General features: G+C 42.2%; 3 protein-coding genes across 3 annotated transcripts; all 3 read left to right on the forward strand.

Moving 5' to 3' along the window:
• The first annotated feature begins 4821 nt into the window (after positions 1 to 4821).
• Positions 4822 to 9884, forward strand: LOC311142665 (collagenase 3-like). The gene is made up of 10 exons (XM_084178321.1): positions 4822 to 4948; positions 5332 to 5576; positions 5848 to 5996; positions 7496 to 7624; positions 7764 to 7925; positions 8132 to 8267; positions 8425 to 8558; positions 8777 to 8936; positions 9063 to 9166; positions 9486 to 9884. The coding sequence occupies exons 1-10, from the start codon at positions 4847 to 4849 to the stop codon at positions 9584 to 9586; spliced, it is 1422 nt and encodes a 473-aa protein (XP_084034447.1). The 5' UTR covers positions 4822 to 4846; the 3' UTR covers positions 9587 to 9884.
• Positions 9885 to 14322: 4438 nt separating this feature from the next.
• acat1 (acetyl-CoA acetyltransferase 1) lies at positions 14323 to 21766 on the forward strand. Its single transcript, XM_084178023.1, has 12 exons — positions 14323 to 14445; positions 14822 to 14869; positions 15014 to 15131; positions 16376 to 16471; positions 16589 to 16689; positions 17099 to 17242; positions 17442 to 17592; positions 17738 to 17833; positions 18172 to 18285; positions 20424 to 20488; positions 21069 to 21226; positions 21326 to 21766. Exons 1-12 carry the CDS (start codon positions 14395 to 14397, stop codon positions 21444 to 21446), a joined length of 1263 nt encoding a protein of 420 aa, XP_084034149.1. The 5' UTR covers positions 14323 to 14394; the 3' UTR covers positions 21447 to 21766.
• A 9432-nt stretch (positions 21767 to 31198) lies between these two features.
• On the forward strand, positions 31199 to 42503 carry LOC311143090 (transmembrane protease serine 2-like; the record flags this gene model as incomplete). Its single annotated transcript, XM_084178896.1, has 9 exons — positions 31199 to 31295; positions 31498 to 31609; positions 31996 to 32210; positions 37737 to 37905; positions 38238 to 38410; positions 40782 to 40877; positions 41030 to 41172; positions 41882 to 42034; positions 42221 to 42503. 9 exons carry the CDS (start codon positions 31199 to 31201, stop codon positions 42227 to 42229), a joined length of 1167 nt encoding a protein of 388 aa, XP_084035022.1. The 3' UTR covers positions 42230 to 42503.
• Positions 42504 to 72089: the final 29586 nt, after the last annotated feature.

Consider the following 72089-nt stretch of genomic DNA (forward strand, 5'->3'; position numbering starts at 1 on the left):
GCTATAAAAAGTATGATCTCGGTTAAACCAGATTATAAAAAAGTCTAATAAAAAGTCTAAAAGCCCAGGAACTACTGTCTAGCATTGTTACACCTACTGCCTACAGATCATTGTGCAATGCCTCTGACATAAAACATTTATAAACTATACAATTATTATATATTACGTGTGAAACGCTCTATCAATATATGAAATATAATTCCAATCTTGCGGGAAGCCTTCATCTAAAGGAAGTGTCCTCCAAAAGTGTTTAGCTCTCATGAAGTTCTCACGAAGCTCTCCCACCGGCAGGCTGTGTCATACCGTAATTATGGGATTGCTTGCTTGTGTCTGTGTCATAGCGCTAGATTCCAGGAAAAAAAAATATATACTTTGGGGAACCATTTACCCATCGATATTAATTTTATCAATACTGTAAGATTTATGAATTGCATCATTATTGAATTGGGGCATAAAATACAATATCTGTCCTATAAAGCTGAAATCCTCCATAGGCATAACAGCGCCACTGGCCGCCCAGGTGCATTTGTTATTGTTTTTGTTTTGAGGAAATGAGCGTCCAGCGTCATGGTAAAAACAAATCTTAGTACATACTCTGCTGTTCTATCGCACGTGCAATGATGTGCGAGTGAAAAAAAACTTGTGTAATCAAACTTTGTCATCAAAGTCTGGCATTTTCTGGATTTATGCTGCTTTCAAGACAACTGGGAATTCGGAAAAAAAACAAGGTTGAATCATGATGACATCAGTGATTTTCAGGTCGTAGCTCTAGAAAGAGGCCCGAGTTCCGGATTTACAATAGGCCCTTTTCACGTGACGTCAGACAACTTCCGTTCTGCCGCGATGCAGGTTATGTTTACATCCGGTGTCGCTTAGGAACGCTTAGCTAGTAGCACATCATTATGGAGTTCACCCAGTCCCTTTCACATCTGCCACCAATACGACTTAACGACGTAGAACGACTTGCTGACAAGTGGTCCCTTACTTCAAGATCGAAGCTTGATAAAGGCTACAAGTTCTTCGTTGAAGGTTACCTGTTTGATTATGAAGGTACGTGTTTATCTTTATTTAGCTTAAATTAGCCCTATGCTAGCGAAGGTTATGAGCTGACGAGTTTCTGTTTTGCAGCCTCTTTTTAATATTACTGCTGTTTGTATCGACCGTAAGATAAGAGTCAGTAATGTATTAATGGCTAATGCTGCGCCCTTTCTCCCAATCACTGTATTGAAACAGTCTCAAGTGTAGTTAACGGTGAGGTGACAGTGAGAGGGCGATGTTACAGGTCCATGAAGAAAAATGAGGAGGCTCATCGGCTTCAGGTTTCTCAGATAAACAGTTCTCTAACATTATGATAAGATAGGTTAAGATAGATAAGTTTTCTTTTTGTTGTGTTTTGCTGCGGTTGCAGATTTAATAAGAATGATTCCACAAAGTTCCACTGTGGATCAGTTTGTTTCTCAGTCTGAGCTCTGATTTTGTATCATTAAACTTAATACACAACGAAATTCTTACAAACCGATGTGGGTTGTTGACGGCAATAAAGACTGGGAAAGATTCTGTGATAACTCAAAATGTTCAAATTTTCGATAAGTGTTGGCACTACTTGTCAAAGGTTTCAGAACAGCCAATTTTTCTTAATTAAAAAAAGAAATTGGGTTTTGAAAATTGTGTACAGTAGTTTATAATGAAACGCAGAAAAAATGTTTTGTAAGTACAGCACTAATTGTTATGTCTCTATGAACAGGTTACACTAGACTCTGCAGAGGTTCCTGTGGTACTCAATCACATGTCATGTTCCTGCTCTGCTGGGAAAGCACTATGTAATCACATAGTAGCACTTCTTTTTCAAAGTGCTCACTATGTTACCATGGGCTTTAAGACAGTGCCATTGCCTCTGTCATGCACCAGCGCACTGCAGACCTGGCACCGGCCTAGGACACAGGTCAGACATTATTTGTTACACTGATGCAGAACTTTGCAGTTTGTATTGACTTTTGACAATGTATTGTTCATCATTATTATATCACAGGGAATTGTACCAGAGGCCACCAATGATATGGCGGTGTGTAAACCAGCGGCTAAGAAAAAAACAAGTGTCAGAGCTGGTGTGAAGTGCACACTGTACCGAGCCTATGATGGTGAGTCTGAATGAGCCCCCGCCTGTACTAGAGCACAAAGACTTTAGTGCATTTCTAAAATAATACAAACATAAAAGTGATTATTATTTGTTACTTTTTATATAGACTTTCAGTGGATATTTTTTTATTTGTATTAGAAGCATGTACGAGACTGGATGAGTGTGGTTGTCTTTTTTAGTGAAAAAGATAAGGTGGCATTTAATGAAATCTAAACTTGACATATCTCACTTTCATGCCAGGGCCTATTCCGGATCCTCACGTCATGGCCAGTGCTGAGAAACTGAAAGACATCCGTCCACAACCAGGGATTTGCAAATTGCTGCACGGGCTTGAGGGCCTTAATTTGGTGGACTCTAAATTTGGCCCTGTGCCATTTGGGTCTGTGCTTTCTTACCAGTGCACCCTATAAAATAGGGTGTATCTATCCTCAGGGGGAAAGTGCTGACTGCAAACAAAGGTGCTCCCACGAAGAATCTTAAAACTTGGTCCCTCATCTCTCCTGATCGCCCTCACCCAACGGGCACGTATTTCTCCATCAACAGGGAAATCGTGAAAACTCAGATACGGGAATTTCTGTTTGTTGTTTGAACAAAATGGTACACTGCAATAGCATCTTCTCGAAGATTGTGCCATGCTTCGGTGTTGGATGGGATACTGTTGCGATACAGACACCGGGAGAAAAGAAACAGCTAAATTAACATTCAGCTTTGACCAGGAATCAATATTTATCTAGCTATCATGCACAACAGTATTTGAATAGGTGAGTTACTATACATTCATGAATAAACTAACTGCCTAACAAAGGGTTAGATAGCTAGCTAAGTAAACTTGTTACATTACAGCCAGGCAGCAATGTAACGCTACCTTTTAACGTTATCGGTATCTGGTACTAAGTTGTTGTTAGCTAACGTTAGCCCACTTTTAAGTAACTAAGGCAGTGAACAATTATGAATTAACAATAACGTTAGCAAGTTACAAACCATTGCATATACGTAAACATTATTACTCTTAACTTTACTAATTTAACTTAAACGTACCTTTTGGAATTTCTTCAAGTAGCTAGCTTGCTAGTTAGTGGTCAACAGTTGTATTTTCGTTGAGAAGTCTCAGGTTACGGGCGAACGGAAGTGAAGTTAACCTGCTACGCGGAAAGGCGGAAGTTAGATGACGTCATCGTGAAAAGGGCCTATTCCGAGTTGGATAACCGTTCAAACCGTATTTTCCCAGTCGGAGCTAGTTTTTTCCCGAGTTCCCAGTTGTCATGAACTCAAGTCAGATTTCGCAGTTCCGAGTTAACAGTTGTTTTGAAAGCGGCACAAATCATGTTTTTTTGTTTTTGTTAAAAATGTGGTGCTCAAAACAGGTGGAGCTCTGCCCAACCTGCCCTGAATGACGGGTCGCCACTGCCTGAGACCATTGAGACACAGTATGTGGGAAGGATAGTTCCTTTCATTGCCCGATGTTGGAAGATTGAAGATGCTGACTGAAACATAAGAGTACTTTTCCACAGCTGGATTGTGTACCAGCTAACAATGAATGAAAGCCAACAATGTAAAAATTACCTGGGGTGTTGACAGCCTAAGTGTCAATGTAACCTCATTATTTCATAGTTATGCTCCTGTAAAGTAGCTAAACTACTCTAGACTATTTTAATCCCTATTTAAATGATTCACCTCGTGTTTATTTGCTGTAGGTGGTTGGCAGCATAGTCCATAGTGACAGGACAGATGAGTAAAGGTTGGCATGCTACTGCTACTGATCAGTTCAAGATCAATGTGTCAATGTAAATTACAGTAATGTATATATTACACACATATTACACTAGAGGCCCAGACGCTAGAGAAGAGGACCAGTAGCCAGAAGGTTCGAATCCAAGGCCGGGTATTAAAAATGAACTGACAACCAGAATGCACCTGGTATTAGATCTTCTCCTTAACCCAATCATAGTGCCAGAGGCACTGCACTGCGGCTGACCCTGTGCTACTCCCAATGTATGGTGTTTTTCCACATCTGATGGGCTATAGTGCTACAGGCGCAGGTGTTTTGATTGATGGGCATCATGGGCCGTTGCACTAAAGTAGTTTGGGGCCGCATCGGTGTCCTCTCTCTTTCTTTTTTATATTTACTTTTGTTTTGATAAATCAATGTCATATCACTCGTTTACACATTACTTAAGATGATGGAGAGAATCCTTCCCTCTTATACATGCAATAACACATTTTTCTGAGAGAGTGATACATTCTACAATTCTAAGTACACTAAGTGTTTTTAGCACTTAGTAATTTAGAATGTAAAATACACAATAGATTGATGTCAGCAAGTAAGACAAATATAAGTCAATATACCAATTATTTAGCGGATATGACTATTGATTTATTTTTTATTTTAAGCTTGTTGAGCTTTATTTCAAGCTTTTTTTGTGTCTGAATACAGCTTTTGGGGTATTTTTTCTTCCAATTCATAGTACATTACAGTACATTATGAAAAGTAATTTCGATTAAGGCAGTGTTTTTGTCTTCGTCAAAATGTCTTTGTTGTGGAAAATGTATTTGGTGTCTGTCATCACCTTGATTTCCTTCCTCTTATTTGATGATGGGGGTTTTGCCAGCGATGACTCACTGACATTGCTTAACTTCACAGGCTTTAGGTGTATATAAGACGTCCCCTGGCCACACACCACACAAACAAGACGCTCTCGAGGAAGAAGCATGAAGACTTTCATTCTGTGCTTACTACTAGTCAACCTGGCAATAGTGGTTTACTCTTTGCCAATATCGCCACCTACTGAAGAAGATGAAGTTCTTGCAGAGGTATGCTTTTTGTCACATCTTTTGCTAGAAGGGTCTATATGGGTTTTACAACTGAAATTATTATGATAGAACAGATGTGTACATGTAACATCATATGGCTTGGTCAGGTTGTTATTGCAAAACAGAATATTGACTTACCCGGTTAAATAAAGACTAAATGAATATACATTCTAATGAGTTATGTTGAACTATTGAAGTGCAAGAACTATTGAAATCCCTGCTTAGTTAGTTGCTATACTCATAACACAGTAAAGTAGTTGTTTATTTTAACTCTTGCTGTGTGAGCCTTGTACACCTACCATAGGATATTATATTCATAACTGTAGTAAATGGCACCATAATGTCCTATCATATTAACATCATGCTTGCTCTGTTTTCTGTAGACGTACCTGAAGAGATTTTTTAACCTGACAGAGGAGACGGGTCCTACGGCCAGACGGGGGCCCAGCCAGCGGAGCAGGAAGGTCAGCGAGATGCAAACGTTCTTTGGCCTCCAGGTGACAGGCACCTTGGACGCTGAGACCGTGACGATGATGAAGAAGCCACGCTGTGGGGTACCTGATGTCCAACCCAGCCGTTTCACCACCTTCGACAATCGCAAGTGGCAGACCAACCAGGTTACCTACAGGTGAGAGGAGTGAGAAAGCATAAATACACCACGGTCAAATGTGTATAAGACAAAATAGAGCTTGTAATGTTAACATTTAGTTAATTGCAATATCAATCAGGTGGTCTTTAAACACAAAGGCAAGTATCCACTTAGTGTGGATAATAACGTTTTTGTATTTGCAAACATCAAGTTAGAGTGATAAGCCTTGAGATTGTCAGGGATTGCTGAACCAAAAAATTATTTTCAACATTGAGAAATGTTTTGACTGTTGGTGTATTGTGTTCTTCAGGATTGAGAACTACACCCCTGACATGTCTGTGGCTGAGGTGGACAACTCCATAGAGAGAGCACTACAGGTGTGGGCCAAGGTCTCCCCCCTGAGGTTCACCCGCATCTACAGCGGCACCGCTGACATCATGATCTCCTTCGGCACCAGAAGTAAGCAACTTTTATCCTACCAAACGCAATGTTAATGTGACCAACTGAAACAGAATTCATTCAATATTAAGAAAGTCTAACCTGGAAGTACTTGCGTGGGTTTCTGGATATGTTTTTAAAAGCTACACTGTAACTGAAAACTGTAATTTATACAGTAATTTTGGTATAGTAAAATACTGTGAAACGTTTACTGTAAATTATGATGCATTGTGGGAACATTTTGTGGGTGGGGAAGGAATTGCTGTATTTCGAATGGTAGTGTAATTCCATCCCACAGAATACAGTACCAGATCGTATTTTTGGAGTGCCAAAAACCTTTTTTCCACTAGTGAGTGCATGGCATTGTTGTCTGGCTCATTAACATATTATGTGGTGGGCCTTGAAAGAGGCTATATTTGTTGCACCTGTTAGTGAGAGTGCTGTTCCACTTTAACTGGTATGTGGTAGTAGTGCCCCATCAATTACAATGTATAGGGGACAGATTAGAGTGGCTGCAAGTCTTAAACCTTTAATGCTCAACCTCAAATTACCAACCTGTTTGCACCAATCCCACGTAATTACAGTAAAATACAAACCCCACCTCCCCTCAGTGAATATAATTCATTCATCCATTCATTACAGTCTAATACAGCCAATTTTACAGTATTGTACTGTGTGTAGTTACACAGTACATGCTTAGATACTATACTTAGAATACAGTCGGTATATTGCAATATGAAATACAGTAACTTACTAACCACTAGCTGCCTGTAAGTTACTGTCAAATTCACGTTAACCCCTTTACAGTGTACTATAATACACTAATAAGCTGATGTACGAAAATGTCATACTGTACATGTTCACAAAGAATGCATCCATTTAAAAAGGGAACATGCAGTATGTACTGTACAGTGCTTTGTTTTGAAAGACACACAGACACTTCAAAGGCTCTCAGGATGTTTTTGTATAGCAGGGTTAGAAAGGGAGGGCTGTAGGGAGATACCTGTGGAGGATCCACTGTTTACATTCCTCTTGTCAGAGCATAGTGCAGGTATAGGCCTATTCAGGGGCACCCTCCGCTCCATACCACTTACATAACCAACATCACCACCACTCTTAAACACAGACATCCACAATGGTCTCAGTGGCATGCTACTGCACTTTAATCTGTTTTGTACATGTTTTGATGTGTTGAAAGAATGGAGAGACACCCAGATACCACTTACATAACCAACATCACCACTCGTAGTCTTAAACACACACATCCACAGTGGCATCAGTATCATGTCACTGCTCGCCCCTCACTATAATCCGTATTTACAGTTTGATGAGTTGAAAGGGTGTTATTAGAGCCACTCTGCCATATTTCACCCTCTGAGGTGTTACGATGGGCTCCCTATAAGTGCATCGGTTTTAAGAAACTAACATTTGATATAAATAATTTGAATATAAATGTTTATACAGTATGCATTTGTCCTCGTCTCTGATGGCTCAAACTATGATTTCTCCCATCTGTGTAGATCATGGTGATTCTTACCCCTTCGATGGCCCGGATGGCACCCTGGCCCATGCCTTCTCACCTGGTCCTGACATTGGAGGAGATGCTCATTTTGATGATGACGAGTACTTCAGCTTTAGCTCAACCAGAGGTGAGACTCTCTATCACAACAATATGTGGAACATGACTTAATTTACCCTGTTTCAATTCTAGGACAATCCTGGGTGACATGTCATGATAATTGCCACAAAAGAGTAGAAGATCTGTAATTATGTATTATTATCATATAGGGTACAACCTGTTCTTGGTGGCTGCACATGAGCTTGGCCATTCCCTCGGTCTCAGCCACTCCAACGACCCTGGAGCACTGATGTTCCCAGTGTACAGCTACACAGACCCCAGCACCTTCTCTCTGCCTCGCGATGACGTCAACGGTATCCAGTACATCTATGGTCAGTATTCAATTATCTTTTCTCTTTCTGCCCAGTTTGCTTTAGCTTTATATTGCTGTATTCCACTTTGTTTGCTTTTGACTGATCAACAAAAAGGTTCAGGCCAAATACTTTATATTATTGATCTCCAAGTAAATCAATTATGAGACTTGAGAACTGTGCATTTTTTACAGGAACTTGAATTGATGAGTATCTGTGTCCTCCAGGTCCAAACCCAGATGTGAACCCCAACCCAGACAAGCCAGATCCTACACCCCCTTCCACCCCTGATGCCTGTGATCCCACCCTGGTTCTGGATGCTGTCACCACTCTGCATGGGGAGAAGATGTTCTTCAAGGGCAGGTATAGCAAATCATGTAGCCTAGATCAAATGTTCAGTGACTTATGGTAACCTACAGCTCAAAAACAGTCAATGAATTACACAGTTTCCCAGGAAAACAGGTTGCCTGTTCATGTGATCCAGAGCTCTAACGTCCTCATGTCCTCCCTCCATCCTCAGGTTCTTCTGGCGTAGCTACTCTCAGAGCAGCACACCACAGCAGAACCTCATCAAGACCTTCTGGCCTGGACTCCCCGACAACATCAATGCTGCTTACGAGAGCCAGCTATCTGACAGAGTGTTCCTCTTCAAAGGTATGGCAGAGTCAGCAAATGCCTCAAATTAGCCCTGGTATGGCTGTAGTCTCCATAACATGTCTAGAGACAAGAACAGTGGAGGCTACAGCCATTTATAGAGCTAGCCTCATACACTACAGGCTAGTACACTATACAATATGACTGTATTGAATACTGTGTGAATACGTGAACCTGTTAAGAGTCATATCTCAGTAATACTGTCTCTGTCCCTGCAGATCGTCAGGTATGGGCTCTCTCCGGCTATGACATCGTCCCCGGCTATCCCAGAAACCTGAACAGCTTGGGTCTGCCCAGTACCGTGAAAAAAGTAGATGCCGCCCTGTACGATGTAGATTCTCGCAAGAGCTTGTTCTTTGTTGGTGACTACTACTACAGGTTAGTGGAGTCTAGTTTATCATTACAAGTTATTGCATTTTTATTCACTTTTCTATGTACTGTATATTGCCATTAGATATTGATGTCAAGAGTATCACAATCTCACTAATATTTCTGTTACTGTAGTTACGATGAGGAAATGAAAAGGATGGACAAAGGTTTCCCCAAGCGTGTGGATGAAGGGTTCCCAGGCATGACAAGCAAAGTGACTGCAGCCTTCCAAGTCCGAAGTGAGTGTGATACAGCATCTAAACACAACTGTGCATTACAAGCCAATCATATGGAAATATACAAAATATGATTTCATACCTTCTACAGTTTTCATTTAACATAAGAAAATTTCCTGAATAGTCCTTTTAATGCATATTTTAGATGTTGAGTATTGATAGTTTGTCAGTGCAGCATCCCACTGGGCACAGACATCAATTCAACGTATTTTCCTCGTTGGTTCAACGTCATTTCATTGAAATGACGTGGAAACAATGTTGATTCAACCAGTGTGTGCCCAGTGGGATGTCTCTAACCTCTCTACCCTATATGGTTTTACAGGCTTCACCTACCTTTATAGTGGCTCCTACGTGTTTGAGTACAGCATGAGGACCAGGAGACAGTTACGCGTGCTAGGAAACAGCTACTTCCTGCCCTGTTAGAACATCGAGCCTCATGAGCCGTTTAAAGTAGCAGCCGTGAACAACAATGAATGCAGCCAAATAACAGTTGTATTTTTTTTCTAATACGTAATGTTGTTGTAATTTAGAAATTTTACAGATTTGTTTTCTAATACATATTGTCACATATCTATTTAAATATCTATTCATGTATCTAAATTATTTGATATGTTTCTTGATTAAATCGTAACCTAAATAATCAGAAGAAATCAATGTCTTGAATGAAGGCCAAACACATTTTTACACTTTGCATATTCAAATAAATTCCAAGTTATTGTGATTTCTGAGTTATTGTGATTTTTTGCCTTTTACTATGGTGGACTTATGGTGGAAACATTATGAAGCATAGATTTGTATTTGATCCATTGCTGATGAAGCCTTAGATGACATTACCAAACAATTCCCTTAAACAAATATACAACCCACAGAGGGTCCTACTAATCACCCCAAACAGGTACCCTAAACAACCACAAACAACCCCAAACAAACCCCAACAACCACAAACAGGTACCCCAAACAACCACAAACAGGTAATCCAAACAACCACAAACAGGTAATCCAAACAACCACAAACAGGCACCCCAAACAACCACAAACAGGTACCACAAACAACCCCAAACAGGTACCCAATAGAACCTAAAAGTACCACGTCCCCAAACAACCCCAAACAATGAGAAGCAACCAGCTGCAGATTATGCATGCTGAGGCCACCTGGTATGCGAACCTCAAAGTGCTATTTTTGGGGGGTATTTTTGCGTCTCAGTTTGTATGTGTGCATGCAGTGCTCTAACGCCCTGGACCAGAGCTATAATCTGTCACTAGCTCTGGTCCAAGGCATAGCTAGTAGCTAGATAGCTGTGGTCCACCCTAGCTCTGGTCCAGGGCATTGCTAGTATCGCAGGTCCGTACTTGCTCTGGTCCAAACTAGCTAACTACTAGCTAGAAGCTAGCTAACTACTAGCTATACCCTGGACCAGAGCTACTGCAAACCAGCGCTACTAGCTACACCCTGGACCATAGCTAGTTAGTGTGGACCAGAGCTAGACCAGAGTTAATGCAGTTCATAGCTAGCTAGCTATTAGCTACGCTCTGGACCAGAGCTAGTGTGGACCAGAACTAGCTAGCTACTAGCTATACCCTGGACCAGAGCTAGTTAGCTACTAGCTACGCCCTGGATCAGAGCTAGTGCGTACCAGAGCTACTAGCTATGCCCTAGACCAGAGCTAGTGTAGACCAGAACTAGCTAGCTACCAGCTATGCCCTGGACAGAGCTAGTGACAGATTATAGCTCTGGTCCAGGGCATTAAGAGCACTGCATGCGCAAATACCAACTGAGACGCAAGCACTTTGAGGTTTGCAGACCAGGTGGCCTCGGGGTGCATAATCTGCAGTTGGATGCTTCTTGTTGTTTGGGGTACTTTTGGGTTCTTTTTGGTACCTGTTTTGGGTTGTTTGGGGTGATTAGTAGGACCCCCAATGGGTATCTGTATTAAGGTACATGAAAGCATAACAAATGGAATGGATAATATTTTTATTTTATTTTTATTTCACCTTTATTTAACCAGGTAAGCCAGTTGAGAACAAGTTCTCATTTACAACTGCGTCCTGGCCAAGATAAAGCAAAGCAGTGCGATAAAAACAACAACACAGAGTTAGATATGGGGTAAACAAAACATAAAGTCAAAAATACAAACAGAAAATATATATACAGTGTGTGCGAATGTAGTAAGTTATGGAGGTAAGGCAATAAATAGGCCATAGTGCAAAATAGTTACAATTTCGTATTAACACTGGAATGATAGATGTGCAAAAGATGATGTGCAAATAGAGATACTGGGGTGCAAATTAGCAAAATAAATAACAATATGGGGATGAGGTAGTTGGGTGGGCTAATTTCAGAATGGTTGTGTACAGGTGCAGTGATCGGTAAGCTGCTCTGACAACTGACGCTTAAAGTTAGTGAGGGAGTTCGTTCCAGTCATTGGCAGCAGAGAACTGGAAGGAATATAATAACATAGATAGAGAATAACAATGAAGGAACTCAATCTTTTACATGCCACACTGATTTAGTATACCACAAGGTATAACTAAACTAATTATTTAGGGAAATTATATTTACATTTTTAGTCATTTAGCAGACGCTCTTATCCAGAGCAACTTACAGTTAGTGAGTTGCAAACGCCATGCTCTACCAACTGAACTACATCCCTGCCGGCCATTCCCTCCCCTACCCTGGACGACGCTGGGCCAATTGTGCGCCGCCCCATGGGTATCCCGGTCGCGGCCGGCTACGACAGAGCCTGGATACGAACCAGGATCTCTAGTGGCACAGCTAGCACTGCGATGCAGTGCCTTAGACCACTGCGCCACTGCCTAGACTGCTAGATCTTTTGTTATTGTCATGGTACAGTTTTGATGAGAAAACTCAGAACCGCTCTGCCATACCAAGCAATGTCCCTCTTGTAATGAAATACAAAGGCCAATGAGTATGAGCAATGGAATATTGTAAAGATTTGGCAATGCGTCAAGTCTATAAAACTTAGTACACTGTGTTCATAACAGATACTAGTTTTGGGAACAGAAAAATGTGTTGAGATCAGATGTTTAATCGATGAGAAAATCAGCAGAACGCCGGCCCAGTTTCACGTAGTTCCATCCTCTCCCACTACCCCCGACTAAACGTCCTTCATTACCATATTTGGTGATGAGAAAGTATTCTTCTTCGCTATGGTTTAACGGCGATTGGAATCCAATGTTAATGGTGCATTACCGCCACCAGCTGGACGGGGTATTGAATAAGAAACCATACGTGCACCAATCACTCCCTCGATGTCTTCAATAATATCCTGCCTTTATTTCTTGCGCCACCCCAGAAATAACCCCCTTGATAGGCGCCCTCTACGAAAGTCCATACAAAAAACACCAAAAACAAAATATGACCACTTCTTGTTACTCTCACTGACTCCACACTTTCCTCCAACATATTCCAGATTTTCCTCGAGACGTTAAACAGATTTCCCAAGTAGCATTGATCCAAAACCCTCACTCCAACAAAAAACGAGTCTAGTGGTTTCCTATTTTCCACCACAGCTTTACTTCTAATTTCCCTTTTTCTTCGCCACTGTAACCCACTCACTCACACTTTCTGTACTATTAGCTTCACCCGACTCACTAGCAGTTATAAACAAAACCTCAGCTTCCGCCATCTTGTCCCTCCTTATCGCTACACCTGTTGTTTTATGAAACCGAGAAACCGTTCTTCTTCGATGGGGTTTAACTGTGGTTGGCATCCAATGTTAATGGTGCATTACTGCCACCAGCTGGACGGGGTAAGGAATAAGAAACAAAACTAAAAAACATTTCGGGAAAGGGGGAAAACGACATCATACAAAATAAAACACGTCAACTAAGAAAACCCATCACACTTCTTCAATCACAGTCCACTCCAAAAGAGATCCCAACACAGGCTCAGGGGCCTGTGATGGGGGTACATTCACCGACAGGATTTCTTGCACGACCTCTGCTGTGAAATCACGAAGACCCAAAAAACGTTCAGCGGCATTCACAATGATTCCAATGTTCTTAGACTTCTTCTCCGCTTGTGCTGTACAGTTTATGTCCATTGCAATAAATAATACAAAGTCCACATTTTTAACATGTAGCATTTCACTATCCCTCGGTTGATGAGAAACCTACACTGGTCGTGGTGGCTCCACTACCATTGCTTCTTCCCCGCCACTCGTTCCTTCCAATTTTCTCACCACCTCCAAATAGGAGACACGCTGGACACTCCTTACCCTTGCCACCTCATTCTCCTACACCCTAACAGGGCAGTCCAAGAATTCAGGCGCATGTTCACCTCCACAGTTGCAACAGTTCCCTTCATCTGGCATACGATATTCTTCCCTTACGCACACACTTGACACATGACCAAATATTTTACATTTATGACACTGAAGGGGCTTGTGCACAAAAGCTCTTACAGGGTATCTCATGAATCCTAACTTTATATGAGAAGGGAGAGTCTCTTCATCAAAGAACAGTAGCATGGATGAGGTTAATTTATTTTCTCCGTCCACCATACAGTTCAGTTGACGTGCACCAACCACTCCATCGATGTCTTCAGTTATATCCTCTGCCTTTATTCTTGCGCCACCCCAGAAATACCCCCCTTGATAGACGCCATGCAGGAAACGTTCAACTCCGTTATCTTTTAGAGTCTTAAAACACGCTTCTTCTGCTCCGCAGACACACAACAAATCAAAATAAGACCACTTCTTGTGACTCTCACCGACTCCACACTTTCCTCCAACACATTCCAGATTTTCCTGGAGACGTTAAACGGATATCCCAAGTAACATTGATCCAAAACCCTGACTCCGACCAAACACGACTCTAGTGGCTTCCTATTTTCCAACATAGCTTTACTTCTCTTGTTTCCCTTTTTCTTCGACACTGTAACCCACTCATTCTCACTTTCTGTACTATTAGCTTCACTGGACTTACTAGTAGTTTCAAACAAAACCTCAGTTTCTGCCATCTACCGGAGAAACCGTTCTAAACGTATGCTTCAGCTTTATAGCCCCTGTGACGTTCCTGGGTTACTCCTGTCTGTGGTAGAGCTCTTTATAGAACTACAAGTCGTCGTTTTTTCTTACTACAATGACCACAATGCGCACTGACGTTTTGCTAACACACCTCTCGCTCTGATTGGTCTGATTCTGTACAAGTCGGGTGAAGGTGAAATAGGTCCAACTGTGCAAAACAGTCCTCCGTTGCAGTTCAACATTATGTCATCAAGTGGACTTTTAACCATTCGTTCTGAACTTTGCAAGCGTTTGGTAAGTGGGGGTGACCAAAATCAATGTGGGGAAGCATTCGTTCTCATTTTATCGGATGCATGCACATGCTAGCAGGCTATTGTTGTTTTGACAGCCGGTTACAAAGAAAAGGCCTGCCATGTAACCTTAGCTATCTATCTGATATAGTTAGCTAGCTACTGCAATCCCTGTAATGTGTACGCTTGCTATCTAATGTTAGTTGGCTCCCAGAAATATATTGCTGTAACTACACCTCAATAATAGCAGTAGTAGCTAATCAGATTGCTAGCTGGCTGAATGTAGCATAACGTTCCTCCACCCCTCACACACTGACCATTGTTATGAAACAAAACAGTACCTACCTGCTAATAGTCATATCCCTCCTCTGCCCTTCCAGGCTCACAAGTACCTGTCAAGGACCTATTCAACTCGCCCTTCTTTAAATGTGAGTATGTGACTGAAATGTTTTGGAACATAGTTGACCCTTTCCAGGATCTTTGCAGCTAACTTGACACATTGAAATGACTGAGTGAGTGAGAATGTAGTAAGCTACAAATGGTTTTTGCCAAACTTTGATGAGTCATTTCAGGAAGTGGTCATCGTCAGTGCCGTCCGCACCCCGATGGGGTCCTTCAGAGGGAGCCTGGCAGCCGTACCCGCCACCAAACTGGGCTCCATCGCCATCAAAGGAGCCATTGAGAAAGCAGGTATGAGTGTGATATGAAGCATGAAGACTTTACATCATTACATTCATTCACAGTAAAATGATTGACAATTACATGCATGTTTTGATACAGCAGTAGTGCTGAGCGATTAATGCTTTTTGAGAACGTTTCGGTTTGATTCTTAAAAAATAATCACGGTTTTCGGTTTCGATACATTTTTTAAAACATAAATGCATTATGTGGGTTGTATGCTGTGACAATAAAACGTTAATAAAAGTCCCATGATGGTAGTGACTGCCCATTACTGCTTGTCACTTATTAGCCATCATTTATTCACATTACTTTACTTTAATAAAATGTTTCAGTTGTGTATATTACATTTGTTTTATTTGAGGACATTATTATTTCATTCCAAGTCATTATCTCACCTCTATAGAGCTGCTGCCTATGCTGTCTGACAAAATCACTATTTTAGTAGTTCTTCAAAGTAAATAAGGCATACTTTTATGACTGTTGAATACCAACTATCAATCACTTAGATCATGTATTTTCAGGTAGAGATACCTTGCGAAGCAACTGCTCTCTATCCTTTAATCGCACATTCTTCTGTCTCTTTTACGTAGCAGGCGTGAAAGAAACACAGACCGGACAAGTAGGCGTGCAATGGATTATGGTCATTGTCGTTAATTACCAAGTTTTCTGCGCTAAACTATGTAGAATATTGGCCTGTTGGAAACTACAACTCCCTACTACATCGCACAGTTCGGGCTTGATCTGATTTATCTCCATCTTTTACTATTGTAAAATACATTGTGTCCGTAACATTACTGTAGTATGTATAAGCTGGAAGTAGAAGCCTAAGTGTTGTTGTCCATTAGTTTATTCCAATTAAGGGGAGGGTGATAAAGGAAAATATATGGGGGATTGGAAATGATGCAGACAATTACATTGATGGAAGCTACAATCTATCTGCAATATTAAAGCTGATCTTTTTTGTCTGCACTAAACTATGTAGAATATTGGCCTGTTGGAATCTACAACTCCTTACTACATCGCACAGTTTGGGCTTGATCTGATTTATCTCTAGAGAAACTGCTCAATGTGCACATTAAGCTCACAAAAAACCCCAACTAAATGGAATTCAAATAATTGAATTGACTTCGGTTAATCGCTAAGCAGTATACAGCAGTTAGGCTAGTAAAACAACATTGTAAATTGCATCTGAAATGTAAACCGCACAGTCCATTTTTTAAACCGTAAGATGTATATTGTGTGATGGTGGCCAGGTATCCCAGTTGAGGAGGTGAAGGAGGTCTACATGGGAAATGTACTGCAGGCTGGGGAAGGACAGGCCCCTACAAGACAGGCCCTGCTTGGCGCAGGTATGTTCAGAAACACACACACACACACACACACACACACACACACACACACACACACCACATTATCAGGTGTGCTAATAGACTCTTTTACCCCCCCCCCCCCCCCCCCCCCCCCAGGACTGTCCTTCTCCACTCCAGCAACAACAATCAACAAAGTGTGTGCCTCTGGGATGAAGTCTATCATGCTGGCTGCCCAGTGTCTGATGTGTGGACACCAGGTACAGTAACATAACAGCTCACTGTGTTACCATAACATCACGACATGACCAGACTTAGCTGCTATTACCCCTGGTCTGATCATGTGCAATATCACTGTGTGTTACTCTGTTTGCCAAAACATTATGTTAGGTAGGCCTATATGAGGTGCAACACTCCATGGAAGAACACAGGACTTTACTACATAACAAATATTGCGCTCACACAGATTACAGATGTCCGATGAAGGTCATTGTGACCAAAATATAACCATGTCGTTAATCTTTATCTAATAAACCCAGTATTTTTCTATGGAAAGTGTTGCATCATGTAACATAGGAATAATCTCCTTAAAAAGTGTTCAGGTTTTACCTGAGAAACAAAACTGGTTGCTGTAGTTTTTATTTCTCCCACTGACTGTGAATGTGTTAGGATGTGATGGTGGCAGGCGGTATGGAGAGCATGTCCAATGTCCCCTACGTGATGACTAGGGACACTCCGTCCTACGGAGGTGTGAGGATGGAGGACCTCATCGTGAAGGACGGCCTCACTGACGTCTACAACAAATTCCACATGGTATTTTCTCACTGTATTAAATATTTAAATAAAGCAAATGGTGTTCTCTATAGGAGTGTATGTGTTGGGTTGTTCTTGCTGACCACTGTCCAGACATTATTATTTCCATTCATTTGGAGACAGAGTAAGCAATGGTTAGTAGTTGAGTTCTTGAATTTTGAAGAGGATTACATGTGTTTTAATGGATTTTACTGTGTAGGGAAACTGTGCAGAAAACACAGCCAAGAACAGCCAGATCACCAGGGAGGAGCAGGATGCCTACGCCATCAGTTCATACAGCCGCAGCAAAGCAGCATTTGAATCAGGACTGCTTGCGAAAGAGATTGTCCCTGTTAGCATCCCTCAGAAAGGTAAAGGATGGTATCCTATAACATATCACCTCAATAACTAATGGATATCTAAATAAACTAAACCAAACCATGTTACCATGTTTCTCCATAGGCTTATTCTCAGTTGTCAGATGCATGTAACTGACATAGTGTTGTTCCTCTGCAGGCAAGCCTGATGTGGTAGTGTCAGAGGATGAGGAGTGGAGGCGCGTGGACTTCAGCAAAGTCCCCAAACTGAGAGCAGTGTTCCAAAAGGAGAATGGTAAGTACCCTAGTCCTAGTTGATAGGCCTCTGAACTGGTGTCTGCTGCATGTTTGCTTATATATTACTGAGTAGGGGGGCATCTGAGCTTACAGAAAGCCAAAAATAGACATCAATTTCAATGTCTTTTTCAATGCGTCTGTTTTTTCAACTCTTGGGTCGATATCCTTTTTTCATGGTAGCCCAAGGTAATGGTAATCCATGATAATGGGCATAAAGCAAACGTCTTCAGAAATTTGCATAAGGACAGAGACTGACTCAAACACTCTCTGATGTGCTTGAGACAAACCTCTCTGTGTGCAGATTAAGTTGATTCTGACTGGTGATTTGGATTCCAGGCACGGTGACTGCAGCTAATGCCAGCACGCTGAACGACGGGGCCGCCGCTCTGGTTCTCATGACGTCCGACGCGGCAAAGAGACTCGGCGTCACCCCATTGGCCAGGATCGTCTGTAAGGCTCCACCCCCCACGCAGCCCAGTACCAGACTGTAGTTACGTAATGCTTTGGCACACAGCGTGTTTGTAGAGATAACAATCCAGGGGGATTCCCAGGAACATCCTGAGCTCTGTCATTTCCTGGTTGCTAAAATTCTAATAGTTTAAATTTATGTGACAACACAAGCAACTATAGTGTAGAGAATCATTGTACCATCTAAACCGCTGTGAAATATATTTTCAATAACCAAAAACATTGTATTTTCAGCTGTTTTGAAGCTGGTGTAAAAAAAGGTCAAAATTTAACAGGTTTTTTTTATGACACTGATGCCACGCAAGCGCTTGTATGTGCGCACACGGGGGGGGGGGGGTCTTGGATGGTTGAGGGGCAGCTCTCGGGGGAACTGTGGGGGATCTTGGATGGTTGGTAGCCTGGCGGTTGGGAGCTTGGGCCGGTGGCCGAGAGGTTGCTGATTAGGGTCCCCGATTTCACTTGCTGGGAGATCTGTCAATGTGCCCTTGGGCGGGGCGCTTGACCCTGGTTGTTCCTGTGGGTCGTTCTGGATGGGAGTGTCTGCTAGATGACCGAATGTAATGTAAATGTTGAGCGACTTCACTGCAGGTAGATTGTATGTTTTAAAAAATAAATAAAAACAGAAAGCATAGAAATAGCGCACATAGAACATATCTACAACTTAGACTTGCTTTTAATGAGAACGACAGATCTATAACTCACATTTCTATGTGAATTTGGTCCGGTCGCCCAAAAAGTTACATATTGCAGCTTTAACAACACTTTCATTGACAATCTGCTATTCATTTTACAATTCAGGTTAAAGTGATAAGCTGTTTAAAGAGCAGTATATCCCCTATATGCATTTAGCAACGGTGAACCGCCGCTGCTAAATCGTGGCCGCCACTGCGGGATGGTAAAACGTTTTCATTGTAAACTTACACAATTAAGATATAGATATCAATAAAGATATCAATAAAGATAAGCCCCTGGTTCAACCGTGATCTGGCAGAGTTACTCCACCTCAAGAATTCCATTTGGCGACTCGCTCGGCACACGCATACTCAGGCTGACTGGCTCTCGTTCAGGCAAATGAGAAATATATGCACTCAGGCTATCCGGAAGACCAAAGTTAGTTACTTTAAGGAGCAGTTCTCTCTCTGTGGGTCTAACCCCAAGAAGTTCTGGAAAACAGTTAAAGATCTGGAGAATAAACCCTCATCTTCACAGCTGCCCATGTCCCTTAATGTTGATGATGTGGTTGTTACTGACAAGGAGCACATGGCTGAGCTCTTTAATCACCACTTCATTAAGTCAGGATTCCTATTTGACTCAGCCATGCCTCCTTGCCCGTCCAACATTTCCTCATCTCCCACCCCGCGCAATATACAGTTGAAGTCGGAAGTTTACATACACCTTAGCCAAATACATTTAAACTCAGTTTTTCACAATTCCTGACATTAAATCCTAGTAAAAAATTCCCTGTCTTAGGTCAGTTAGGATCACCACTTTATTTTAACAATGTGTAATGCCAGAATAATAGTAGAGAGAATGATTTATTTCAGCTTTTCTTTCTTTCATCACATTCCCAGTGGGTCATAAGTTTACATACACTCAATTAGTATTTGGTAGCATTGCCTTAAAATTGTTTAACTTGGGTCAAACGTTTCGGCTAGCCGAAACCTAAGTGTATGTAAACTTCTGACTTCAACTGTAGTTTTAAAGGTTATACATGTAACATTTCCACCTGCAACTAAAACCCAGTGTCAATCACATACCAGTAGCAGCAAAGGAATAGAAAGAGTAAAACACAATTTTTAGAATGCCTCGTGATGCTGCTAATCAGCTGTTACCGCAACTAGCCGGTCCAGCTGTTGTTGTCTCTACAACTTCTTGTATTACGATTGGGTCTCATTAGTGATGTTGACAACAATAGCAAAAACATTAGTAATACAAAACTTCTTCACGTACCTGAAACATATGTTTTCTGGATTATGATCAAGATGCAGTACTAAGGCATTTTAGGCATTTCTAAGCAATGGCATTCAAAAAACATGAAGAAATCAAAATGATGGCTAAAATATGACATGTTGCTCCTGTAAATAAAATGTCTTAAAAGCTTTTTTATTCTTATTTTCTAGCTTTTGCTGATGCAGCTACTGCTCCCATTGATTTCCCCATCGCTCCTGCCTTTGCTGTACCAAAGGTGAGTCTGAGTGTTAATGGGACATTTCCAAATGTTTCAACTCCCTATTCATCAACATATGTGAAAATACAGCATTTCTATGTGTTGTTGTACAAGAGATAGAGGAAAATACGTTTTTACTAAGTTGTAGGCAATGCCTGCTCATCATTGGTTGAAATCACATGATGCACCCCTGATGATGCCAATGGAAAAACGTATCTTCCTCTATCTTTTTGACTACAAAACATAGAAACCTGCCTTTTCTCATACAGTATGTTGATGTTGGGGTAGTGCTGGAGATTGATATGAAGTTTTTAATTTATTTTTGATGTCCCTTTAACAGAATGACTGCTGTTGTGGTTGTTTCAAGTAACTTGTGGTTATCATCATCACTGTACCTTTAGATAATATGGGTTATCAGAGATGGGGACAGCAACATGACTCATGAATATAGCTTCTCGTAGTGCAAAAAATCATCTGTCTTTGTTAAATTCAATTGAATGACAGCACATATTTGCTATAAATGATCATGGATTTTCAGTCAACTTACCTGGTAAAATAATTAAAGAAATAAAGAAATTGACATGTTTATGGTCCTCAGGTCCTGGCAGCTGCAGGGCTAAAGAAGGAGGACATTGCCATGTGGGAGATCAACGAAGCCTTCAGTGTTGTGGTTCTGGCCAATGTAAAGATGCTGGACATCGACCCCAGCAAAGTCAATGTCAATGGAGGAGCTGTCTCCCTGGGACACCCTATTGGGTAAGCAGCATGATGATAAACAAATAAAAGCCTGATAATAAGGGGGGAAAAGACAGATCTTTGTGATGCTTACTTTCTGTCATTCTGTCAATCTCTCAGGATGTCGGGGGCGAGAATCGTGGGACACATGGTACATGCTCTGAAGTCTGGCCAGTACGGCCTGGCTGGGATCTGCAATGGTGGTGGTGGAGCCTCCTCTATCATCATCCAGAAGTTATAGGAATCTTTATCTTCTCTCTTCCCCTTAAATATGTTATCAGACAAGCATATAAACTGCCTGAACTGAGCTGTTAAACCACTGTTGGATGTACATTTCATGTTTTAGACCATGCCGTATCACTCTAGATCATGTGTCTGACATGAACAAGCTCCAGTCCGGCAGCCTTACTGGTCAACTAACCTACTGTACACGTAAACTGATATGACTCTCATGTTTAAGTCACTCCTGTTTTTGATGAACGTTTGTTGCAAGAGGCAATTTATATTTAACTTTGACTGTAAAGATGAATAAATAGTTTATTATGAAAAAAGAGCCTTCTATCATTGGTTTCTTGTCTTCATTGTTATACATAAGACCTATCCTTACTGTAAATGTGTAGCCACTAAACAATGACCGTTTTTGTTGAAAGAGCTTTTCATGATAAGATGTATCGTATCAAAACATAGAGGTTAATATCATATGTGAAGGTAATATGTTTTATAATTAGATGGATACATTTTCCGAGGCCAACCCAAGAACACTTGGAGAGATGTCCAGGCAGAGATGACCGAAAGCTGCCTCAACTTGAAAAACATCCCCTGAACCGATTGAGATGGAGAACATTCTTCAATGGCCTATGATCCTTATAGGAAGCGTCAAGTAGGTGGATACATTTTCATTATTTTTTACTTTTGAATAGGACATTTAAAAAAATGTCCTACTGTTGTTGGGTTTGGCCACAAGGGGGTGTAGTGGTCTGTCTGTTTCTAATAGTCAGAGGGCTTAGTAAAATATTTTTAAGTAAGTAATGTAATTCTCTTTGTCTTAGCCTTCTGAACACAAAGGCAGTGATTGGTGAGGTTATAGGCCTATGGCTTTTTAGATGTGCAATTTAAAGAACATTTCTGTTGTCAGTATTATAATGTTTGTTGTGATAAAGATGATTTTATCTTAGACACATCTCAACACCAGTATGTATGGATGATGGCAACTACTATAACATATGGCCACTTCGCTCTCCAAGTAATCGTAGGAAAATCTGTCTGTTGGTATTAAGATTGCCTCGAAAGCCCAGGCTTCTCGTATTCCAACAGCTGAGTCAATGAGACAAGATTTGGTAGGATAGAAGTGAGAAGTAGCCCAGTGTTTCTTTTAGACGTTTCAGTTTCATGCATGGGCATCATATCATAAGGAACTTAGGAAGTGACTTGCTGTCAGTAAAAACTTTTTTCCTTCATTACCTCAGTCCCTCTCATCCATGGTTATATTACATAAAACAACCAGTTGATTTACCTGAAAGAAGAAAGCAAATGTTTATGGAGGACTAAAAGTGCCACAATTAAATAAATAAATACACCATTAAATAATTACTTAAATGTGTCATTAATTAATTCAAATTAGAATTAAATACATAAATGTGTTATTAAATGTGTCATTAATTAATTCAAATACCGATTCATTTTATGTAAAATACATATATAATAATTTCACTATTTACATTTACATTTCATGGTCCTGCGTTGGAGTGCTTCCTGAATTACTTAAAACTGTCAAACTGACCCATCAAAAGTTGGTAGGCGGAACCTAACGCCTGATTGGTTACCCTCTGCATCAAGCCAAGACAAATCAATTCCGGATAATGTCAGCAGGTCCTGCTTCTACATCCTCTGCTAAGTTTAAAATGTCTCTAACCAACTCCCTGGAAAGTTCACGGAGATCCTCCATTGTCTCTATCCAGGTTGGCCTACTCTACTTCAGACCAAAGCAATGGATCAGACTAGATTCGCGTTAGCCCCGCCCACTGACTTTGATGGGTCAGTTTGACAGTTTTAAGTAATTCATGAATCACTGCAATGCAGGATCATGAAATGTAAATAGTGAAATAATTATATATGTATTTTACATAAAATGAATCGGTATTTGAATTAATTAATGATACATTTAATTACACATTTATGTATTTAATTCTAATTTGAATTAATTAATGACACATTTAAGTAATTATTTAATGGTGTATTTATTTATTTAATTGTGGCACTTTTAGTCCTCCATAAATGTTCAGCCCACCAATGCCAAAGAACAGTCATGTGGTTCTGTCCCATTAGGCCTATAGTGAATCCCCTTCTTTCCAGGCAGAGAACAGTCATATGGCATGTTAAATATTGACTGAGTACTTAGCTAGTGTATCAAAGTCCTGAGGCCATAAAGCTTCAGTGTGGAGACATTTCAAGTGAGTGTTGTGTGTCAATATCCTCTCAAGAACCTGGTCATAACACCTTGCCTGTTTATTGATTAACAGCCAAGAAGAAAGACAAAATGGGCAGAGAACAAGGGGCTTTTGTTTACACAGTAAGAACAATTATGTCATCTTTTCACTTCAATTTATTGATTGCCTTTAAGTCATCTATGAAGGAGAGGTGTTTAGTTATACATTATATATACTAAAGTATGTGGACACCCCTTCAAATTAGTGGATTCGAGTTCCAAACTGCCTCTGGAAGCAATGTCAGCACAATAACTGTTTGTCGGGAGCTTCATGAAATGGGTTTCCAATGCCGAGCAGCCGCACACAAGCCTAAGCTTACCATACGCAATGCCAAGCGTCGGCTGGAGTGGTGTAAAGCTCATGAAGTGCTTTGAGAGACTAGTCAAGGATCATATCACCTCTACCTTACTTGTCACCCTAGACCCACTTCAATTTGCTTACCGCCTCAATAGATCCACAGACGATGCAATCGCCATCACACTGCCCTATCCCATCTGGACAAGAGGAATACCAATGTAAGAATGCTGTTCATTGACTATAGCTCAGCATTCAACACCATAGTACCCTCCAAGCTCATGATTAAGCTCGAGGCCCTGGGACTAAACCCCGTCCTGTGCAACTGGGTCCTGTACTTCCTGATGGGCTGCCCCCAGGTGGTGAAGGTAGGAAACAAAACCTCCACTTCGCTGATCCTCAACACTGGGGCCGCACAAGGGTGCGTGCTCAGCCCCCTCCTGTACTCCCTGTTCACCCATGACTGCGTGGCCAAGCAGGCCTCCAACTCAATCATCAAGTTTACAGACAACACAACAGTAGTAGGCTTGATTACCAACAATGACGAGTCCGCCTACAGGGAGGAGGTGAGGGCTCTGGGAGTGTGGTGCCAGGAAAATAATCTCTCACTCAACGTCAACAAAACAAAGGAGATGATAGTGGACTTCAGGAAACAGCAGAGGGTGCACCCCCCCCCCCCTATCCACATCGACGGGACCGCAGTGGAGAAATGGGGAAAGCTTCAAGTTCCTTGGTGTACACATCACTGACAAACTGAAATGGTCCACCCACACAGACAGTGTAGTGAAGAAGGCACAACAGAACCTCTTCAACCTCAGGAGGCTGAAGAAATTTGGCTTCGCACCTAAAACCCTGACAAACCTTTACAGATGCACAATTGAGAGCATCCTGTCAGGCTGTATCACCGCCTGGTACGGCAACTGCACCGCCTGCAACCGCAGGGCTCCCAAGAGGGTGGTGCGGTCTGCCCAACGCATTACTGGGGGCAAACTACCCGCCCTCCAGGACACCTACAGCACCCGATGTCACAGGAAGGCCAAAAAGATCATCAAGGACATCAACCACCCGAGGCACTGCCTGTTCACCCTGCTATCATGCAAAAGGCGAGGTCAGTACAGGTGCATCAAAGCTGGGACCGAGAGAATGAAAAACAGCTTCTATCTCAAGGCCATCAGACTGTTAAATAACCATCACTAGCACATTAGAGGGTGCTGCTGCCTATATAAATCCCTGGCCACTTTAAGAAATGGAACACTAGTCACTTTAATAATGTTTACATATCTTGCATTACTCATCTCATATGTGTATATACTGTATTCTATAATATTATACTGTATCTTAGTCCATGCCGCTCTGTCATTGTTTGTCCATATACAGTTGAAGTCGGAAGTTTACATATACCTTAGCCAAATACATTTAAACTCAGTTTTTCACAATTCCTGACATTTAATCCTAGCAAACATTCCCTGTCTTAGGTCAGTTAGGATCACAACTTTATTTTAAGAATGTGAAATGTCAGAATAATAGTAGAGAGAATTATTTATTTAAGCTTTTATTTCTTTCATCACATTCCCAGTGGGTCATAAATACACTCAATTAGTATTTTGTAGCATTGCCTTTAAATTGTTTAACTTGAGTCAAATGTTTCGGGTAGCCTTCCACTAGCTTCCCACAATAAGTTGGGTGCATTTTGGCCCATTCCTCCTGACAGAGCTGAGTCAGGTTTGTAGGCCTCCTTGCTCGCACATGCTTTTTCAGTTCTGCCCACACATTTTCTATAGGATTGAGGTCTGTGATGGCCACTCCAATACCTTGACTTTGTTGTCCTTAAGCCATTTTGCCACAACTTTGGAAGTATGCTTGGGGTCATTGTCAATTTGGAAGACCTACAGTGAGGGGAAAAATTATTTGATCCCCTGCTGATTTTGTACATTTGCCCACTGACAAAGAAATGATCAGTCTATAATTTTAATGGTAGGTTTATTTGAACAGTGAAAGACAGAATAACAACAAAAAAATCCAGAAAAACGCATGTCAAAAATGTTATAAATTGATTTGCATTTTAATGAGGGAAATACTGTAAGTATTTGACCCCCTCTCAATCAGAAAGATTTCTGACTCCCAGGTGTCTTTTATACAGGTAATGAGCTGAGATTAGGAGCACACTCTTAAAGGGAGTGCTCCTAATCTCAGCTTGTTACCTTTATAAAAGACACCTGTCCACAGAACCAATCAATCAATCAGATTACAAACTCTCCACCATGGCCAAGACCAAAGAGCTCTCCAAGGATGTCAGGGACAATATTGTAGACCTACACAAGGCTGGAATGGGCTACAAGACCATCGCCAAGCAGCTTGGTGAGAAGGTGACAACAGTTGGAGCAATTATTTGCAAATATAAATGGAAGAAACACAAAATAACTGTAAATCTCCCTCGGCCTGGGGCTCCATGCACGATCTCACCTTGTGGAGTTGCAATGATCATGAGAACGGTGAGGAATCAGCCCAGAACTACACGGGAGGATCTTGTCAATGATCTCAAGGCAGCTGGGACCATAGTCACCAAGAAAACAATTGGTAACACACTACGCCGTGAAGGACTGAAATCCTGCAGTGTCCGCAAGGTCCCCCTGCTCAAGAAAGCACATATACAGGGCCGTCTGAAGTTTGCCAATGAACATCTGAATGATTCAGAGGAGAACTGGTTGAAAGTGTTGTGGTCAGATGAGACCAAAATCGAGCTCTTTGGCATCAACTCAACTCGCCGTGTTTGGAGGAGGAGGAATGCTGCCTATGACCCCAAGAACACCATCCCCACCGTCAAACATGGAGGTGGAAACATTATGCTTTGGGGGTGTTTTTCTGCTAAGGGGACAGGACAACTTCACCGCATCAAAGGGACGATGGACGGGGCCATGTACCGTCAAATCTTGGGTGAGAACCTCCCTCCCTCAGCCAGGACATTGAAAATGGGTCGTGGATGGGTATTACAGCATGACAATAACCCAAAACACATGGCCAAGGCAACAAAGGAGTGGCTCAAGAAGAAGCACATTAAGGTCCTGGAGTGGCCTAGCCAGTCTCCAGACCTTAATCCCATAGAAAATCTGTGGAGGGAGCTGAAGGTTCGAGTTGCCAAATGTCAGGCTCGAAACCTTAATGACTTGGCGAAGATCTGCAAAGAGGAGTGGGACAAAATCCCTCCTGAGATGTTTTCAAACCTTGTGGCCAACTACAAGAAACGTCTGACTTCTGTGATTGGCAACAATGGTTTTGCCACCAAGTACTAAGTCATGTTTTGCAGAGGGGTCAAATACTTATTTCCCTCATTAAAATGCAAATCAATTTATAACATTTTTGACATGTGTTTTTCTGGATTTTTTTGTTGTTATTCTGTCTCTCACTGTTCAAATAAACCTACCATTAGACTGATCATGTCTTTGTCAGTTGCCAAAAGTACAAAATCAGCAGGGACTTTTTTCCCTCACTGTATTTGCGACCAAGCTTTAACTTCCTGACTGATGTCTTGAGATGTTGCTTCAATATATTCACATAATTTTCCTTCCTCATGATGCCATCTATTTTGTGAAGTGCACCAGTCCCTCCTGCAGCAAAGCACCCCCACAGCATGATGCTGCCACCCCTGTGCTTCACGTTTGGGATGGTGTTCTTCGGCTTGCAAGTCACCCCCTTTTTCCTCCAAACATAACGATGGTCATTATGGCCAAACATTTATATTTTTGTTTCATCAGATCAGAGGACATTTCTCCAAAAAGTACGATCTTTGTCCCAATGTGCAGTTGCAAACGGTAGTCTGGGCTTTTTTATGGCGGTTTGGGAGCAGTGGCTTCTTCCTTGCTGAGCAGCCTTTCAGGTTATGTTGATATAGGACTCGTTTTACTGTGGATATAGATACTGAGTTTGAAGGTAGGCCTTGAAATACATCCACAGGTACACCTCCAATTGATTCAAATTATGTCAATTAGCCTATCAGAAGCTTCTAAAACCATGACATCATTTTCTGGAATTTTCCAAGCTGTTTAAAGGCACAGTCAACTTAGTGTATGTAAACTTCTGACCTACTGCAATTGTGATAGAGTGAAATAATCTGTCTGTAAACAATTGTTGGAAAAATTACTTGTGTCATGCACAAGTCATGCACAATAGTTTGTTAACAATACATTTGTGGAGTGGTTGAAAAACAAGTTTTAATGACCACAACCTAAGTGTATGTAAACTTACGACTTCAACTGTAATGTATGTATGTATGTATGTATGTATGTATGTATGTATGTATGTATGTATGTATGTATGTATGTATGTATGTATGTATGTATGTATGTATGTATGTATGTATGTATGTATGTATGTATGTAGGTATGTAGGTATGTAGGTATGTAGGTATGTAGGTATGTAGGTATGTAGGTATGTATGTATGTATGTATGTATGTATGTATGTATGTATGTATGTATGTATGTATGTATGTATGTATGTATGTATTCATTCTTAATTCCATTCCTTACTTAGATTTGTGTGTATTGGGTATATGTTATGAAATTGTTCGATATTAATGCACTGTCGGAGCTAGAAGAACAAGCATTTCGCTACACCCGCAATAACATCTGCTAAACGTGTATGTGACAAATAAAATTTGATTTGATTAGTGGAAACGCGTTCTCTGGAAAGCTTCACCATCTGGCAGTCTGACGGACAAATCTGGGTTTGGCGGATGCCAGGAGAAAGCTACCTGCCCGAATGCATAGTGCCAACTGTAAAGTTTGGTGGAGGAGGAATAATGGTCTGGGGCTGTTTTTCATGGTTCGGGCTAGGCCCCTTAGTTCCAGAGAAGGGACATTTTAACGCTACAACATACAGGTCTGGGGCTGTTTTTCATGGTTCGGGCTAGGCCCCTTAGTTCCAGAGAAGGGACATTTTAACGCTACAACATACAATTACATTGTAGACGATTCTGTGCTTCCAACTTTGTGGCAACAGTTTGGGGAAGGCCCTTTCCTGTTTCAGCATGACAATGCCCCCGTGCACAAAGAAAGGTCCATACAGAAATGGTTTGTCGAGATCGGTGTGGAAGAACTTGACTGGCCTGCACAGAGCCCTGACCTCAATCCCATCAAACATCTTTGGGATGAATTGGAACTCCGACTGCGAGCCAGGCCTAATCACCCAACATCAGTGCCCGACCTCAATAATGCTCTTGTGGCTGAATGGAAGCAAGTCCCCGCAGCAATGTTCCAACATCTAGTGGAAAGCCTTCCCAGCAGAGTGGAAGCTGTTATAGCAGCAAAGGGGGAACAACTCCATATTAATACCCATGATTTTGGAATGAGATGTTCGACGAGCAGGTGTCCACATACTTTTGGTCATGCAGTGTCCTATATCTATGCCTATGCCACACCAGTGGTGAACATTTACGTTTTGTCATTTAGCAAACGCTCTTATCCAGAGCAACTTAGTTAGTGAGTGCATACATTTTTCATACTGGCCCCCCATGGGAATCGAACCCACAATCCTGGCGTTGCAAGCGCCATGCTCTACCAATTGAGCTACAGGAGGCCCTGAATGTATGATTGAGGTGACCTGGTGGGCAGCAGAGGCGTAATGCCCAAAGGGGGCACAGGGGCAATTGCCCCCTCAGATTTGTCCTGTATAAAAATGAAAAATGTGTTTTAATTTGTTTTCCTTTTTTTTTTCTGTAATACTGCTAGCCCCATAGCAATTTCATGAAGTTTGCTTTAGCTAGCCCAGATAAGTTCCCAACCTCAACTAGCTACCAAGAAGCCATTTCTGGCTATCAATCATGTTAGAGTAGCTAGCTTGTCTAACTGTTTTAGCTGGCATGCCTGCTGGCAAGGTTGGTAGACTTTAGAAAAGCAAGCAATTACAAAATGTTACCCAGATTTTAGCAGAGAAGCATATTTAGTTTCTTTAAAATGAGAACCACCAGTCAGGAGGATACAGACCGCTCAAGAGGTATGCTTCGATACGCAGAAAAATATACATATTTTTGACATAGAATTAAGCATAATGATTATGGCTCTAGATTGCAGGAAAAAGTTGGTTCAGGTGTTTGATAAATGAAAAATTCTCCAACCCCCCAGCCATCCTTACGTACTTTGTGCCCCCTCAGATTGTTGGGGTGTATGGCGCCCCTGGTTGGCAGGTAGGTAGTTGAATACCAATACTTTGTCTCACAGTTCAGCTATGGCCATGGAGGTGAATAGGTGACTGGCTACTTCTGGTCCTAGACAAGTGTGGTCAGAAGCTTAGTGGTCTCTTCTATTTTTTGGGGAGGTTACTATGGAGTCGATGCAATAAATGCAATGAATGTACAATGTAATGTAATGAACTTACTTGTAGAGTTTGTAATATACTAAACATGTATGCCTGTGATTTAGATTTTGGAAAACCATTCTTCTTCCCTGGCCACTTACAATAATATATGATAATGTAAGTGAATTGGAGCAGGTGTGTGGGTGGAAGATTCTGGCTATTCAACCTACAAAATCTACAAAAGCACACAAAATACAGTAGGCTACTGCCCAGTTAAATATTTTTGCAGTGCTGTTTATCTTTAAAGGTTGGTCATTGTGTCTTCAGGTGTTTTGGATGGTTGTATAGTTATTCTTCCCACATGACCTGGCAAAGATGATCACTAGGGTTTTAGGGGAGATTGCCATACAATAAGAGTCCAGACAGAAAAACATGGTTTAATTAAAACATGGTTATAAAATGTTTCTGTTTTCATAGACATTTTATACGTCCTTCTCAGAGTTAGCCACAATACCGTATACTGTGTTTCAATCTCACAGAAGTGATCATAAGGCAAATTCTACCCCTAAAAGCAGATGTGCATAAAAATTACATTTTAGTATTGTCACAACAAAATCCCTTGTGAGGATGTTTTACAGAAGTAAGCTTTTTTTTAAGGAAGGTAAAGTGCCATGCATTGTGTGGATTACAATATGTGTACTGTACGAAAGGTCAGAAATACAGTAACACATCACTAAATAGTGATTAGTAGGCTAATCATTACATGTAAAGTAATGATTACACTTTTTGCATCTCAGTATTTGAACTGTTGTAAGTCGGGCACATGCACTGGTGGATTCTGGGGCCGTGGGAAACCTGATGGACGCGGGGCTGGCCCAATGGTGGAGCGTTCCGTTACTCTCCCTTTCTGAGCTGGTTCCGGTCATGGGCCTGGACGGCCGGCCGGTGGGGTCGGGCCTCATCACCCGGGCACTGTCCCCGTGCGTGTCCGGGTGGCGGGGGCGCTATGGGAGGATATCCAGTTTTTCATTGTGGACTCTCCGGAGTGTCCCCTCATCCTCAGGCACCTCTGGCTGGTCGCCCACAAACCCCGGATAGACTGGTCCACAGGGCGGCTCATCCTGGAGGGAGGCTCCAGCCCTGTCCTGTTCCGGTCTCCACCGACCACTCATCAGCCCAAACTACCGTCCCAGACCACCTACTAGTCCTCACCTCTTCTCCAGGTCCCGCACTCCGAACCACCTACTGCCCGGTTGCCACCGGGAGGACGGCGGCTACAGACTCCATCACCGGCCCAGACCTGGCAGGCGTTCCCCGGGAGAATTGGGATCTGGGGTAGGTGTTTAGTTCGGTCAAGCCAACGTGCCTGCAGTGTTCCAGGTGTTGGTCAATGACGTGCTCCTGGACCTCCTCGACTACAGCGTCTTTGTGTATTTGGATGATATCCTAATATTTTCGAAGGACTTGAGTGAACACCAGCACCACGTTCGGCAGGTCCTCCAACGCCTTCTCTGTCACCAACTCTACGTCAAGGCGGAGAAGTGTGTGTTCCACACAGAGACAGTCTCCTTCCTGGGGTTCATCGTCACCCAGGGGGATCTACGGATGGACCCAGCCAAGGTCAGCGCGGTACTGGATTGGGCTCAGCCCTCATCCCTCAAGCAACTACAACGGATTTTAGGGTTTGCAAATTTTTATAGGTTATTTTTTCGCAATTTTAGCTCCCTAGCCGCTCCCCTGACAGCCCTCACCCAGACGACCGTACGCTCCTTCGCCTGGACCCCGGAAGCGGGGAACGCATTTGATGCACTTAAGCGGCGCTTTACATCGGCTCCGGTCCTCGGGCATCCTGATCTGTCCCTGCCGTTCATTGTGGAGGTGGATGTTTCAGACGTTGCGGTGGGAGTAATCCTGTCCCAGCGGTTCCTCACGGATGGTAAGACTCACCCCTGCGCGTTTCCCGTTGGCTGTCCCCGGCGGAGCGGAATTACAACGTGGGGAACCGTGAGCTGCTAGCGGTCAAGCTCACCCTGGGGGAGTGGAGGCATTGGCTAGAGGGGGCCGCCCATCCATTCGTCATATGGACTGACCACAAGAACTTAGCCTACATTCAGGGGGCTAAGAGGCTCAACTCGCGCCAGGCCAGGTGGGCGTTGTTCTTCACCAGGTTCCGCTTCACCATCTCATACCGTCCGGGGTCAAAGAACACCAAGCCTGATGCGCTGTGGACCTGGTGGAGAGGGACGACCCCATTGTCCCAAACGCCCTGATTGCTGCCCCAATTTCGTGGGGAATTGATAGGCTGGTCAGAGCAGTGCTATGGCGGGAACCCCATCCGGGCGGAGGTCCATCGGGGAGAATGTACGTACCCAAGGCTGCGCGCTCGCGACTGCTTCAGTGGGTGCACGCGTCCGACCTCACCAGCCATCCGGGGGGCGCCAGGACGTTGAAGTTCCTGCGTAGGAGGTTCTGGTGGCCATCTGCTGAGGGGGATACGCACGCCTTTGTGGCTGCTTGCCTGGTGTGCGCGCACACGAAGAGCTCACGTCAGCCCGCGGCAGGGCTGCTCCGACCCCTGCCTATCCCCAAGCGCAGCTGGTCCCACATCTCGCTGGATTTCATTTCCGCCCTACCCCCCTCTGATGGATACACAGTCATCCTGGTCGTTGTGGACCGGTTCTCGAAGGCTGCCCACTTCATTCCCCTTCCCAAACTCCCATCGGATCGGGAGACGGCTAAGTTGGTGGTGCAGCACGTTTTCCGGGTCCATGTCCTTCCCCAAGATGTGGTGTCGGATCAGGGCCCTCCGTTCGCCTCCAGGTTCTGGAAGGCGTTTTCCACCTGCCTCGGCGCCTCCATTAGCTTGTCTTCCGGCTTCCATCCTGACTAGATTTGTGTGTATTGGGTATATGTTGTGAAATTGTTAGATATTACTTGTTAGATATTACTGCACTGTCGGAGCTAGAAGCAGAAGCTACACCCGCAATAACATCTGCTAAACACGTGTATGTGACATACCAAATTTGATTTGACATCAGAACAGCGATTACTCACCTTGAACTGGATGAATAATTTCACCCAACACCCGACAGGGCCCTCATCCCCGTCATTCGCAGTAGAAAGAAAAGGAGATTTCGCGGAAGGAGATCGGGGTGCTTGTTAAGGAGCCGGCGACGAGTGGCTAATCTACCTTTGCCATCGATACTATCAGACAACTTACAATCGCTTGATAATAAAGTAGACGAACTACAGGCACGAATATCCTACTACCGGGACATTAAAAACTGTAATATCTTATGTTTCACCGAGTCATGGCTGAACGATGACATGAATAACATACAGCTGGCAGGTTATACACTGTATCGGCAGGATATAACAGCAGCCTCTGGTAAGACAAGGGGTGGCGGTCTATGTATATTTGTAAACAACAGCTGGTGCACAATTTAAGGAAGTCTTGAGGTTTTGCTTGCCTGAGGTAGAGTATCTCATGATAAGCTGTAGACCACACTATTTACCAAGAGAGTTTTCATCTATATTCTTTGTAGCTGTCTATTTACCACCACAAACCGATGCTGGCACTAAGACCGCACTCAATGAACTGTATACGGCCATAAGCAAACAGGAAAACACTCATCCAGAGGCGGCGTTCCTAGTGGCTGGGGAATTTAATGCAGGGAAACTTAAATCCGTTTTACCTCATTCCTACCAGCATGTTAAATGTGCAACCAGAGGGAAAAAAACTCTAGACCACCTTTACTCCACATACAGAGATGCGTACAAAGCTCACCCTCGCCCTCCATTTGGAAAATCTGACCATAATTCCATCCTCCTGATTCCTTTATACAAGCAAAAACTAAACAGGAAGCACCACTTACTCGGTCAATAAAAAAGTGGTCAGATGAAGCAGATGCTAAGCTACAGGACTGTTTTGCTCGCACAGACTGGAATATGTTTCCCGGATTCTTCCGATGGCATTGAGGAGTACACCACATCAGTCACTGGCTTCATCAATAAGTGCATCGATGACGTCATCCCCACAGTGACTGTACGTACATACCCCAACCAGAAACTATGGATTACAGGCAACATCCGCACTGAGCTAAAGGGTAGAGCTGCCGCTTTCAAGGAGCGGGACTCTGACCCGGAAGCTTATAAGAAATCCCGCTATGCCCTCCGACGAACCATCAAACAGGCAAAGCGTCAATACAGGACTAAGATCTAATCATACTACACCGGCTCCGACGCTCGTCGGATGTGGCAGGGCTTGCAAACTATTACATACTATAAAGGGAAGCACAGCCACGAGCTGCCCAATGACACGAGCCTACCAGATGAGCTAAATTACTTCTATGCCCGCCCTTAAGTCAAGTAACACTGAAACATGCATGAGAGCATCAGCTGTTCCAGATGACTGTGTGATCACGCTCTCCGTAGCCAACGTGAGTAAGACCTTTAAACAGGTCAACATTCACAAGGCCACAGGGCCAGATGGATTACCAGGACGTGTACTCCAAGCATGCGCTGACCAACTGGCAAGTGTCTTCACTGACATTTTAAACCTCTCCCTGACCTAGTCTGTAATTCCAACATGTTTCAAGCAGACCACAATAGTCCCTGTGCCCAAGAACACTAAGGAAACCTGCCTAAATGACTACCGACCCGTAGCACTCACGTCTGTAGTCATGAAGTGCTTTGAAAGGCTGGTCATGGCTCACATCAACACCATTATCCCAGAAACCCTAGACCCACTCCAATTTGCATATCGCCTCAACAGATCCACAGATTATGCAATCTCTATTGCGCTCCACACTGCCCTTTCACACCTGGACAAAAGGAACACCTATGTGAGAATGCTATTCATTGACTGCAGCTCAGCGTTCAACACCATAGTGCCCTCAAAGCTCATCACTAAGCTAAGGACCCTGGGACTAAACACCTCCTTCTGCAACTGGATCCTGGACTTCCTGACGGGCCGCCCCCAGGTGGTAAGGGTAGGTAACAACACATCCGCCACGCTGATCCTCAACACGGGGGCACCTCAGGGGTGCATGCTCAGTCCCCTCCTGTACTCCCTGTTCACTCTTGACTGCATGGCCAGGCACGACTCCAACACCATCATTAAGTTTGCCGATGACACAACAGTGGTAGGCCTGATCACCGACAACGACGAGACAGCCTATAGGGAGGAGGTCAGAGACCTGGCCGTGTGGTGCCAGGGCAACAACCTCTCCCTCAACGTGATCAAGACAAAGGAAATGATTGTGGACTACAGGAAAAAGAAGAGGACCAAGCACGCCCCCATTCTCATTGACGGGGCTGTAATGGAGCAGGTTGAGAGCTTCAAGTTCCTTGGTGTCCACATCACCAACAAACTAACATGGTCCAAGCACACCAAGACAGTCGTGAAGAGTGCACGACAAAACCTATTCCCACTAAGGAGACTGAAAATATTTGGCATGGCTCCTCAGATCCTCAAAAGGTTCTACAGCTGCACCATCAAGAGCATCCTGACTGGTTGCATCACTGCCTGGTATGGCAACTGCTCAGCCTCCGACCGCAAGGCACTACAGAGGGTAGTGCGTACGGCCCAGTACATCACTGGGACCAAGCTTCCTGCCATCCAGGACCTCTATACCAGGCTGTGTCAGAGGAAGGCCCTAAAAATTGTCAAAGACTCCAGCCACCCTAGTCATAGACTGTTCTCTCTGCTACCGCATGGCAAGCGGTACCGGGGCGCCAAGTCTAGGTCCAAGAGGCTTCTAAACAGCTTCTACCCCCAAGTAATAAGACTCCTGAACATCTAATCAAAAGGCTACCCAGACTATTTGCATTGCTCCCCATCCCTATTTTACGTTGCTGCTACTCTCTGTTTATTATCTATGCATAGTCACTTTTTAATAACTCTACCTGTACATATTTCCCCAATTACCTCAACTAACCGGTGCCCCCACACATTGACTCGGTACTGGTACCCCCTGTATATAGCCTCGCTATTGTTATTTTTTCTGCTGTTCTTTAATTATTTATAAATTTAATTTTTCGTGTTATTTTATGTTATATTTTTTTGTGATTTCTTTTTTTTGTATTCTTTCTTAAAACTGCATTTTTGGTTAAGGGCTTGTAAGTAAGCATTCCACTGTAAGGTCTACACCTGTTGTATTTGGCGCATGTGACTAATATAAATTGATTTGATTTGATTTGAAGAATATGCATATCCTTGCTTCAGGTCCTGAGCTACATGCAGTTAGATTTTGGTATGTCATTTTAGGTGAAAATTGAAAAAAAAGGTCTGATCCTTAAGAGGTTAAGAAACGTTTTTCAACAGAATCGGCGGAATGAATACACCCCTGATCACACGGAAACACAGTTCACTTTCATGCCAGCCACGTCTCCCTCCCATCCCGGAGGACCTGAGCCCTAGGACCATGCCTTAGGACTACCTGGCCTGATGACTCCTTGCTGTCCCCAGTCCACCTGGTCGTGCTGCTGCTCCAGTTTCCACTCTTCTGCCAGCGGCTATGGAACCCTGACCTGTTCACCGGACGTGCTACCTTGTCCGAGACCTGCTGTTTTCAACTCTCTCTCTCTACCGCACCTGCTATTTCAACCTCTAAATGCCCAGCTATGAAAAGCCAAGTGACATTTACTCCTGATGTACTGACCTGTTGCAACCTCTACAGCCACTGTGATTATTATTTGACCCTGCTGATCATCTATGAACGTTTGAACATCTTGGAGAAAAATCTGGCCTTAATGGCAATGTACTGTTATAATCTCCACCTGGCACAGCCAGAAGGGGACTGGCCACCCCTCAGAGCCTGGTTCCTCTCTAGGTTTCTTCCTAGGTTTCTGCCTTTCTAGGGAGTTTTTCCTAGCCACCATGCTTCTACATCTGCATTGCTTGCTGTTTTGGGTTTTAGGCTGGGTTTCTGTATAGCACTTTGTGACATCTGCTGTTGTCATAATTACTGTGTAAATCTATGGAAGGGGGTGAGAACCATGAGCCTCCTAGGTTTTGTATTGAAGTCAATGTACCCAGAGGAGGTGGTGCTACCCTACAGAGTGCTGTTGAGGCTACTGTAGACCATCTTTGCAAAATAGTGTGTTGTAATCAGTTATTTGGTGACGTGAATATATTTAGGGTAATTTTATCTAAAAGAACACATTTTTAAATGTTTTACAATTAAACAATTAATGAAATTCACTGAGGAGGATGGTCTTCCCCTTCCTCCTCTGAGGAGCCTCCACTGGACTTTGGAGTTGGCATGGAAACATAGGGATGCTATATAGTTGCTATATAATACTTAGCCACTTTATCCACCACAGAAGTAAACCCTGCTGTGTTCATCTTGCGCCAGACTGGCCATGCAGCTCTCTTTGTCCTACACAGTTAGTCTACGAAAATGAGTATGTTGGATTGCATTCTGTAATGTTTCTCTGTTGGTTGTTGTCTTGCTTCCAGACTGTGGTGTCAGTATAGCTGCCCCTTGGAGCCGAATCGTAGGGGGGGACATAGCAGTGAGCGGGGCCTGGCCATGGCAGGTCAGCCTGCACGCCAGGGGCCAGCACTTGTGTGGAGGCTCCATCATCAGCCCTGAGTGGATCCTCACTGCCGCCCACTGCGTAGAAACGTGAGTTTAACTGTGACTTATTTAAAGGGAATAAAAACATGTTTTATTAGCCATTTCAATTTTAAAAGCATACGTTTCACATCATCAAACATAATCTGTTCCTCTCAGAGGAGTCTTCTGCAATGAAGCTGAGGAGGATGGTACTCCTCAATGTTACAATATAATACAAAACAAACAAAAGAAAAACCATAAAACTATTCAAAGCATCCTTGTGAATAAAACAACACTATACTATAGCATGATTGTGTGGTGGCAGCACGACAACCATGAAAACAGGAGAGATCACCTCAGGACATACTGTTGTCTGTTACCTCTCTCATTGTGTATGGTAGGCTATCAGGGCCCAGTCAGTGGACGGTGTATGCTGGCTATCTGACCTTGACCCAGATGGCTTTTGCCACTGGGAATTCAGTGGGACACATCATCTCTCATGAAAAGTACGACAAGCAGACTAGTGATAATGACATCGCTCTTATGAAACTCAGCACACCCCTCACTATGTCAGGTAAGTCCGTGTTCGATTTCAGACATTTGAAAAAGCATGATCCAATAGAAAATCCCTTTTGGGGTTTGGAAAAAGAAGAGTATGATGTGCATTCTCACAAATGGATAGTAAAGTTGGATTCTACCTTTTCATTTTTGTGAAGGAATCCTAACACGGTTAACATTGCTTTTTAAATATGTCCATGTTTTGAAAAACATATTAGAATCGTATACAACACTCCAAGCCAGTCTTAAGTCAGATTCACAGTTGATATTCAAATCAAATCAAATTGTATTTGTAAACAGCAGGTGTAGACTAAGAGTGAAACACTTACTTAAAGGCCCTTCCCAACAAAGCAGAGAGAAATAATAGAAAAATATTAACATGAGGAATAAATACACAATGATAACTTGGCTATATACACGGGGTACCAGTACCGAGTCGATGTGCAGGGGTACGAGGTAATTGAGGTAGATACAGCGCCTTCGGAAAGTATTCAGACCACTTGACTTTTATCAGATTTTGTTACGTTACAGCTTTCTTCTAAAATTGATTAAATTGTATTTTCCTCATCAATACCCCATAATTACAAAACAAAAACAGGTTTTTATAACTTTTTGTAAATTTACAAAAAAAATCAAACATTTACATAAGTATTCAGACCCTTTACTTAGTACTTTGTTGAAGCACCTTTGGCAGCGATTACAGCATTGAGTCTTCTTGGGTTTGACGCTACAAGCTTGGCACACCTGTATTTGGGGAGTTTCTCCCATTCTTCTCTGCAGATCCTCTCAAGCTCTGTCAGGTTGCATGGGGAGCGTTGCTGCACAGCTATTTTCAGGTCTCTCGAGAGATGTTCGATCTGGTTCAATTCAGGGCTCTGGCTGGGCAACTCAAGGACATTCAGGGACTTGTCCCGAAGCCACTCCTGCCTTGTCTTGGCTGTGTGCTTAGGGTCGTTGTCCTGTTAGAAGGTGAACCTTCACCCCAGTCTGAGGTCCTGAGCTCTCTGGAGCAGGTTTTCATCAAGGATCTCTCTATACTTTTCTCCGTTCATCTTTCCCTCGATCCTGACTAGTCTCCCAGTCCCTGCCTCTGAAAGACATCCCCACAGCATGATGCTGCCACCCCCATGCTTCATCGTAGGGATGGTGCCAGGTTTCCTCCAGACGTGACGCTTGGCATTCAGGCAAAAGAGTTCAATCTTGGTTTCATCAGACCAGAGAATCTTGTTTCTCATGGTCTGAGAGTCCTTTAGGTGCCTTTTGGCAAACTCCAAGTGGGCTGTCATGTGCCTTTTACTGACTAGTGGCTTCCGTCTGGCCACTCTACCATAAAGGCCTGATGGGTGGAGTGCTACGGAGATGGTTGTCCTTCTGGAAGGTTCTCCCATCTCCACAGAGGAACTCTGGAGCTCTGTCAGAGTGGCCATCGGGTTCTTGGTCACCTCCCTGATCAAGGCCCCTCCCCCCGATTGCTCAGTTTGTCCGGGCGGCCAGCTCTAGGAAGAGTTTGCGTGCTTTCAAACTTCTTCCATTTAAGAATGATGGAGGCCACTGTGTTCTTGGGGACCTTCAATGCTGCATAAATGTTTTGGTACCCTTCCCCAGATCTGTGCCTCGACACAATCCTGTCTCGGAGCTCTACGGATAATTCCTTCGACCTCATGGCTTGGTTTTTGCTCTGACATGCACTGTCAACTGTGGGACCTTTATATAGACAGGTGTGTGACTTTCCAAATCATGTCCAATCAATTTAATTTACCACAGGTGTACTCCAATCAAGTTGTAGAAACATCTCAAGGATGATCAATGGAAACAGGATGCACCTGCTCAATTTCAAGTCTCAAAGCAAAGGGTCTGAATACTTTTGTAAATAAGGTATTTCTGTTTTTGATTTTTAATAAATCTGCCAAAATTTAAAATGGGGTATTGTGTGTAGATTGATGAGGAAACATTTTAATTTAAACAATTTTAGAATAAGGCTGTAATGTAACAAAATGTGTAAAAAGTCAAGGGGTCTGAATACTTTCCGAAGGCACTGTATGTACATATACTGTAGGTAGGGATAAAGTGACTAGGCAACTTGATAGATAATAAATAGTAACAGCAGTGAATGTGATGAGTCAAAAGAGTTAGTTCAAAAAGGGTCAATGCAGATAGTCCGGGTAGCTATTGGTTAACTCTTTAACTAACTATGTAGCAGTCTTATGGCTTGGGGGTAGAAGCTGTTCAGGGTCCCTGTTGGTTCCAGACGTACCACTTGCCATGCAGTAGCAGAGAGAATGGTCTATGACTTGGGTGGCTGGAGTCTTTGACAATTTTTAGGGCCTTCCTCTGACACCGCCTGGTATAACCGCCTTCTGAGAGCCAACTATAGTGTTATGTTGCAGATACGGTCAGACCAGTCTGTCTGCCCAATGTCGGTGTGAATCTGACTCCCCAGCGAGAAGCCTGGATCTCTGGATGGGGGTCCATTACAAGTGGTGGTAAGACAACTCTTATTACAGGACCAATGACTGTCATTATTAAACACAAGTCATCAAGCCAAAGGTTTTAGGACTAAAAGTGATTGATCTTTTTAAGATTTAAAGAAGAGAATACATTTGTTGTAATGAAGCCGTATGATTGACGACTCCAGGGTCGTCGTCAGATAACCTGCGTCAGGCCCAGATCACCATGTACAGCAGAGAGACATGTAATGCACCGTTGGTGTATGATGGACTTGTCACTGCATCTATGATCTGTGCTGGGACACTGGCAGGAGGAGTGGACTCATGTCAGGTCAGATTCACACATAGAACCACACACGTGCAGCACATACTGTAGGCTGTCTAATCTTAAATGGTTATTCATGGGAAGACTTTGTGGTTTTAGGGTTTTTTACTTTTTACTTGCTGCATGTATTCTTTATTATTTGATCAACTATGACGATGTTTTGTTGGATTAGTTGTTTTCTGATTGTGTTATGATAGAGCGGATGGTGGCATAGTGAAGAAATAAACTCATGCTCTTGAAGGTACAGTGCATTCAGAAAGTATTCAAACCCCTTCACTTTTTCCACATTTTGTTACGTTACAGCCTTATTATAAAATCGATTAAATTGTTTTTCCCCTCATCAATCTACAAACAATACCTGGCTGGGCCACTCAAGGACATTCAGAGACTTGTCCCGAAGCCACTTCTGCGTTGTCTTGGCTGTGTGCTTAGGGTCGTTGTCGTCTTGGAAGCTGAACCTTTGCCCCTGTCTGAGGTCCTGAGCGCTCTGGAGCAGATTTTCATCAAGGATCTCTCTGTACTGCTCCGTTCATCTTTACCTCGATCCTGACTAGACTACAAAAATGATTTAATCCATTTTAGAATAAGGCTGTAATGTAACAAAATGTGGAAAAAGTGAAGGGGTCTGAATACTTTCCGAATGCACTGTATTAAAGTGATGGTCCCATTAGGTAATGCTAACTTAGGGGGGGTGGGTCACTTTTGTGTCTTGCAGGGGGACAGTGGAGGACCAATGGTGGCCAAGAAGGGTTCTGTATGGTGGCTGGTAGGGGACACTAGCTGGGGTATAGGTTGTGCCCTGAGGAACAAACCAGGAATCTACGGCAATGTCACCCACTTCCTCCCCTGGATATATGAACAAATGCAGGTAGGTACTAACAGTAGGACAATGATAACAGAAAGTGATTTATTGTAAGATAAGACAGGGCAGGGGAATATACAAATTATTTAAAAATATATATAAATCATGGAGTCACCAATCAGTGCAGTATGTCCAATAAATTGAAGATTATTACTTTAAGACATGTTTTATCCATTTTGAATTTCCTTGCAGAAAAATTGATGGAGATGCCAATGAAGATGCACCCTGTTGCTTATCAAATTCACCTGTCTGAAATGTGGCTTTTGAATACATTACATGTACACTGCTTTCAGATCTTTTTGGTGCCTGTTGACTCATAATATTTAAGTATTTAAGTTTTAAGGGAATATCCATTTGATTTTTTTAAATTAAGATATTTTTATCATGTTGAGGGAAAGTATGCAGGAATTGTCTTATTGAAAGGGAGTCCTGTACACTGTGCATACTTGCACACATATAAATCCATGTTTTGGTCATACCTTTTTTGTTTTACGTCATCACAGCCTTTTCTAATTTGTATGAGCCTGGGTAAGATAATATTAAGTTTTAATTGACAAAAAATAAAGTTTTATTTAAAAAAAAACAGAGTTTTTTTGGGGGGAGTGAGTCAGACACCGATACATGTACACTTGCACATTCAATAGTTCAAGTTTCGGGTAGCCTTCCACAAGATTCCCTCAATAAGTTGGGTGAATTTTGGCCCATTCCTCCTGACAGAGCTGGTGTAACTGAGTCAGGTTTTTAGGCCTCCTTGCTCGCACACGCTTTTTCAGTTATGCCCACAAATGTTCTATAGGATTGAGGTCAGGGCTTTGTGACGGCCACTTGACTTTGTTGTTCTTAAGCCCTTTTGCCACAACTTTGGAAGTATGCTTGGGGTCATTGTCCATTTGGAAGACCCATTTGCGACCAAGCTTTAACTTACTGACTGATGTCTTGATGTTGCTTCAATATATCCACATAATTTTCCTTCCTCATGATGCCATCTATTTTGTAAAGTGCACCAGTCCCTCCTGCAGCAAAGCACCCCCACAGCATGATGCTGCCACCCCCGTGCTTCACGGTTGGGATGGTGTTCTTCGGCTCGCAAGCTACCCCATTTTTCCTCCAAACATAACGATGGTCATTATGGCCAAACAGTTCAATTTTTGTTTCATCAGACCAGAGGACATTTCTCCAAAAAGCACGATATTTGTCCCCATGTGCAGTTGTAAACTGTAGTCTGGCTTTTTAATGGCGGTTTTGGAGAAGTGGCTTCTTCCTTGCTGAGCAGCCTTTCAGGTTATGTTGATATAGGACTCGTTTTACTGTGGATATAGATTATTTTGTACCTGTTTCCTCCAGTATCTTCACAAGGTCCTTTGCTGTTGTTCTAGGATTTATTTGCACTTTTCGCACCAAAGTACGTTCATCTCTAGGAGACAGAACGCGTGTGGTGTCGAGACAACGATGCTGATATGCTGTGTAGACAAGAAATCCGCGGACACTGTACTTGATTATAAAGGTTTATTATATCAAAGGTTCCAGCGTCAATTTACAGATTTCTGCAGAAATCCGGAGAACAACTAACCCAATCTAAAAATGATTATTCTCCCCGTCCTTTGTTCCAACCATGGTATTTATCCTATGTAACATAATATGGGTGGATTTTGATAGACCAATCCCTGGCTTCCACATATCCAAGTCTCCTCTATTTCAGGGGGCCCCTATAGTAATGCTTTCCAGATGTTTCAGCAAAGCAGAGTAAAATTCCTCTAACACACCATTTGCAAACGTCAGCCAAAATTATAAACTGTTCAGATACCACATATTTCCCCCCTTCGAGACTAATTAAGTCTCGAAAACAAAAAGAATAGGATTATGACAAATACATTTTTTTCTTCTTGAGTAACTTTAGCAATAAAATAAAATGTATGGAGAGTAAACACATTTTTATGTAGACACATTTTTGTGGAGTGTAAACAAATTGTATAGAGTGTAAGAGCGATATAAATATCCATCAATCAAGACAGGAAAATTCTCTCACGGCCCCTCTGCCCCAGGCGACCACCTAAGTACTCCAGATCAATTTATAAATCTTTATCAATGCATTTTAAGCTATGATGCAATTGAATACACATGAAAACCTCAGAAAATAAAATACAATAAAAAATGTCCACATTCAGGCTGGTCGACCCATCGGACCCTCCTGTGGATTCTCTCTGTCCCTGCCTAGACCCAATATCCCTAAGCATCCACAAAAAAAACAAAAAACATCTGAGGTCCCCACATGTACCCAACAACAGAAAACATCATTCTTCAAACAATTAATACAGAAAGAATATGACACAAATTATGTATTACACATGCAAATCTCCTCAGCAGTGTCGACTTTCAATGTAACGTCGATGATGGAATCTGAACATTTCCACACCTTCCTTGTTCAACTTCCTCCAGTCCATTCATATTGTCCATGTTTGAGTATTTGAATCCCACTCTACACATTCCCCCTATACTTCTGGAAGAAAAGAAAACACCAACCAGTATCTTTTGCAAAACAACACATGCAAATTAAAACATCAATATCGAAAATAATATAAAAATGATATATAAAATGAATCACATTCCATTTCCCCCCTTTGATTCATAAGAAAATACTAAATATCACAATAATATGTAAAGACGTGAAAAATCAATTATCACACGATCAGATATTCAAAGTTTTCTAGAGTTACTTCAACCCTAGTTTTCGTAACGCTTTGGTCTGACTTTTTTCCAAATTTTTGAAAAATCAATTTCACTGATTTATCCACAAAACTCTTTCCCACTATCTGAGGATTTTCGATCGGGAAGTCCCCTCCTGCTTATGACTTCTTTACACAAAAACTTGGCAACCGATTGAGCGTCTTTTCGCTTAGTTGGACATATTATGCACCTCTTGGTGTTGGAATGTAACCAGGAATAACAGTCACACCCCTGCGAACACTATTTTTCAGACAGATTGTGCACCTGCCTATGACATAGTCAACCTGTTCAAGCAAATATGGTGCCCAAAAACCATACTCCTTTGTGATCTTTCTCCTAACCTCCCCCCTTGCAACATTAGCTAACCCATGTGCTTCCTGAATCATCAGACCTAATAGGTCTAGAGGCGCTACTATCAACCCCTCATGGTTTCTCCAAAGACCAGTAGCATCTTTGACGGCACCTCTGTCTAGCCATAACTGTTTGTCGATCGTAGAAGCAGCTTCCTGCATCAAAATCACATCCTTAAGCGTAATTTTGTCTTCCAAGTCCACTCCATGAGTGACCAGAAAAACTTTGCCCAATTTGTCCGCTCCTGTGACGGCTTTTGCAGCTTCATCAGCAGCTTTGTTCCCTTGTGTGACTTTTGACACATTGGTATTATGAGCTGCACACTTAGCTATCGCTATCTCTTTAGGCTTCATCATAGCATGCAATAATTTCATTATTTGCGCATGATGTTGTATTGGAGAACCATCCGTTTTCTTAAACCCTTGACCTTTCCACACTGCTCCAAACAAATGACATACACTATGTGCATATGCTGAATCAGTATATATCGTCACTCGCTTTCCTTCTGCTAACAAACACGCTTCTGTTAGCCCCACAAGTTCAGCAAATTGTGCAGACGCAGGCTGTGGTATTACTTCAGCCTTTTCAACAACAAATCCAGTTCCTTGGGCTTTAACTACTGCATAGCCAGCACACAATTTATCTCCCACACGATAACAAGATCCTTCAATTTGTGGTTCGATCCCTTGGATTGCTTCATCTTTCAATGGATACTGATTCTCTCAGGAGGTCTGGCTCCTGGTCAAAGTTCAACTGTCACCCGTTGAGCTGATTTCACAAGTCCAATATCGGTACTGTGTTGAGACCACAAACATTCTGGAACTTGTTGCAACATCTCCTCTTTCATAGGGTCTGAATCCATCTTCGCACTGCAAATAGATATATGTGTCATCCGTACAGCTTGTGGCTGTCCTTGTCCTTGAGCCGAAATCATGATTTTGAGAAATCGCTGATCTTCACTCCTCCAAATTGCCAAATTCTCTTTCATCGGTACGAAAACAGCTTTCTCTGCTTCTGTCATCATTTCTCCTGTTTGCTTCTGCTCATAGCCTTCAGAAACCAACAAGGTCACATGTGGCACACGCTTCTCAATCTCAAGTTCTTTATCCAGATAATCGTCTGTGTTTATCTTCATTGCTGCTCCTTGTGGTCCTAAAATTATGCAACATGAGCTGAGTTGAACTTTCTTTGGTTGATGACAACCATTCCTCTGAGTTCGATTGGGCAGCATTCTTGAAATACTTGAGCGTACATTCCAATTCTTTTGATCTGCCTTATACGTCGACACAAGCACTTGCATTATCTTGATGACGTCTGGGTTAAGAGTCCCTTCCACTGGCCATGGTTGTTCAATGTCAGGCCAACGTTTATTCCATTTTCCAGATAACCTTGCAATACCATTAACTAATGGATTACTATTTTGTACTACATCAACAGGAGTAATTACTTTCATAGTTTTGATGTCCTTTTTCCCCATTGTAACAACTATTTTATATTCCTTTATTGTGAATTATTTTATTATTATTATTATTATTATTATTATTATTATTATTTTAAACCAATTAATTAGTCAACCCAAAAAACTTTAAGCTATGTAGCTTATCATTCCCTCCTATTTTTTATATATTTTTTTTATTTTATTATTATTAATTTCTTAATTAATATATATATATATATATATTTTTTTATTAATTATTATTATCATTTTTATTTTTTATTCTACCAAGTTATTGATTAGCGGCACTCTTACCACATCTGATCAGGAAAAGTAAAGGAAACTAGTCAACTTCAGAGCAATCAAAAAAGAAAGACCTGCAATCCAGCAACACTACAGCACCCACAAACCAATTGCTTAATAAGCACCCAATCACCTTAATTTTACAGAATAATCTCAGTGCTGGATTTCCAACACAACTCTAATCCAAACAACTCATGCACTAAAAAAATTACATAAATTGATCAGTCTGTTGCCAAGTCCCTGCTAAATGGTCACAACATGAAATATTATATGCATACACAATGTATCTATTATATCCTGTAAGGGAAAGTAAGTTTGTGGATAGAACAGTACTGGCCTTAATTGGACTGGATCCGGGGCAGCACACGCTGTCGCGTGACGCACTGGTCAGCACCTCCTCTCTCTCTGTCTCCTCCTTCTCGTTTCTCACATCACAGAAGAACAAAAGAAACAGACAAGTATTTAGTCTTTTATGCACTCACTTGGTCATTTCAACCATACAATACCCTTTTAGACATACCTATGTTCACATTCGCGCTAAGAAATATATATATATTTTTTTATTTTTTATTTTTAATCCGTCAACATAACTCTTATTTATAAATTCAATGGATCTCAATGAAATAGTTTCATAATTAAGCAACAGCCACTTAACAAACATAATACTTTATCCATGTGTATTCAAAGTCTCCCCCTTTCTTTTTTCAGCTCTAAGTCTGCGTGTCACAGCAGCTCAGTACAGGAGGGGAGTGGCACACTCACTCCGTGCAACTATAAATTCCTAAAATCCCACACATGCGCAGCTCATTCACCAGTGCGATTTCATGGTGAGAGGAGCTCCCGCAAGCAACTTTTCTATAAGTCAAACAGCAGACAGACCAGCTGTCCCTCCGTTTTTTCCAACACAGACAAACAGCAACACTGAACAAAACGCACAAACCAACACAAAACATAGAACACAAATCCTACTTAGAAGTTTCTTATCTTCACTTATTCTAATCTGCAGATTTATACAAATAATCTCTATACAATCATAACGTCCTCCCAGGGGGCTCATAGTTTTTTTTAACAATGTTTAAAAACGTTCTCTCAAATGGAGACTCATAAGGTTTTAACCGTAACGTCCTCCCGGGGGGCTCATAGTTTTTAACAATTCTGGAAACGTTCTCTCAAATGGAGACTCATAAGGTTTGAACCGTAATTAACATATTTCCTTACAAAAAACTAAAACCCCTGTTCTCAACCAAAACATATATATGCATATACAGTGGGGGGAAAAAGTATTTAGTCAGCCACCAATTGTGCAAGTTCTCCCACTTAAAAAGATGAGAGAGGCCTGTAATTTTCATAATAGTTACACGTCAACTATGACAGACAAATTGAGGAAAAAAAATCCAGAAAATCACATTGTAGGATTTTTAATGAATTTATTTGCAAATTAAGGTGGAAAATAAGTATTTGGTCACCTACAAACAAGCAAGATTTCTGGCTCTCACAGACCTGTAACTTCTTCTTTAAGAGGCTCCTATGTCCTCCACTCGTTACCTGTATTAATGGCACCTGTTTGAACTTGTTATCAGTATAAAAGACACCTGTCCACAACCTCAAACAGTCACACTCCAAACTCCACTATGGCCAAGACCAAAGAGCTGTCAAAGGACACCAGAAACAAAATTGTAGACCTGCACCAGGCTGGGAAGACTGAATCTGCAATAGGTAAGCAGCTTGGTTTGAATAAATCAACTGTGGGAGCAATTATTAGGAAATGGAAGACATACAATAATAATAATAATAATAATAATAATAATAATACAAGACCACTGATAATCTCCCTTGATACGCAAGATCTCACCCCGTGGGGTCAAAATGATCACAAGAACGGTGAGCAAAAATCCCAGAACCACACGGGGGGACCTAGTGAATGACCTGCAGAGAGCTGGGGCCCAAGGTAACAAAGCCTACAATCAGTAACACACTACGCCGCCAGGGACTCAAATCCTGCAGTGCCAGACGTGTCCCCCTTCTTAAGCCAGTACATGTCCAGGCCTGTCTGAAGTTTGCTAGAGTGCATTTGGATGATCCAGAAGAGGATTGGGAGAATGTCATATGGTCAGATGAAACCAAAATATAACTTTTTGGTAAAAACTCAACTCGTCGTGTTTGGAGGACAAGGAATGCTGAGTTGCATCCAAAGAACATCATACCTACTGTGAAGCATGGGGGTGGAAACATCATGCTTTGGGGCTGTTTTTCTGCAAAGGGACCAGGACGACTGAACCGTGTTAAGGAAAGAATGAATGGGGCCATGTATCGTGAGATTTTGAGTGAAAACCTCCTTCTATCAGCAAGGGCATTGATGATGAAACGTGGCTGGGTCTTTCAGCATGACAATGATCCCAAACACACCACCCGGGCAACGAAGGAGTGGCTTCGTAAGAAGCATTTCAAGGTCCTGGAGTGGCCTAGCCAGTCTCCAGATCTCAACACCATAGAAAATCTTTGGAGGGAGTTGAAAGTCCTTGTTGCCCAGCGACAGCCCCAAAACATCACTGCTCTAGAGGAGATCTGCATGGAGGAATGGGCCAAAATACCAGCAACAGTGTGTGAAAACCTTGTGAAGACTTACAGAAAACGTTTGACCTGTGTCATTGCCAACAAAGGGTATATAACAAAGTATTGAGAAACTTTTGTTATTGACCAAATACTTATTTTCCACCATAATTTGCAAATAAATTCATTAAAAATCCTACAATGTGATTTTCTGGATTTTTTTGTCTCATTTTGTCTGTCATAGTTGATTTTTGCTCACCGTTCTTGTGATCATTTTGACCCCATGGGGTGAGATCTTGCATGGAGCCCCAGATCAAGGGAGATTATCAGTGGTCTTGTATGTCTTCCATTTCCTAATAATTGCTCCCACAGTTGATTTCTTCAAACCAAGCTGCTTACCTATTGCAGATTCAGTCTTCCCAGCCTGGTGCAGGTCTACAATTTTGTTTCTGGTGTCCTTTGACAGCTCTTTGGTCTTGGCCATAGTGGAGTTTGGAGTGTGACTGTTTGAGGTTGTGGACAGGTGTCTTTTATACTGATAACAAGTTCAAACAGGTGCCATTAATACAGGTAATGAGTGGAGGACAGAGGAGCCTCTTAAAGAAGAAGTTACAGGTCTGTGAGAGCCAGAAATCTTGCTTGTTTGTACATTTTACATTTTAGTAATTTAGCAGACGCTCTTATCCAGAGCGACTTACAGTTAGTGCATACATTATTTTTTTATCGAACCCACAACCCTGGCGTTGCAAACGCCATGCTCTACCAACTGAGCTACATCCCCTGCCGGCCATTCCCTCCCCTACCCTGGACGACGCTGGGCCAATTGTGCGCGCCGCCCCATGGGTCTCCCGGTCACGGCCGGCTACGACAGAGCCTGGATTCGAACCAGGATCTCTAGTGGCACAGCTAGTACTGCGATGCAGTGCCTTAGACCACTGCGCCACTCGGGAGTGACCAAATACTTATTTTCCACCTTAATTTGCAAATAAATTCATTAAAAATCCTACAATGTGATTTTCTGGATTTTCTTTCCTCAATTTGTCTGTCATTGTTGACGTGTACCTATGATGAAAATTACAGGCCTCTCTCATCTTTTTAAGTGGGAGAACTTGCACAATTGGTGGCTGACTAAATACTTTTTTTCCCCACTGTATCTCTAACATAAATATTATCATAGCATGAGTCGACACACAGCTGGAACACAGCAGAGACCTCCCCATGTACACACACGCATAGGCTCTCTTTGTCTCACACACACACACATAATCAAACAAGAATGCATCCGTTCATACAATACTCTAAAGCATGCTTACGTCGCTCCTTTTTTCCTTTATATTCCTTCCTACATTTCTGCTACCTTGAGTTGCAGATATTCAATGAGAGGCTACATCGGACATATACTTCATCAACTATATTCCGAGAGGTAACATGCAATTGAATATATATTATACAATCTCACAGTTCCCAGAACTGACCCGAAAGTCAACCTAGTGACTTTCCTAGGATTTGCGGCCCATCTTAATGATCGCCTCGTTTGAGGGCTTCCGTAGATCAGCAACGTCCTAACAGTATAATTATTCCTTCATTCTATTCCTGGACACTCTTTTAATTTTATTCAAGCCAAATATCCCTGTGCCCAGTGTTATCAATTCCTATAGACACTCCCCCCTGTTTGCGTTGTTTTCAACGCAAACACATTTAGAAATTTAGAACGGATTGTCATCCCACAGCAAATAACAGCAAGGCGCACACACAAGTTCTTTAACGGTACATCCCCTCAACGCACACACACAGCCACACGAACTGACCAGCGCCCAAAGTTGTGAGAAAGTTCACCTTATCTGTCGGCCTCTTTAGCGGGAGTCAGCTCGTGGCCCATGATGAAACGCTGAACAGACGCAACACGTCCCAAAAATCCTCGTCGCCAATTAATGTGGTGTCGAGACAACGATGCTGATATGCTGTGTAGACAAGAAATCCGCGGACACTGTACTTGATTATAAAGGCTTATTATATCAAAGGTTCCAGCGTCAATTTACAGATTTCTGCAGAAATCCGGAGAACAACTAACCCAATCTAAAAATGATTATTCTCCCCGTCCTTTGTTCCAACCATGGTATGTTCCAACCATTGCCTTACCTCCATAACTTACTACATTTGCACACACTGTATATATAATATGGGTGGATTTTGATAGACCAATCCCTGGCTTCCACACATCCAAGTCTCCTCTATTTCAGGGGGCCCCTATAGTAATGCTTTTCAGATGTTTCAGCAAAGCAGAGTAAAATTCCTCTAACACACCATTTGCAAACGTCAGCCAAAATTATAAACTGTTCAGATACTACACGCGTCTCCTTCCTGAGCGGTATGACGGCTGCGTGGTCCAACGGTATTTATACTTGCGTACTATTGTTTGTACAGATGAACGTGGTACCTTCAGGCGTTTGGAAATTGCTCCCAAGGATGAACCAGACTTGTGGAGGTCTACCATTTTTTTCTGAGGTCTTGGCTGATTTCTTTTGATTTTCTCATGATGTCAAGCAAAGAGGCACTGAGTTTGAAGGTAGACCTTGAAATTCATCCACAGGTACACCTCCAAAACATTTTTTAATCTTTATTTAACCAGGTAAGCCAGTTGAGAACAAGTTCTCATTTACAACTGCGACCTGGCCAAGATAAAGCAAAGCAGTGCGATAAAAGCAACAACAACATAGAGTTACATATGGAATAAACAAAACGTACAGTCAACAACACAATAGAAAATCTATATACAGTGTGTGCAAATGTAGTAAGTTATGGAGGTAAGGCAATAAATAGGCCATAGTGCAATATAATTACAATTTAGTATTAACACTGGAGTGATAGATGTGCAAATAGAGATACTGGGGTGCAAATTAGCTAAATAAATAACAATGTAAATAACAATATGGGGATGAGGTAGTTGGGAGGAGGTGCTCTTATTCTCCATGGACTTTACAGTGTCCCAAAACATTTTGGAGTTAGTGCTACAGGATGCACATTTCTGTTTGAAAAAGCTAGCCTTTGCTTTCCTAACTGCTTGTGTATATTGGTTCCTGACTTCCCTGAAAAGTTGCATATCGTGGAGGCTGTTCGATGCTAATGCAGTACGCCACAGGATGTTTTTGTGCTGGTCAAGGGCAGTCAAGTCTGGGGTGAACCAGGGGCTAAATCTGTTCTTAGTTTTGAATTTTTTGAATGGGGCATGCTTATTTAAGATGGAGAGGAAAGCACTTTTGAAGAACATCCAGGCATCCTCTACTGACGGAATGAGGTCAATATCCATCCAGGATACCCGGGCCAGGTCAATTAGAAAGGCCTGTTTGCTGAAGTGTTTTAGGGAGCGTTTGACAGTGATGAGGGGTGGTCATTTGACCGTGGACCCATTACGGACGCAGGCAATGAGGCAGTGATCGCTGAGATCCTGGTTGAAGACAGCAGAGGTGTATTTAGAGGGTAAATTAGTCAGGATGATATATATGAGGGTGCCCATGTCTACAGATTTAGGGCTGTACCTGGTAGGTTCCTTGTTGATTTGTGTGAGATTGAGGGCATCTAGTTTAGATTGTAGGACGGCCGGGGTGTTAAGCATATCCCAGTTTAGGTCACCAAGCAGTACGAACTCTGAGGATAGATGGGGGCAAGCAATTCACATATGGTGTCCAGGGCACAACTGGGGGCTGAGGGGGTTCTGTAGCAAGCGACAACAGTGAGAGACTTCTTTCTGGAAAGGTGGATTTTTAGAAGTAGAAGCTCAAACTGTTTGGGCACAGACCTGGATAGTATGATAGAGCTCTGCAGGCTATCTCTACAGTAGATTGCAACTCCGCCCCCTTTGGCAGTTCTATCTAGACGGAAAATGTTGTAGTTCGGAATGGACATTTCTGTATTTTTGGTGGCCTTCCTAAGCCAAGATTCAGACACTGCTAGAACATCAGGGTTGGCAGAGTGTGCTAACGCAGTGAATAACTCAAACTTGGGGAGGAGACATCTGATGTTAACATGCAAGAAACCAAGGCTTTTACGGTTACAGAAGTCAACAAATGATAGCGCCTGGGGGGTAGGAGTGATACTGAGGGCTACAGGGCCTGGGTTAACATCTACATCACCAGAGGAACAGAGGAGGAATAGAATAAGGATACGGCTAAAGGCTTTAAGAACTGGTCTTCTAGTGCGTTGGGTACAGTGAAGAGCGGCAGATTTCCGGGCGTTGTAGAATTGATTCAGGGCATTATGTACAGACAAGGATATGGAAGGATATGAGTACAGTGGGGGTACACCTAAGCTTTGGGTAACTATGAAAGAGATAGCATCACTGGAGGTACCGATTTGAGCCGGTTTCCGCGTGTATGGGGGGTGGGACATAGGAGCTCTCTGAGGCTGGTTGAGCTGAACTTGGGGCTCTACAGTGAAATTGTATAATAAGAACTAACCCAAACAGCAAATGGCTAGGCATATTGACATGGGAGAGAGGCATAACGCAATCACAGGTGTTATTCGAGAGGGCTAAGACAACAACTGGTAATGGCGACGAAAGTTTGGGCTGAGGCTAAACAGATAAACAGGATGGGGTACCGTGTAAAGGAACAGTCCAGCAGGCATTAGCTGTGTAGCTGAGTGATCATAAGGTCCAGTGAACAGCACTAAGTAAGTACGTAGGCCGCTAAAGCACCGGCGAGCAGGAGGCACGGCTGTTGATTGCGCGTGCTAGTGGGCCGGGGCTAGCAGATGGATCTTCGTGGTCGTCGCAATGGGAAGCCTGTTGAAACCACATCAGATGATTACGTCGGCAGACCAGTCGTGATGGATCGGTGGGGCTCCGTGTCAACACTAGAAGGTCCCGTCTGGTTGACAGAGAGGTAGATAGCCGGGAGATGGGCCTGGCTCGAGGCTAGCTCAAGGCTAACTGGGGCTAGCTTCGGACAGTGGTGATTAGCCAACAACAACAACAGCCACTCGGTTGCAGCTAGCTAGTAATTGTCCAGGCTAGAGCTGGCTGGTATGTAATATAGGCCACGGACAATGGTGAAGACCGCTAGTTAGCCAGAGGTTCTAGATAAAAATAAATAATATAATCCGTTCCACATAGGGTGAGGCGGGTTGCAGGAAAGTATATTTAGTTAACGGATGGAAAGTCCCGTGTAGCTCAGTTGGTAGAGCATGGCGCTTGCAACACCAGGGTTGTAGGTTCGTTTCCCACGGGGGACCAGTATACATTTTTTAAATAATAATAATAATAAAAAATGTATGCACTCACTAACTGTAAGTCGCTCTGGATAAGAGCGTCTGCTAAATGACTAACATGTCAATGTCAATGTAAAGAGAGATTGAGAAATATATATGAAAATATATACGAAAAAGACTAAAAAAAAACTTTACATGAGGACATTATAGAAAACACGAACGCACTGCTACGCCATCTTGGAATCCCGGAATTGACTCAAATGATGTCAATTAGCCTATTAGAAGCTTCTAAAGCCATGACATCATTTTCTGGAATTTTCCAAGCTGTTTAAAGGCACAGTCAACTTAGTGTATGTAAACTTCTGACCCACTGGAATTGTGATACAGTAAATTATAAGTTAAATGATCTGTCTGTAAACAATTGTAGGAAAAATTACTTGCGTCATGCACAAAGTAGATGTCCTAACCGACTTGCCAAAACAAGAAATTTGTGGAGTGTTTGAAAAACGAGTTTTAATGACTCCAACCTAAGTGTATGTAAACTTCCGACTTCAACTGTATAGACATGAAAACATTACATAATATGGACCAACATAAATAATGGACATTCATTTAAAATAATCATGAAAATGCTTTCCAACACTTCCATCTATCTGCCCCTCTTCTGGCAAGGCTCCAAATTTGTCATTATGAAATCTTCTCGGGTCATCCTGGATAATCTGGAACAACCCAACAGCAAAACATGATCTTAATCTGATCACACTGTTGTTGCAGGACATTTTCTATTCAAGGTTTAAAAAGGCTTCTTAAGTTTGTAATTTCCACTTTAAAGTTTCAGACTTGATTTGCCCTAACTTAAAATGTATCAACCCCTACAAAAATGTCCATTAATTATAATCCACACAATAATCTCATTTCCTGTTGCTGCAGGATTATTTTCCTGCCTTGAGAAACTGGTCAAATCTAGATTCGACATCTGTATTACGTACTTACAGCACAACAAGGGCCATTTGACTTTTAAAGTTTAAGTGTGCGAGTCTACACTATTTATCAGCAGTGGAAGATGGACCAACCAACAATGAGTTGGCTTTACCTTCTCCCTATTGATGTTGTCAGAAAGAGTAATGCCTTTGTCACCCAAGAAGGCGTATATATTGTAGGCGCTACCTCTATTTCCCTTGTTGCCTCTGGACTAAACCTGGTTGAATTAGGAAAAATAAGAACCTTATGTGTGAAGGTCTTGCAGTTAGATACTGTAAGTATATAAGTAAATGATCTGCTGTAAACGTGATGTATACGTGGTGTCACTATAGAGCATCAGACATAATATAAGCATCAAGTAATTTTCAAAGACCTTAGATTACATATAATATCTACCTGGAGGTTGATATTCTTAGTTCATACAGTTGTGGTCTTCATGTTCACAAAATGTTCTGTCAACATATTGTAATACTCATGTAATACTCATTTGTAAAATATGTCAAAGAATGTTGCACAAAGGAGCTGTTTGAAATGTTGTGGATTACGTTGACCAATGTCGCTGAATTATCCAGGCCTATATGTTCCAGGCAGAGGCAGGACAAGCGGTAAATACCCATGTTGACAGGTATGTTGTTTATTAATTATCAACACCCAAACACCAGTGAAGCATCACAAACACTTTCATAACATGATAATCATCGTAGTAATACAACCACAGAGAATGGCAATTATCCTCAATTGCATTTCACAGATGATACATGTGATTACTGAAAATGTTGCACAATTCTGATTAGTCAGACTGGCCTACAGTATCTTTTCGCCCAACATCAAATGCAGCGGTATCTATCTTTTTTCCTGATGACGCAGTTAGAGGAAACGTCTCTGTGTTAGTAGGTTAGTGTGAAAAATGTTCACGTCAATAAAGATGTCATAAGCTGACAATCAGGACAATCCTTACCATTAACAGCCACAATATTCACCCCCTTACCGATATTGTGATCCATAATAATACTGCAGGAAAATAAAATATAAAATTGTTAATGATAGTTCATTTGCATGTAAATCAATAATAATCCAAACTTCTGGTTTGAATTAATGGTCTTACACTGTGTAAACTATTCATAAACGTATTATACACAAATAAATAAAAATGATAATCAGAGGCATGCAAATGTTTATATTTGTGATTAATGAGGGAGATGTGGGAATTACATTTCCTGGAGATGATTCTGTATGAGACACAAACATAATAATAATAATAATATGCCATTTAGCGGACGCTTTTATCCAAAGCGACTTACAGTCATGTGTGCATAACATTTTTTTTTAACGTATGGGTGTGTCCTTGTGCCCTAAGATTCGGACTGAGAGTGACTCAGCTGAGTTTTGTGATCCCTCCCTCTCAACTACTGAATGTGTTTCTTAGGAAACTATTTAATGACATGCTGTACCATTTATTTAATTGGTATGCTTATCAATAGGACAACGTAAACACACCAGGGATTGAACCATTACAAAGCCTGGTTGTTTCTTAATGCAGTTTTACTTTCTACTATAGAGGTCATACGTGAATACTGACATTTCATATTCAAAACAGACTCATGAGTGGCCACAATCTTGAACGCAAAGCTTCCTGGGAGGCATGGAGACAGGCTGTCACACCTCTGTATTTTTGGGACAGGAGCTACGACTTTAAAAAGGAACATAACTTTATTAGGTAACTATAACTACATACAGTACATTAATCTGATGTCTTGCAGTGTCGGCACTTGCTTTTACCTGGCTTGTTCTGTTCTCTTTCTAGTCTAGGGAAAAGGTGGCCAGCGCCAAAGTACCGGGCAAGACCACAGAAGATGACAAACGCCCCCATTCGTGGACAGTACACTGTGACACAAACCAGATAACTGCCATAATTGACAATCATGGTTATGCTAGAGTAGGAAAGTTAATATAAAAACATTAAAATAAAATTGATGTTCAGATGGTCTTAAAAAATGTGGTCTTGTTACACCCTTCAATTATACACAAAAATGCAGATAAACATTAGATAAACAACATTAGATAAACATTCAGAAAATACTCATAAAGTGTCTCAGAGTAATGTTGTGTGCTGATCTATGATCAGGTCCCCCCGTCCATATAATCCTTTTCATTATGATCAGCACCTACTCTGAGACGTTTTATGAATACGGGCCCTGGAGGATAGGATAAAATGGCAATAGATACTGTATAGGCCTATTAGCTCATCGTACCTCAGGGTTTCGCTCCAACATCTATACTAAGAAACAACATTTGATTTTGCTGTGCATACCACCTAGTCAACAGTCAAGCCCTATATAGTGTTCTGTTGACTTAAATATTTGTCTCACTTTCTCTCTCCCCCTTCTCTCTCTTCTCTTTTCCACTCCTCTCTCTCCCTTCCTCTCTCCCCCTTCTCCTATCGCTCCCCTTTTCCTCTCTCTCCTCTTCTCCACTCTCCCTCATTCTTTCCTATCCTCTCTCCCTTCTCTCTCTCCCCTCTCTCCATCAGCATGGCTGCTGATTCACAGCTCATTGAGCCTGGCTTGCTAATTGGCAGATGCTCACTCACAGAGGCTGCATCTGCTACCTGTTCGTACCAATTAACAGAACCATGAAACAGCACTGACACCTCTTCAATGGCTTAACAGATGCTGCAGTTAGGCACTCATTTGAATGGCTGCCTGTTTAGCACGAGGGCCCTCGTTGGCGCTGCATCATTCCAGCCGGGGGACCACCCGTTTACCTTTCATCTATGTGCTGTTTTTGATGCCTCTCTCTCTCTTAAATGAGGCATGGGGAGGCAGGGAAGGGAAACCCTGGTGTGTTGACAAACAAACACTCAGCGATGGGCTAAATAAGCCCTCTACATATTTTGTCATCGTGAGTGGTTACTGGTTAAGTTAGAGGGGTATACAGTACATTCGGATGGGTAAAGAGATGGAAAAGTTATGTAGTTATGTGCCATCTGTTTTCTTTGGCCCCTATTGGCCCCTATACAGTGCATTACTGTAACATGTCCATCTATGGGAAGGCCACAGGGCCAGTTCTTCCATGGCCTGCATACTCACCAGACATGTCACCCATTGAGCATGTTTGGGATGGTCTGGATCGATGTGTGTGACAGCGTGTTCCAGTTCCCGCCAATATCCAGCAACTTTGCACAGCCATTGAAGAGGAATGGGACAACATTCCACAGGCCACAATCAACAGCCTGAACAACTCTATGTGAAGGAGATGTCACGCTGCATGAGGCAAATGGTGGTCACACCAGATACTGACTGGTTTTCTGATCGACGCCCCTACTGGTTTTTTTATTTTATTTTATTTTTTAAGCTACCTTTGACCAATGGATGTATATCTGTATTCCCAGACATGTGAAATCCATAGATTAGGGACTAATTTATTTATTTAAATTGACTGATTTCCTTATATTAACTTTAACTCAGTAACATCTTTGAAATTGTTGCATGTTGCGTTTATATTTTTGTTCAGTATAACTGTATGCAGACTGGCAGTTCAATGAAGGTGCATGAATTCTAAGAAAAAACTAAAAATGCAAGGGAAATTTTGTCAAGAACAGTTCAATGAAATGTCTCATCATTAAAACATATTATTTAAATATCATTATTATTAATTATATTAACCAAATTCTCAAATAATCATCTAAAAACAGATAATAATTTGTGACAATAGCACATTTTCACTTTCTATAATTTATAACATAAAATTATATAGGATAATGGTTGTCTGTTTTGAAACCACTTCAATAGAAAAATAACAATGTTGACAATAAGTATGAAACACCCTGGCTGAGATGTGTAATAACAACATTCCAACACTGTACAAAGGGCTATGTGCTGATCTTGAGTGAGAAAAAAAAAAAATTCTCAGAGGAGATTTAAGTAGAAAGTGGCTCACGGTTGTGATTCTGCCCCATTTCTCACCAGTACTTTGTGTGTGTGTCATTTAGTCTAAAGGGTATGGTCAAACCAACGTACATTCCTTCGCAGCCAATGAGGAGACAGCACTTGTTACTGGGCATTTATGGGTTTATTTTTTTCTCCTGTTCTTTTGTGAGGTTGATGAGCAGCATGAGTCTTTACGACACACCAGAGTCCTGCGGTTGTGATGAGCATCAGCACTCACTAGTTTTGAAGGTCAACCAGTATTGAGCTACGGGTGTAGCTCAGCTACCACCACACAGCCTTGTATGCAGTAGTTTTAGACAACGTACACAGATCTAAGGTCACACTATACCTGTGTATTGGTAATGGTGGTCATCACTGGAGTTTTTAATAAAAATGAATTAATGTTCTGTTGTGCACAATTGTATGGTCTATTGATATAGGATTTAGTGACTTTGTCCAATGTAAAGTGGCTGAAATGGAAAAAGAAGACAAAAAAGCAAAAAGACAATGTCTGTCTTTGCTGTCTTTCTTCACTGCAGTATATTTGGAGAAAATATAATAAAGCAGGGATTCCCTCATTTGATTGAGTCTCTTTATGTCCTTTTCTTTTGCAGTCCCACTCCTGACCAGGGGAGGGCACTTTTCTGTATTGACATACAGTAGAGCGGCTCTACTTTACATTAGAGAGCACACGCACTGTTCTGATTGGGACTTTGCTAACGGAATATTATATGGTTCCAAATCCTACTTACTGGGCCAGTGTGTCTTAATCTTCAGGAGCTCCATACAGTGTTAGATGACGTGGTTACTCCGTCTAAGAACAATATCAACAATAACAACAATAACAACAATAAAAACAACTGTCATCTCAAAAGAAAATGAAAACAATAACAAGACATCCAACAACAATGTAATTAGAAGCAAGTTAATGGCCCGCCACTTCCCAAGCAAATCAATACATGAAGATCTTTCTCCTTTATAAATAAACTTCAGATGTTTTATTGAGATGAAGGAATAGTGAATTATAAAAACTGAATTGATAAAAAAGAAATGTACTGTATCTGAAAAGTTGATTTGGATTTGGAGACCTTGGTTAGTACTTGACTACTGGTATTTATTTCCCCAGTGCCCTCTTTTAGATGGTCAATGTGTTGTGTCCACAGTTTTGTATTTAGGTCAGTGTGGCCCCCTCAGGCCCTGACAAACCACTTTCTCCCAGAGTCACGGTGACTGACACATTCTCTGATGGCAAGTGAAGTCCTCGGCTTCTCAGGCTTTGAATTATTGATAAGTAACATGGTATAAAATACTACACAGGAGACCGTTGTTGCTACTCTGCAATCATATTGTGTTTTAATTAAAGGGCAATTTCGCCACTTTTCAACCTCATATTCATCATCTCCAGCACCAAACCAGCCTCTACACATGTGAAAACAGCGCATTTCTATGATCTCTGTGTTCAAAAGATAAGAAGAAAGGTAAAAAAAAAAAAAGAAAGCTCTGTGACATCACAGGGTAGGATTAGAAGTAAAAAACGGTGACTTTCAAAACCTGCAATGAGTTTCTAGCCAGAGGGAGGGTATTTTCTTGCTCCACATGTCACTGTGAATCTCATAGCATTTGAAAATCACTATTTTTAAAATTGTGTAGCTGTTGATGATGTCATCGGGTAGAACTTTATATTTGTTTCTTCTGTGGTGTCGAGACAACGATGCTGATATGCTGTGATGACAAGAAATCCGCTGACACTGTCCTTGATTATAATGGTTTATTACATCAAAGATTACAGTATCAATTTACAGACTCCTGCAGAAATCTGGAGAACAACTGACCCAATCTCTAATATGTTATTCTCTCCGTCCTTTGTTCCAACCATGGTATTTATAATATGTAACATAATATGGGTGGTTTTTTATAGACCAATCCCTGGCCTTTACACATCCTCTGTCTTAGGGGGCCCCTATAGTAATGTTTTCCAGATGTTTCCGCAAGCAGAGCCAAATTCCTCTAACACCATTTGCAAACGTCAGCAAAATCAAACTGTTTAGATACTACACTACAAAATATAGAAATGCACCGTTTTCACATATGTTGCCACTGATATTGTGCTGGAGATAATGACAATGAGATTGAAAAAAGAGTTGCCGTTTAAGATTTTTTTCAAAACAATCCCTCAATAAATCAAAATCAAATCAATTTTTATTTATTTACATCCGAATCTCCTCTGTCTTAGGGGGCCCCTATAGTAATGTTTTCCAGATGTTTCCGCAAGCAGAGCCAAATTCCTCTAACACACCATTTGCAAACGTCAGCAACATCATAAACTGTTTAGATACTACATATTTCCCCCCTTCGAGACTAATTAAGTCTCGAAAACAAAAAGAATAGGATTATGACAAATCTTGTGTAACTTTAACAATAAAACAAAATGTATGTAATGTGAACAAATCGTTATGGAGTGTAAGAGCGAAAAACCTGTCTGGCAGCTTTCTTTCCAAATATCCATCAATCAATCAAGACAGTAAAATTCTCTCACGGCCCCTCTGCCCCAGGCGACCACCTAAGTACTCCAGATCAATTTATAAATCTTTGTCAATGCATTTTAAACTATGATGCAATTGAATACACATGAAAGCCTCAGAAAACAAAATACAATAAAAAATGTCCACATTCAGGCTGGTCGACCCATCGGACCCTCCTGTGGATTCTCTCTGTCCCTGCCTAGACCCAATATCCCTAAGCATCCACGAAAAAAACAAAAACATCTGAGGTCCCCACATGTACCCAACAACAGAAAACATAATTCTTCAAAAATTTATACAGAAAGAATATGACACAAATTATGTATTACACATACAAATATGTCTATATATCATTGCAGACACTGGAATGTAGTCCACTACACTTCATCTCCTCAGCAGTGTCGACTTTTAATGCAACGTCGATGATGGAATCTGAACATTTCCACACCTTCCTTGTTCCACTTCCTCCAGTCCATTCATATTGTCCATGTTTGAGTATTTGAATCCCCTCTACACATTCCCCTATACTTCTGGAAGAAAAGAAAACACCAACCAGTATCTTTTGCAAAACAACACATGCAAATTAAAACATCAATATCAACAATAATATAAAAGTGATATATAAAATTATATATAAAATGAATCACATTCCACTTCCCCCCTTTGATTCATAAGAAAATACTAAATATCACAATAATATGTAAAGACGTGAAAAATTATCTCTCAATCAGATATTCAAAATTTCCTAGAGTTACTTCAACCCTAGTTTTCATAACTTTTTTTTTCTTTTTTCTGACTTTTCCCCAATTTTTTCAAAAACCATTTCACTGATTTATCCACAAAACTCTTTCCCACTAATTTGAGGATATTTGATCGGGAAGACCCCACCTACTTATGACTTCTTTACACAAGAACTTTGCAACCGACTGAGCATCTTTTAGCTTAGTTGGACATATTAGGACCTCTTGGTGTAGGAATGTAACCAAGAAAAACAGTCACACCCCTGCGAACATTATTTTTCAGACAGATTGTGCACCTCCCTATGACATAGTCAACCTGTTCAAGCAAATATGGTGCCCAAAAACCATACTCCTTTGTGATCTTTCTCCTAACCTCCCCCCTTGCAACATGAGCTAACCCATGTGCTTCCTGAATCATCAGACCTAATAGGTCTAGAGGCGCTACAATCAACCCCTCATGGTTTCTCCAAAGACAACAAAGGCATGTTACTCTGAGGATTTTTTATTGTCCTTAAAACACCTGCTTTCGAAAGTCCTTCAATTTGTGGTTTGATCCCTTGGATTGCTTTATCTTTCAATGGATACTAATTCTTCCAAGGAGGTCTGGCTCCTGGTCGAAGTTCAACTTTCACCGGTTGGGCTGATTTCACAAGTCCAATATCGGTCCTGTGTTGAGACCACAAACATTCTGGAACTTGTTGCAACATCTCCTCTTTCATAGGGTCTGAATCCATCTTCGCACTGCAAATAGATTCATGTGTCATCCGTACAGCTTGTGGCTCTCCTTGTCCTTGAGCCGAAATTATGATTTTGAGAAATCGCTGATCTTCACTCCTCCAAATCACCAAATTCTCTTTCATCGGTACGAAAACAGCTTTCTCTGCTTCTGTCATAATTTCTCCTATTTGCTTCTGCTCATAGCCTTCAGAAACCAACAAGGTCACATGTGGCACACTCTTCTCAATCTCAAATTCTTTATCCAGACAATCGTCTGTGTTTATCTTCATAGCTGCTCCTTGTGGTCCTAAAATTATGCAACATGAGCTGAGTTGAACTTTCTTTGGTTGATGACTCAACCATTCCTCTGAGTTCGATTGGGCAGCATTCTTGAAATACTTGAGCGTACAATGAAATGGATATTCCAGAAGCCTCGCATCTGGCATATTTGCCACAATGAATTTCTCCCATATCTAAACCTGCTTCAAAAAATCTTCACTGAGATTTCCAATCCAAAATACTGAAGAAGAATCCATCTCTGTCGTCATCAACAATTGGTAAACCTTTTCCTTTGGCACTTCTACCAGACAGCCGTCTGGTGTACACTTTATTGTACAGTTGAATTTACACAATGCATCTCTTCCCAACAATGCAATAGGTGTATGTTCTGATACCAGTATGGGTATTGTAATTTTCTGATTTTCATAGCAGAGCTCAATTGGTTCCGTAAGAGGAATCAGCTGTTTCACTCCCTCAAATCCGATTGTCCTAATTAGTTGATTGGACATAGGGAGATGTGTAGCATCTTCAGGCCGAACACAGGTAAAAGCAGCTCCGCTATCCGCCATCACTTCCAATGGTCGGTTGTTTACTTTTACCTCAATTGTTGGATCTTTTTCCGGTCCTGATGCAACCAGCTGACACCCCCCTTTCGGATCTTCTGGGCACCCCTAGAATCCTTGCTCCGGGCCCCTATAAGGGTTCACCGGTCCTCCAGATGATCTTGACTGGCCCCTGTATCTTCCTCTGAAATTCCCTCTGGTGTTTCCTCCTGGCCCATTACACTCACAGACAAAGTGACCAACCTGTCCACAATTATAACACACTTCTGAAGATTGCTGGAAGTATGGCTTAAATCTTCCTCCTCTTCCTCTTCCTAAGCCTTCTCGTCCTCTTCCTCTCCAATTCTGTGTCTGTCCAGAAACTGGCTGTGGATATGAAACAACTGGTACCGCTATTGGTGGCTGGTACAATTGCGGTTGGAACTGGTTCGGTTGAAGCTGTGGCAGTGATTGTTGATTTGGTACACACTGATTCTGCATAACCAAAGCTTGTTTCTTCTCCTTCTTATTCTCCACCAGTTGTATTTGATTGAGTTTTCTGAGAGTTTCTTGGTCCTGTTCTTTCTGGTTGTGTTCCTTTTTCCGGTACAGATCCACTTGATGGGCTATATGATCTGTATAGACACCTTTTGTCATGCTTCCAAGTCCAACCACCTCTGCCAGTTTGCTCCTTACTGGTGAGGGCAGTCCCATCTGCAGTTTAGCTCTCAAAATTGACTGCTCAATTTGACTCACATCTGGATCATTTCCGGTAATATTTCTCCACACTTGATGAACTCTTGACACATAGGCTCTCGGATTTTCTTGTTGTCCTAGTGGGTCAATCAGAATGTTGTCAGGATGCACATTTGTTGGAAACGTATCTTTCAGTGCTCTCCACAGCCGATTTCTACTTGCAGCCAACAATTCAGGATCATTCACCGCAGTCCCCACATATCGATGAAGTCCAGCTCTCTGAAAAATGTCTCCCATACCTGGAATCCCAAGGAGATTAGCCAAAAGTCTCTTAATGTCTCCTATGGCAGACTGTGTTCCCACCGTAATTTCTTCAAGGATATGCTCCATCTTGAAGAGTAGGCAGCTTCTCAAGTATATCTGACATATCGGTATACTGCAAAGCCTTATACTCCAGGTTCTGTCCTCGAATTATCACTGGCATCATCTTCTTACTTGTGCTCCCTTGTCTTGGCCTCAATGTATACCTCTTCTCCAATTCTTGGGATCCTTTTTTCAGCAGAACCTTGTGAAGACTTACAGAAAACGTTTGACCTGTGTCATTGCCAACAAAGGGTATATAACAAGTATTGAGAAACTTTTGTTATTGACCAAATACTTATTTTCCACCACAATTTGCAAATAAATTCATAAAAAATCCTACAATGTGATTTTCTGGATTTTTTTTCTCATTTTGTCTGTCATAGTTGACGTGTACCTATGATGAATATTACAGGCCTCTCTCATCTTTTTAAGTGGGAGAACTTGCACAATTGGTGGCTGACTAAATAATTTTTCCCCCCACTGTATTCAAAATCTCCCCCTTTCTTCTCTGTCTGTAGCACTAATTCTGCGTGTCACATTAGCTCAGTGCAGGCAGGGGAGTGGCATATTTGCTCTACGTAACTCTAGACTCATAAAATCCCACGCATGCGCAGCTCATTCACCAGTGCGATTTCAGAGTGAGAGGAGCTCTCCCAATCAGCTCTCTCCAAGCTAAACAACAGAAAGCAGACAGACCAGCTGTCCCTCTGTTATTTCCAACACAGACAAACAGTAACACTTAACAAAACTCACAAACCAACACAGAACATAGAACACAAATCCTACTTCGAAGTTTCTTAACTTCACTTATCCTAATCTGCAGATTTATAGTTATTTTCTTATTCATTACAAATCATCTCTATACAATCATAATGTCCTCCCTGGGGGCTCATAGTCTTTTAACAATTATTAAACGTTCTCTTTTATAGAGACTCATACAAGGTTTTAACCTTAACGTCCTCCCAGGGGGCTAATAGTTTTTTTTAACAATTATTAAACGTTCTCTTTTATAGAGACTCATAAGATTTTAACCTTAACTAACATATTTCCTTACAAAAAACTAAAACCCCTGTTCTCAACCAAAACATATATATGTATATATCCCTAACATAAATCTTATCATAACATGAGTCGACACACAGCTGAAACACAACAGAGACGTCTTTATTTTTATTTTTTCGCACACACACACTCTCTTTCCTAACACACACACGAAAAGAATGCATCTATTCATACGGTCCTCTAAAGCATGCTACCGTCGCTCCTTATTTCTCATTGTTGCTGCCTAAATTTCTGCTACCTCGAGATGCAGATATTCAATGAGAGGTTCCTTCGAACACATACCTCGTCAACTATATGTCGAGAGGTAACTTACAATGGAATGTATCTACCACAAACTCCAGTTCCCAGAACTGACCTTAAAAATCAACCTAGTGAGTTTTCAGGATTTTCGGCCCATCCTAATGATCGCCTCGTTTGAGGGCTTCCTTAAATCAGCGACGTCCTAAAAGTATACTTTTTTGCTTAGAATGAAGGAATAGAATAAGGAACTATTCCTTTTCCCTTTAATTTTATTCAAGCCAAATATCCCTGTGCCCAGTGTTATCAATTCCTATAGACACTCCCCCCTGTTTGCGTTGTTCCCAACGCAAACAAATTTAGAAATTTAGAACGGATTCTCATCACACAGCAAATAAGAGCAAAGCGCACACGCAAGTTCTAAAACGGTACATCCCCCCAACGCACACACACACACACACAAGCACACGAACCGACCAGCGCCCAAAGCTGTGAGAAATCTCACCTTATCTGCCGGCGTCTTGAGCGGGAGTCACTTCGTAGCTCATGAATGGAACGCTGGAGAGACGCAACACGTCCTAAAAATCCTCGTCGCCATTCTGTGGTGTCGAGACAATGATGCTGATATGCTGTGATGACAAGAAATCCGCTGACACTGTCCTTGATTATAATGGTTTATTACATCAAAGATTACAGTATCAATTTACAGACTCCTGCAGAAATCTGGAGAACAACTGACCCAATCTCTAATATGTTATTCTCTCCGTCCTTTGTTCCAACCATGGTATTTATAATATGTAACATAATATGGGTGGTTTTTTATAGACCAATCCCTGGCCTTTACACATCCTCTGTCTTAGGGGGCCCCTATTCCAGATGTTTCCGCAAGCAGAGCCAAATTCCTCTAACACCATTTGCAAACGTCAGCAAAATCAAACTGTTTAGATACTACACTACAAAATATAGAAATGCACCATTTTCACATATGTTGCCACTGATATTGTGCTGGAGATAATGACAATGAGATTGAAAAAATAGTTGCCGTTTAAGATTTTTTTCAAAACAATCCCTCAATAAATCAAAATCAAATCAATTTTTATTTGCCACATGTGCAGAATACAACAGGTGTAGACATTACAGTGAAATGCTTACTTACAAGCCCTTAACCAACAATGCAGTTTAAGAAAAAAATAAAAATAGCAAATAATTAAAGAGCAGCAGTAAAATAAAATAACAGTAGGGAGGCTATATACAGGGGGTACCGGTACAGAGTCAATGTGCGGGGGCACCGGTTAATCGAGGTAATTTAGGTAATATGTACATGTGGGATGAGTTAAAGTGACTATGCATAAACAATAAACAGAGTAGCAGCAGCATAAAATAGTCCAGGTAGCCATGATTAGCTGTTCAGGAGTCTTATGGCTTGGGGGTAGAAGCTGTTAAGAAGCCTTTTGGACCTAGACTTGGCGCTCCGGTACCGCTTGCCGTGCAGTATCAGAGAGAACAGTCTATGAATAGGGTGGCTGGAGTCTTTGATAATTTTTAGGGCCTTCCTCTGACACCGCCTGGTATAGAGGTCCTGGATGGCAGGAAGCTTGGCCCCAGTGATGTACTGGGCCGTACGCACTACCCTCTGTAGTGCCTTGCGGTCGGAGGCCGAGCAGTTGCCATACCAGGCGGTGATGCAAACCAGTCAGGATACTCTTGATGGTGCAGCTGTAGAACTTTTTGAGGATCTGAGGACCCATGCCAAATCTTTTCAGTCTCCTGAGGGGAAATAGGATTTGTCGTACCCTCTTCACGACTGTCTTGGTGTGTTTGGACCATGATAGTTTGTTGGTGATGTGGACACCAAGGAACTTGAAGCTCTCAACCTGTTCCACTACAGCCCCGTCGATGAGAATGGGGGCGTGCTCAGTCCTCTTTTTTTTTCTCCTGTAGTCCACCATCATCTTGTTTGTCTTGATCACGTTGAGGGAGAGGTTGTTAACCTGGCACCACACGGCCAGGTCTCTGACCTCCTCCCTATAGGCTGTCTCATCATTGTCGGTGATCAGGCCTGCTGTGTCGTCGGCAAACTTAATGATGGTGTTGGAGTCGTGCATGGCCATGCAGTTATGGGTGAACAGGGAGTACAGGAGGGGACTGAGCACGCACCCCTGAGGGGCCGCCATGTTGAGGATCAGCGTGGCAGATGTGTTGTTACCTACCCTTACCACCTGGGGACAGCCCGTCAGGAAGTCCAGGATCCAGTTGCAGAGGAAGGTGTTTAGTCCCAGGGTCCTTAGCTTAGTGATGAGCTTTGAGGGCACTATGGGGTTGAACGCTGAGCTGTAGTCAATGAATAGCATTCTAACGTAGGTGTTCCTCTTGTCAAGGTGGGAAAGGGCAGTGTGGAGTGCAATAGAGATTGCATCATCTGTGGATCTGTTGGGGCGGTATGCAAATTGGAGTAGGTTTAGGGTTTCTGGGATAATGGTGTTGATGTGAGCCATGACCAGCCTTTCAAAGAATTTCATGGCTACAGACGTGAGTGCTACGGGTCGGTAGTCATTTAGGCAGGTTAACTTAGTGTTCTTGGGCACAGGGACTATGGTGGTCTGCTTGAAACATGTTGGTATTACAGACTCAGTCAGGGACATGTTGAAAATGTCAGTGAAGACACTTGCCAGTTGGTCAGCGCATGCTCGGAGTACACGTCCTGGTAATCCGTCTAGCCCTGCGGCCTTGTGAATGTTGACCTGCTTAAAAGTCTTACTCACATCGACTACAGAGAGCTTGATCACATAGTCATCCGGAACAGCTGATGGTCTCATGCATGCTTCAGTGTTGCTTGCCTCGAAGCGAGCATAGAAGTGATTTAGCTCGTCTGGTAGGCTTGTGTCACTCGGCAGCTCACGGCTGTGCTTCCCTTTGTAGTCTGTAATAGGTTTCAAGCCCTGCCACATCCGACGAGGGTCAGAGCCGGTGTAGTACGATTCAATCTTAGTCCTGTATTGACTCTTTGCCTGTTTGATGGTTCGTCAGAGGGCATAGCGGGATTTCTCATAAGCGTCCGGGTTAGAGTCCCGCTCTTTGAAAGCGGCAGCTCTACCCTTTAGCTCACTGCGGATGTTGCCTGTAATCCATGGCTTCTGGTTTGGGTATGTACGTATAGTCACTGTGGGGACGACGTCATCGATGCACTTATTGATGAAGCCAGTGACTGATGTGGTGTACTCCTCAATGCTATTGGAAGAATCCCGGAACATATTCCAGTCTGTGCTAGCAAAACAGTCCTGTAGTTTAGCATCTGCATCATCTGACCACTTATTTATTAACCGAGTCACTGGTGCTTCCTGCTTTAGTTTTTGCTTACAAGCAGGAATCAGGAGGATAGAGTTATGGTCAGATTTGCCAAATGGAGGGTGAGGGAGAGCTTTGTACGCATCTCTGTGTGTGGAGTAAAGGTGGCCTAGAGATTTTTCCCTCTGGTTGCACATTTAACATTAGGTAGAACGGATTAGTTTCCCTGCATTAAAGTCCCCGGCCACTAGGAGCACTGCCTCTGGATGAGCGTTTTCCTTATACAGCCTTATACAGCTCATTGAGTGCAATCTTAGTGCCTGCATCGGTTTGTGGTGGTAAATAGACAGCTACGAAAAATATAGATGAAAACTCTCTTGGTAAATAGTGTTGTCTACAGCGTATCATGAGATACTCTACCTCAGGTGAGCAAAACCTTGAGACTTCCTTAGTATTAGATTTTATGCACCAGCTGTTGTTTACAAATATACACAGACCGCCACCCCTTGTCTTACCGGAATCAGCCGTTCTATCCTGCCGATGTAGCGTATATCCTGCCAGCTGTATGTTATCCATGTCGTCGTTCAGCCACGACTCTGTGAAACATAAGATATTACAGATTTTATGTCCCGTTGGTAGGATAACCGTAATGTTAGGTTGTTTCATTTATTTTCAAATGATTGAACATTGGCTAATAGGATTGATGGAAGAGGCAGTTTACTCGCTCGCCGTCGCATCCTTACAAGGCACCCCAACCTATGTCCACGATATCTTCATCTCTTTCTCATGCGAATGACGGGGATTTGGGCCTTGTCGGGTGTCTGTAGGATATCCTTCGCGTCCGACTCGTTGAAGAATAAATCTTCGTCCAATACGAGGTGAGTAATCGCTGTCCCGATATCCAGAAGCTATTTTTGGTCATAAGACACGGTGGCAGAAACATTATGTACAGAATAAATTACAAATAATGCGAAGAAACACACATAATAGTACAATTGGTTAGAGGGCTGTAAAACGGCTGCCATCTTCAATATTCCATCAGTTTCAGCCCTCAAACAGAAAATTGATACGCGGCACTTGGCCTTGAACCGATATATTTTGTCCGTGAATGTCTTTTGAATCTTTCCTCCACAAGCGTTAATCCGTTAGTTCCTCCAATCCCACAAACACACAGATGTCCCAGTCAGATGTCCCAGTCAGGCTGTTTTGACCGTCGGCAGCATCGAGCCATGATGTTGTCCACCTGTTGTCCCCTGCCCGCCTCGCGCCACCGCACAGTGTTTCACCACCACCACATCATGCAATGTGGTCATAATCACAGCCTGGCAAAAAACAGCATTACCAGGACATCCACTAAGCACATAATACCTGTCTTAGACGCTGGGCATCTGTTGGCATTTCCACATGATATTGGATACAGAGTAATTACAGGCTAGGGGAAGAGGAAGAGGAGGAAAGGGACAGGCTGGGATTAAGGAGGAGAGGGGGGAGGAGAGAAGAGGCATGGACTGACCACATGCTCTTCCTGTCTTATAGCTTGTTTCCTCTGGCCCTTTGCTCTGTTGGACTCTGGATGGCCTCCCAGGTCAGACCCCCTTGGTGGTGATCCTCCAACCTCTTTGGTGCGGTCTACATGCAGTCATCGTCACCATGGTCTCTCTCTCGCTCTCTGCGCGTTTGAGTGGTAAGGCTAAAGCAACCGACTGCTGTAGACGAAAGTCGGACATTAATCTGGTTTTCCAACAGCAAGGCTCAGATCAACATAGCAGTGTTGCCATTGCTTATAAAAGTTTTTCTTTATAATGTCGAAATAAATATGTCTCCAACCCCATATCACACACTCACAAACTCAAATCAAATGTGTGTACATTGTATATAATCACTTAGTGAGAGACAGACTTAATCACATGAATTTGTATCCACTGTATGAATCGTGGCAAAGTTGGTTCCTGTTTCAGTCATCTTTGGTGACGTTCCTGTGAGTCAAACAAAAACACCCTAATGATTGGTTGATGGCTGCAGGATGAATAGCAACTGCAGAAAAAAAATGTAGTCGACTGCAATCAACTTCATGACCTTTGATCACCAGATTTTTGTCAAGTTCATGCAGTCGATCAAGTTGGACATTTTTATCCCCATA

Source organism: Coregonus lavaretus (assembly GCF_964263955.1).
Source record: "Coregonus lavaretus genome assembly, chromosome: 15".
In the NCBI taxonomy this organism is placed as follows: Eukaryota; Metazoa; Chordata; class Actinopteri; order Salmoniformes; family Salmonidae; genus Coregonus; species Coregonus lavaretus.

Coding starts and splice junctions, on each gene's coding strand:
- LOC311142665 (XM_084178321.1), top strand. CDS start 4,847: ATGAAGACTTTCATTCTGTGCTTACTACTAGTCAACCTGGCAATAGTG. Junction 5,997..7,495: donor GATCTCCTTCGGCACCAGAA/GTAAGCAACTTT, acceptor CCATCTGTGTAG/ATCATGGTGATTCTTACCCC. Junction 7,926..8,131: donor CGGTATCCAGTACATCTATG/GTCAGTATTCAA, acceptor TGTGTCCTCCAG/GTCCAAACCCAGATGTGAAC.
- acat1 (XM_084178023.1), top strand. CDS start 14,395: ATGTCATCAAGTGGACTTTTAACCATTCGTTCTGAACTTTGCAAGCGT. Junction 17,593..17,737: donor TGTTAGCATCCCTCAGAAAG/GTAAAGGATGGT, acceptor GTTCCTCTGCAG/GCAAGCCTGATGTGGTAGTG. Junction 20,489..21,068: donor CTGCCTTTGCTGTACCAAAG/GTGAGTCTGAGT, acceptor TATGGTCCTCAG/GTCCTGGCAGCTGCAGGGCT.